The 72089-nt window shown below is 43.1% G+C and overlaps 2 protein-coding genes across 2 annotated transcripts; both read left to right on the forward strand.

The window, feature by feature from the left end:
- Nucleotides 1-18179: 18179 nt before the first annotated feature.
- LOC100774999 (prostaglandin D2 receptor) lies at nucleotides 18180-24977 on the forward strand. Its single transcript, XM_027389281.2, has 2 exons — nucleotides 18180-19025; nucleotides 24650-24977. The coding sequence occupies exons 1-2, from the start codon at nucleotides 18180-18182 to the stop codon at nucleotides 24878-24880; spliced, it is 1077 nt and encodes a 358-aa protein (XP_027245082.1). The 3' UTR covers nucleotides 24881-24977.
- Nucleotides 24978-48559: 23582 nt separating this feature from the next.
- Nucleotides 48560-58232, forward strand: Ptger2 (prostaglandin E receptor 2). Its single transcript, XM_027389308.2, has 2 exons — nucleotides 48560-49402; nucleotides 57987-58232. The coding sequence occupies exons 1-2, from the start codon at nucleotides 48560-48562 to the stop codon at nucleotides 58230-58232; spliced, it is 1089 nt and encodes a 362-aa protein (XP_027245109.1).
- The last annotated feature ends 13857 nt before the right edge of the window (nucleotides 58233-72089 follow it).

The following is a 72089-nucleotide window of genomic DNA, read 5'->3' on the forward strand; positions in this document are numbered from 1 at the left end:
GGCAGACAATGGGCTCTCCTAGCACAAATCCCCAGCTGGTTTAGGCCAATGGAAAAGGTGAGTGGTGAGTTTGAGGCAGAGCAGAGGTCAGGATACTTACCTTCCAGCTCCCTCCTGTGTGGCTCCAGGTGGGCAGTGGCTCTCAGAAAGGCTACAGCTTCTTCCTGGAAGCTTCTCCCACACCCATGACCACAGATACAGCTCTACTCCTGATGTTTCCACAAACACAGTGTGCTTGTTTAGCACTAAGTACAGTGCCTGAGTGCTGCCCTGTTTCTGTCGTTTTCCTCTCTCCCATTTCTAAGCACATTAACTCTTCTTCATTCCCCACCTAGATGTGGCATCCCTTTCCTGCCACGAGCTGCTTGAATCCAGATCCCATCCAGAATACATCCACATAGGATCAGTTCAAGACACAGGCAAAGTCCGAATAACTTGAAACTCGAGTGCCAGGGCTGACTTAGAAGTGGAGCATCTTTATCTGAATGTCCTCCTGGTATCCCCAAATAAAATAAATTCATTTTTTCCTTCCTCTCATTGGTCTCTCTAGGTTTTCCTACTGCCCCAAAGATTCTTTATTTATTCACTATGTCTAGACTGCTTCCTATACATCAGAGACTGTGTTAGATGCTAGGGATTCAAAGGTACCTCCAACAATGTTCTACCTCCCTATGGCACACTCCTAGTAAGGGGAGCCCCCTCCTTGATACAAAACTACATAATCTGTATCTTTTTAAAGACTCCATAGTGACTTCATGTGACAAAGCATAGAGGAAGCCCAGGGCTTTTCTAAGTAAGTCACACTTGAGTCCAGCCTTAAAGGAAAGTAAGTATTCGTTGGTAGAGGGAGCAAAAGAGTGGGATAGCATTCTAAGCCTAGCATTCTAAGCCAAGAATGGAGTTGAGAAAAGCTGTCCTGCACAGCTGGAGCACAGGGAAAATGGGAAGGCTACAGTGGGCTACAGTGGACGTGACGTGAGGGATGGGAAAATGAGAGCTACGACATGGGGAAAAAAATGAAGGTATGATTGGTCAGCCTGTGCAGGTGTTAGTTTCTGAAACTATGACCCAGGGTTGAGGGCAGCTAATGCTGTAAGAAGTTCTTCTGGAGGGTCCAGGGACTCCTGTCAGATGCCCCCAGAACAGATAGCATTTTCTGCCTTTTGTCTTAGGCAACCAAAAGCAATGTAAGGAGGGACTTTGAATTTCTCAGTAAGAGTTTGAAACTCACAAGAAATACTACTCGTAGCCCAAGAAAAGGAGTTTCAGACTTCCTGAAATCCGAGTCTGTGTCATGACTACTACATGTGGGCAAGGCAGTCAGTGAGCCAGGCTCCTGACCTTGAAGATTTTCCTTTCCCATTTTTGATGCCAGAGTCACCAGCCACAGCTGAGGGTCTTGACAGAAATTCTGATGAACATGTGCTTTGCTGCAAACAATGATATCAGTCATCAGTACACAGTGCATCAGTACACAGTGCATCAGTACCCAGTAGTATACCATTACCTAGTAATACATTACCTAGTAATAAATACCCAGTACCTCAGTACCCAGCGCATCAGCACCCAGATGAACTGAGGCAGGGCAGAGGACAGAACTCTGGAGAACAGACACACACTGAAGGAAGAACAGACACTTAAAAGGAGGCTGCTTCCCAGTTTGACTTCTTTCTTTACTATTTAAGCTACAAACTATTAGTGAAAGGGTAAACTTCAGTGGGTATGCCAAGACACATGCTAGAACCTACCTACAAAAGATTTCTGAAAGCCGGGCATTGGTGGCACATGCCTTTAATCCCAGCACCCGGGAGGCAGAGGCAGGCGGATCTCTGTGAGTTAGAGACCAGCCTGGTCTACAAGAGCAAGTTCCAGGACAGCCTCCAAAGCCACAGAGAAACCCTGTCCCGAAAAACAAAAACAAAAAAGATTTCTGAAAGGATTACAGGAGGTTCAAAGACAACATGTGCTTCCTAGTATGTTTCAGACCAGCCCAGGCTAAGAGAGAACCTATTTCAATAAACAACATAGGACCTAATGATCTAAAAACAAACAGTGGGGAAATGCAACACACATCACAGTACCTTTTGTTCTTGTGGTTGTTTCATAGTGTTTTGGGTCAAATCAAGTTATGCTCTTTTAGACAAAACATTGCAAGAGTTACTTCCAAGAAATAAAAAATGTCTTTAAACTGTTGAATTACTAAGACACACCTCAAATTCAAAGACAGACATTACCTCAGAGTAAAGGGTTGGGATAAGATACCCAATCAAATGGACCCAAGAAACGAGCTGGGGTAGCTATCCTAGTATCTAACAAGTTAGGCTTCAAACTAAAATCAATCAAAAGAGATGAAGAAGGCCATTTCATATTCATCACAGGAAAAAATCCATTAGGAAGAAGTCTCAATTCTAAACATCTATGCCCCAAATACAAAGGCACCAACATTCGTAAAAGAAACATTATTAAAATTCAAATCACAAATAAGGCCTCACACAGTTATAGTGGGAGACTTCAACACCCCACTCTCATCACTGGACAGGACCACCAGACAGAAACATAACAAAGAAACAAAGGAACTAACAAAAGTTATGACCCATTTGGGATTAACAGACATTTATAGAACTTTCTATCCATACACAAAAGAATATAACTTCTTTTCAGCATCATATGGAACCTTCTCAAAAATCTGGGCAACATAGCAAACCTCAACAGGTACAAAAAAAAATGGAATAATCCCCTGTGTCTTATCAGACCACCATGCTTTAAAGTTAGAAATCAAAAACAAATCAAAGTGCAGAAAACCTACCAACTCATGAAAATTGAACAACACACAATTGCAACATTCCTGGGTCAAGGAAGAAATAAAGAAAGAAATTAAAGACTTCCTAGAATTCAATGAAAATGTTGACACAACATACCCAAACTTATGGAACACTTTGAAAGCAGTACTAAGAGGAAAGTTCATAACTCTAAGTGGTCACATGAAAAAACTAGAGAATAGCCACACCAGAGATTTGACATCACAGCTGAAAGCTCTAGAAAAAATGGAAGCAAATTCACCCCGGAGAAGCAGACGCCAGGAAATAATCAAACTTTGTTTCAATAAAGTTGAAACAAAGAAAAGAATTCAAAGAATCAATATAACAAAGAGTTGGTTCTTCAAAAAAAATCAACAAGATAGACAAACCGTTATCCAAACTAACCAAAAGGCTGAGAGAGAGCATGCAAATTAACAAAATCAGAAATGAAAAGGGGGACATAAAAAGGGACACTGAGGTAATCCAGAGCATCTTAAGGTCATACTTTGAAAACCTGTACTCCACAAAATTTGAAAATTTAAAGGAAATGGACAATTTTTCTGGACAGTTATCACTTACCAAAATTGAATCAAGAACAGATAAGCAACTTAAACAGACCTATAACCTCTAAGGAAATAGAAGCAGTCATCAAAAGTCTCCCAACCAAAAAAAGCCAGGGGCCAGATGGATTCACTGCAGAATTCTACCAGAAATTCAAAGAAGTGCTAATACCAATACTCCTCAAATTGTTCCACACAATAGAAGCAGAAGGGACATTGCCAAACTCTTTTTATGAGGCTACAATAACCTTGATCCCAAGCCACACAAAGACACAACGAAGAAAGAGAACTATAGACCAACATCCCTCATGAACATTGATGCAAAAATTCTCAATAAAATACTGGCAAATCAAACAAGAACACATCAGAGAAATCATCCACCATGATCAAGTAGGCTTCATCCCAGGGATGCAAGGATGGTTCAACATACGAAAATCCATCAATGTAATCCACCATGTAAACAGACTGAGGGAAAAATCACATGATCATCTCACTAGATACTGAAAACTACTTTGACAAAATCCAACACCCCTTCATGTTGAAGGTCTTGGAGAAATCAGGGATAACAAGAACATACCTCAACATAATAAAAGCAATATACAGCAAGCCGACAGCCAACATCAAATTAAATGGAGAGAAGCTCAATGCAATTCCTCTAAAATCAGGAATAAGACAAGGCTGTCCACTCTCTCCATACCTCTTCAATATTGTCCTTGAAGTTCTAGCTAGAGCAATAAGACAACAAAAGGAGATCAAGGGAATACAAATAGGAAAGGAAAAAGTCAAACTCTCAGTATTTGCAGATGATATGATAGTCTACGTAAGTGACCCAAAAAACTCTACCAGGGAATTCCTACAGCTTATAAACACCTTCAACCAAGTGGCAGGATACAAGATTAACTCAAAAAATCTGTAGCCCTACTATATACGGATGACACATTGATGGAGAAAGAAATCAAAGAAACATCACCCTTTACAATTACCACAAACAACATAAAATACCTTGGGCTAACACTAACCAAAAAAAGTGAAAGACCTGTACCGTAAGAATTTTGAGTCTCTAAAGAAAGAAATTAAAGAAGATACCAGAAAATGGAACGATCTCCCATGCTCTTGGATAGGCAGGGTCAACATAGTAAAAATAGCACGCTTGGCAAAAGCAATCTACAGATTCAATGCAATCCCCATCAAAATCCCAATACAATTCTTCACTGACCTTGAAAGAACAATTCTCAACTTTATATGGAGAAACAAATGACCCAGAATAGCCAAAACAACCCTGTACAATAAAGGAACTTCTGGAGGCATCACCATCCCTGACTTCAAGCTCTATTGCAGAGCTATAGTGCTGAAAACAGCTTGGTATTGGCACAAAAATAGACAGGTAGACCAATGGAATTGAGTTGAAAATCCTGATATTAACCCACACACCTATTAACACCTGATTTTTTGATAAACAATCCAAATTTATACGATGGAACAAAGAGAAAATCTTCAACAAATGGTGCTGGCATAATTGGTTGCAGACGACTGCAGTTAGACCCAAGCCTATCACCTTGCACAAAACTTAAGTCAAAATGGATCAAAGATCTCAACATAAATTCAGCTACACTGAACCTATTAGAAGACAAAGTGGGTCTTGAATTAATTGGTACAGGAGACTGCTTCCTGAACTTTACACCAGTAGCACAGACACTGAGGTTAACAACTGATAAATGGGACCTCCAGAAACTGAGAAGCTTCTGTAAGGCAAAGGAGACAGTCAGCAAGACAAAACAGCAGCCCACAGACTGGGAAAAGATATTCACCAACCCCACATCTTACAGAGGGCTGATCTCCAAAATATACAAAGAACTCAAGAAACTAGTCTCCAAAACACCAAACAATCCAATTAAAAAGTGGGGTACAGAACTAAATAGACAATTCTCAATAGAGGAATCTAAAATGGCTGAAAGACACATAAGAAAGTGTTCAACATCCTTAGCCATCAGGGAAATGCAAATCAAAACAACTCTGAGATACCATCTTACTCCTGTCAGAATGGCCAAAATCAAAAACACCAATGACAGTTCATGTTGGAGAGGATGTGGAGAAAGGGGAACACTTCTCCACTGCTGGTGGGAGTGCCAACTTGTATAGCCGCTTTGGAAATCAGTATGGCAACTCCTCAAAAAAATGGGAATCAGTCTACCACAAGATCCAGCAAATCCACTCTTAGGCATATACCCAAAAGAAGCACATTCATACAACAAGGACATCTGTTCAACCATGTTCATAGCAGCACTATTTGTAATAGTCAGAAACTGGAAACAGCCTAGATGCCCCTCAACTGAAGAATGGATAGAGAAAATGTGGTACATTTACACATTGGAGTACTACTCAGCAGGAAAAAAAAACAATGGAATCTTGAAATTTGCAGGAAAATGGATGGATCTAGAAGAAATCATTCTGAGTGAGGTAACCCAATCGCAAAAAGATAAACATGGTATGTACTCACTCATATGCAGATTTTAGACATCAAGTAAGGATTACCACCCTACAATCCACACTGCCAAAGAAGCTAATTAACAAGGAGGTCCCTAAGAGAGACATACATGGTCCCCTGGAGAAGGGGAGAGGGTCAAGATCTGCTGAGCAAATTGGGAGTGCAGGAACAGGGGGAAGGGAGCTAGGAGAATGAGAAGGGAAGAAGAAGAGGGATGCCGAGGACATGAGGGAGCAGAAAGTTTGAGTCAGGGGAAGAATTGATGATAACAAGAATGGAGATATCATAATAGAGGGAGACATTTTTGGTTTACAGAGAAATCAGGCACTAGGAAAATGTCTGGAGATCTACAAAGATGACACCAGCTAACTATCTTAGCAACAGAAGAAAGGCTACCTTAAATGCCCTCCCCTGATTATGAGATTGATGACTGACTTATATGCCATCCTATAGCCTTCATCCAGCAGCTGGTGGAAGTAGAAGCAGACACCCACAACTAATCACCGAACTGAACTGGAACCCAGATGCAGAGAAGGACGAATGAAAAGCACAGGGGTCCAGACCAGGCTGGTGAAACCCACAGAAACAGCTGACCTGAACATCCGGGAACTCTTGCTCCCCGGCCTGATAGCTGGGATACCAGCATGGGACTGATCCAGGCCCCAGGAACATGGATTTCTGTGAGAAAGCCTCAGAAATCTACAGGACCTCCTGTAGAAGTTCAGTACTTATCCCTAGCATAGGTGTGGACTTTGGGAGCCCATTCCATATAGAAGAATACTCCCTGAGCCAAGACACACCGGCTTGGGCCTAGGCCCTATCCCAAAGGATATGATAGACTCTGATGACACCCTATGGAAGGCCTCACCATCCAGGGGGAGCAGAAAGGATATATGATAGGGTTTTAGTTGGGGGGGCTAGGGGAGGACGGGTGGGAGAAGGGAACTGGGATTGTCATGTAAAACAATTCTGTTTCTAATTCAAATAAAAAAAGTTGGAAAAAAAGAAATAAAAACTGGGCCTAGGGAGATGGTTCAGCCAATAAAATGTTTCCCACTCAAGCCTGGGCACCTGAATCTTGATGCCTATCACCCGTGTAATCCCTGTGGTAGGGAAGTAGAGACAGGAGAAGGCCAGAGCTTGGCTGGCCAGCCAGTCTAAGCTGAATTAGCAAACTTCAGTTTCAGTAGAAGATCCTCTCTCAAAAAAGAAAGCGGAGAACAAGTGTGGAAGACACCCACCATTGACCTCTGGGACCCTCATGCCCGTATGCCTCTTTCATGGACACACATAAAATAAAAAGTACATACAAAAGCAGGCCCCAGGATTAAACTCAAGATGGATTCACTCACACCAAAGCTCCCCAAACTAAAGGAACTGTTTCTCTGCCCTCTTGAGAAATCAGGATTGGAGAGATATCAACCACATTTCCCAAACAGGCCAGTTTCAGGTGTAATGATGCTGCCTTAATTGTTACATGCAAAATTAACCTAATGTCGGGGAAGGGCCTAGGACCTGCCCAGGATGATATGACAAACTTTGGGGATCCCCCATGGAGGGCCTTACATTCCAGAGGGGGATGGGGTGGGGGCTGATGGGGGTGGGGGAGGAAGGGAGAGAGAGGAAGAAGGGATTGACGTGTGAAGCAGGCTTGTTTCTAATTTGAATTAATTAAAAAAATAATTTCTTGGGGAAAAAAAAAGTAACCTCATGTCAATTAGCCATTTTTCTGTTGTCTGCCCTGGTGTCCCCATGATCAAAGGAAAGCAACTTTGAAATGACCAGTCTGCCTTTGGGGTTTCATTTCTGCTTTCTTCAGATCCTTTCCCTCTACAAAGCCAATCTCCCCTCCAGTCACTCTATGGAATAATTTTACCCTATTTTACACAATGAAGTGTTTGATTCTAGAAGTCAAAAGAAAGCCAGTTGAGCCCATTCCACACAGAGGGATACTCTCTCAGACTAGACACACAGGGGAGGGCCTAGGCCCTGCTCCAAATATGACAGACTTTGAAGATCCCTCATGGAAGGCCTCACCCTCCCTGGGGCGCAGAAAGGGGATGGGATAGGAGGTTTGTGGGGGCACAGGGGAAGAGGGGAGGGAGAGGGAATTAGGGTTGACATGTAAAACAAGCTTGTTTCTAATTTTTAAAAAAAAGAAAACAAAGCCAGTTAAGATCTTAAAATTCATTGTTATAATTCTGACCTTTGACACTTAAAACGTTTCTTTTTTTTTTTTTTCTGTTGATATTTACGCCTAAGTGTCTACAGAGAAAGTGATTGAATCAGAGGCCAGATTTTAACAGGTTACATCCATGGTGAGTCAGGCGCAAAGGGTTACACTGATGACCAACCTGGGCTTCAACATTGATAGAGCTATCTGTTAGTGTCTAGATCTCCTATGCACGTTCTCCCCACTACCTTAAAACCAAGAAATTTTGGTTTTGACATGCGTATACAATTTTGGAGTGTGTGCCTACCACACTTGAGTAGCACATATTTTCTGTCCTGCCATGAGTCACCTCGCTATCTGAATATTTATGCTAGTCAGGTTTCATTGCCATAATAACACCCATGAGAAAAATCAACTTGAAAGGGAAGAAGGTTTGGATGACAGCTTCAGAGGTTTCCATCCATGATGGCTCCATGGCTTCAGGCCTCTGTCATGCGGCAGAGTGATGGCTGGGAATGTGTGGCAGAACAAAGCTATCCACTGCTGGGAGGCAGGAAACAAGGAAAAGTAAAAGCCCTTCAGAGTCATGCTCCCAGTAATATTCTTCCTCCAAGCAGCCATTACTTGCTGGAGTTTCTACCTTGTCACAAGAGCCCATCCACTATAGATTACCAGTGGACTGGTCTGTGGATCAGACCTGCAGATTTCAGTAACATCCCAGAAGACTCCCATCAGAGCTTTGTGATGTTGGGGAACAAGCTTTCTACAGGTGAGATTTGGCATGGCCACAATAACACCTAAGAATGATGATACTGTGGTTGTTCGAGAATTATCTGCCAGTGTGAGTTCACTGCATCACAACTCTGCTTCCAGTCTTCTCAATGGACACTGTTGAGCTCTTCAGTTATTTTGCCATCTAAGCGTAGGCTTTCAAAACTACAGACTGTGTAGCCAGGCACAGTGCCTGATGTCAGTCTTTCCAATACTTGGCAGGCGAGGGCAGGAGGACTGTTGCAAGTCTTAGGCCCCATCCAACTACAACAATGAGTCCCAGGCCAGTCTAGTGCTAGAGTGTGAGGTTGTCTCTGACAAACAAACAAGCCACTACAGGTTTTAGAAAGTCATAGCTGCAAATGAATTTGTCTGTCATTCAAGACTCATTCATTTCCAACTCCATTTCCCCTATCAACAGCAGCAATGAGAAAAGAAAACAGAGAGGCCGCTAGTTCACATGCTCATGTCTGTGTGAACTGAAAAGAGAAAAGGGGCCAACCAAATCTTTGTTTCTCTTGCATGTCCCTTAGACAAGACCTTAAGCAGCAGAGCTGTGGGATGATTTCAGCCTCTACTCAAGCGAGGTAGCTTCATACAGACTGAAGCCCAGCACAGGGCAGCTCCATGCTTGAATGATCAAGGTCATCCATTCCCACTCTACATTACTAGTAGATGAAAGTTGAGTTCATCAAGATTCAGTATTTGTATACAGCATCCAACATTTAATGAAATGTTATCAGACATAACAAAAGAGCAGCAAACTGAATCATACTCCCACATGACTCAGAGGGACCTGTCATAGGCCTTAAGAGTAACTGTGACTGTGTACTCAGCAATGTATGGAGTGTGTTACCCCAGCCATTATTTCAACCCTTCCAAAGTTTTTATTTGGAACCACCTCATTAGATTGAAAAAAAAATAAACCATGTAAAGAGGATTCCCTTGCTCTCATTAGTTTATGGATCATATTAGACCACAAGAATTGTTTCTTTCAAAAGAAAAAATAGGAGACAATGTGTGTGGTTACTTTTTTATGTTTATTTTTCTTGGGTTCTCTAGTATAGTAATCTTATCTGTAAGAGATTACAGCATTCATAGGTTTGTGAGGCAGAGCTGAAGTCAGAGGAGTCTTAACCCAGGAATTTACTCCTTGACAAAGCCAAAAGAGATTACAGGTTTCTTTAAAGGGATATCAATATATCTTGCCTTAGTTTTCTTTTTCTGTCTCCATTCAGGTTGCATTCACTATTCCATTGGGGAGGGAGAAAAGTTTTGCCTGTCTTGGCCTTTGTCCATTTCCCAACTCTGATCTAATTTCTCCATTAGTATCAAACACAATGTTTCAAAGTATAAAAATTAAAACTGATCAAAATAATGCTTTTACAAGAATTCATTCTTATATTTGAATAAATGTGGTTGCTTAAATAAAGTTGATGCACATTTTGAAGATGTGTCAAGCCCTGTTGGGAGGGTCGTTTTTGTTTTTTGGGTTTTTTTTGTTTGTTTGTTTGTTTTTTAGTGTGTTTGGTGACCCTCTTTTGTCATTATTTGGAAGGGTTTGGACAAAAGTGTTGCCAAGTACATGGCTCATAAGAAATGTATGTACTCCTTACAGAAAACATTTGAAGGTGGACAGTGAAATAGATTGCTGGTGCATTAATTGCCTCCACAGAGGGTTTTGCAGAGGTCATAAAAGGCAGGACAGGCTTTTTAAAAACATGTTTCTACTGAGTACTGTAAAAAAAATGCTTTTGGATTGTAAAATTAAAGCTGCTGCAGGAAAAAAAAGAGTAGCTGTGACCAAGATGTTCAATCAGTTATATGGCAGAGTAAATATTTTCATAGAACAAGAATATACATACATATGTATATATGTATGTGGTACACACACACATACACACACACACACACACACACACACATCACACTCCAAGTTACCAACATTAAGGACTGCGTAACAGTTAAAAGAAGCAAAAGACAGTCATGTATCTGACAGCATGGGGAGAAGACTTTGAACAAAGCCATGGGAATTTAAAGAGCCTGAGGCCCAGTCCCTGGTGCATCGGCCCCTGACACATGAGGGCAGCCAAGCTCCCCACACAGCCCTGCACAGCACTCCAGCTGAAAGTTTGCAGAGCTTTGCCAACTTTCTCAAACCCTGGGGATGGGAAAGGGGCCTGCAAAACATAATCTGGTACACACGGAGAACTGTTAGATAAAGAATACGAAACCAAATTCATTAGCCCATGATGGAGTCCAGGAAACACCAGGAAAAATTCCAACTATAATATCCAGAAGGAACTGATCCTTTGGATAAACAACCAGACAAGAAAAAAATAATGATGCCTCAGGCCTCAGGGGTGATCTGCTTCTCTTTCACTCCTTCAGCTCAGCTACTAAACCCTGTTTATTTGAAACTCGTGGTTTATTTCAGAAGACCTTCTTGAACTGCACGTGGGTCTCTAAGTGCCGGTGGTTGCTGTTAAGAGGTTTTTGGTTTTCTTATTTCCCTCTAATTGGCACTGGTGTGTTCAGGCTGGTTTTCTATTCTTTCTCTCTAGTGATACCTGGTCCTTTGGGCTTTCTGTTATTTCTCTTACGTGTGTTGCTTGCAGGAACTTGTAGACCTAAGCACTCTGCTGCAGTATTATGCTCAGAGGCTTCCAGGAGCAAACTTCTGTGCCCCTTAGTTTTTTCTCTTGTTCTCCATGGTTAGCAAGATCTCACTGTTCTTCATTTCCTAAGAACCCAGTCTTGGCATGTTCCCAAAGCTAACATTAATCTTCTCTCAAGGGTCAAAGATTCCCTGGGCCAAGTGATCCCAGGCATGGCTGCTAATGGTTGCTTGCTCAGGGCTCTCTGGTGATCTCCAAGTACCATTTGGATCACAGGGGAGACAGCCCTATCTACAACTCAGAAGGTGACTGGAGGAAAAAGCTGTTTCCATACTTAATCTCTCATCTCTAATTTGTGCCTTTGACGCCTGTCATCAGGGATCTCATTAGTATACAGAAAATATACTCCTATTATTTAGAAATTCCAAAGGTCTTAGATGTTCTTATGCCATAACTGTTCCCCAAACTATTAGAATAAAAGATGCTCCTGGCACCTCATCATTTGAGGAGTCATAATATTTTAGTAGATATCTGCTGTGGCCAGAGGAAGAAACCAATATCTATTTCTTATATAACAGACCACTATCAACATTATTATTTTCTTTCCTTTCTGCCATAAACTAATGCAAAACCACAGACCCGTTGGCCTGATGGCTAAATCCCTTGGTGTACTCCACAGCACAAATTTAACAATGCTTGTGTTTTCAGTTATTGTTTTTGATTTTCACTTCCATGAATTGTTACTACTGATGAACTTTGCAAAATCAGTACAGATATAAGAGCGTCAGAGGACAAGCACTAAAAACATGATTGTAGAACTAATGATCCCTTTGAAGAGCCTCTGGAATCCTATGAGCCTACATCACTAGGTGCTGTGTGGTAAAGCAACTTACTAGCCAAGTAGCCTTTCTTTCCTTGTAAAATCACATTTATGTATTTATCCATCTGTTTATTTGTGCATGCACGCTCATGTTATGGTGTGCATGTGAAGACAGAGGGCAACTTGCAGGAGCTGGTTGCTAGTTTCTTCTTCAGTTTCTCTCCACTTTACTTAATGAGGCAGGGTGTCTCATGGAACCAGGAGCTTGCCATTTGACTTGTCTAGCTAGCTATCTTACCTTGAGGATCCTTTCTCTGCTTCCAGAGCCTTGCATGGGATTACAGGAAGGGAGGCACACCCTCTTTTATTTTTAATGTGGTTGCCAGGGACCCATCTAAATTCTGGTCCCCACACCTGCATGGCTAATACCTTGTCCCATCACCCATCTTCCCAGCTGTGATGCGTTAACTTGATTCTGTTCCCAATATCTGGAAAATATTAATTGCTAGGTCCATTTGAACCTTTAAATAGTAGGCCTTTATGCAAGCTCTAAAAGTTAGAATACCCTTTCCTTTTTCGGTTTATTTTTTTCCCATCTTGAAAAAATTCACAGGGAAGATGAAGGAAGGTGGGGCCCTCAATTTTTTGTGGTTTGTAATGAGTATTTTGCTTTTACCATCACTATAAGTGATACATAGATAAATTCCTGGTTTCCTTGCATTCATTTTACTTACTGTGTACTCTGTGCTTCTAGTTGGTAGAAGCAACTTAATGTTTTTGATTTCTTCTTTTTCAAATCCAAAATCTACATTACCTGTAGTTCATTTATATCTTAATGTTATTCATGTTATATACATACCATATAAGATAAACTATACTTATTATCTTACTAGTTTTTTATTTATTCCACCTATTTTATATTTTCCTTATTTTGAATTTGCTATATATTTGACATTACCACACTTTCTTCTTTATTAGTTACGTATTTCCTTTTACAATTATACAACAATTACTCTGAAAATTTTGACATGCATTCTTGACTGATGCAGACTACTAATACTAAAACCTTAAGGTATATTAATATGAAGCCCTCCTTTCTTAATGCCTCTCTATACTCCCCCATGCCCATTTCATTTTGTCAGCCTCAGAATATGAACAGTTCTTACTTGGTTTGAAAAAGCATGCTTCTCAAGTTTATTGTTTCCTTCCTTTCACACCCAAAAGTACCCGTCTTCCTCTAGTGACTCATAGTTCCAGCAATCCCACATCTCCTGTAATCTGATAAGTACCTTACCCTGGGCTCTTAAAGACCATCAGTGACTTCCTGATGACAAATTGCATGAACTTTTCTCAGTCCTCATTTCTTCTGATCACTCGGCAAGACCTGAGCCATTTGTACTGTGGGAGACTCTGCTAATTCTCCATGAAATAGCATGGCCGCTTCCTTTCTTCCTAACACAACCATAATTTTAGTACAGGTGGTACATATCTAAATAAAGGCTCACCTTTCACAGCCTCCCCTGCAAAAGAAATGTAAATTGACGCAGTCTCACCACCCTAACAGGTAAAGGCAGTAAGGTAAATTTTTAATTCTCTTTCTCATAAGCATGACAGGATAGGGTTATTTGTTGCTGGTTTGGCTTACATATGATCAAAATATGGCAGTAAGCATCCCACTGTCATTCAGAGGCCCAATGTCTTTCCAGGTCCATTCCTTTCTAGGAGCTCTGGTGGCCTTTGTTCAGCCAAGGAAGAGAAAAGGAATGGAGACTAACCAGCATATGGGAAGCTAGAACTCAGCTATACAATGGCACATAACTGCACGGGAGACAGGAAAAGGTAGTTTATGTGACAGGAAAAGGTAGTTTATGTGACAGCCTGAGAGGAGGAAACTGGTCTGGTAAATGACAAGACAGTCTCTGCCATATGGCTAAGCCACTCAGCTAACCAACTCTGACCCAGCTAGATCAACAGGCCTGACTGGAAGAAACCATAGACACTGCTCCCCAGCAGAGTGTATTCCAGGGCACAAATCTCATTGGATCTGTCCCCTATGCTACAGTTCAGCATTTCTTCCTCCCTCTCTGCCATAACAGACATATGAGTCAACATTTCCCTTTACTTCCTATTGTTGCCTTAACCCACAGGTTAATCTGCACTAGGCCATGATCCGAAGCAATTTCCCAATCACCACCACCCATGAGCTTCTGCAGCTGTGAAAGTGAAGTTTGAGAACCTGAGGCTGAGATAAAAGAACAGGTTAGTTAAGCTGTATTTTCAAGTCCCCGATGAGAGGTGAAATTTTAGTGATGTTAGTTGCTGTTCATCATAATGTTTTCCCAAAGATTAAAAAAAGAAAGTACAGATGAGGTTTATAAGACAAAGATCACAGTGTCTTGCTGTGTAGACCAACAACTCTCCTGTCAGTTTAATTCACTCTGAGACCCCCACGCCAAACTCTTCCTCTTGATGCCACCACCATATTACTATGTTTATGGACTTGGCTAGAGCGTACTGTTTAGTTGAACCATAGGATAAGCGTATGCTATCTACAGATTATCATTCCTCCTACTCATATGGCTCACATGGGAGATATGTATCTGTTGTGTTCAAGATGATCACAGAAATAGATAATTTCTCCTCCTCACCTCTCCCCTCTAGTGATAATTATTCATTTTTTAAAATTGGTTATTTACTGGAGGAGGACCTAGGCCCTCCCCCAAATGATGTGACAGACATTGATAATTCCCCCATGGAAGGCCTCACCGTCCTTGGGGAGCAGGTGGGGGGGTTGGGGAGGGTTGGGAGGGAGCATGGGAGGGAGCGGGAACTGGGGGGATTGATATGTTAAATCATTGTTTCTAAATTTAAAAAAAAGAAAAAACACAAAAAAATTACTTTAAAAAAATATGGTGTTTACAACTTCTGATTGTTTATTCCCAGGTGTTTCCTGAAGAAACTAAAGCATATCATTTTGAATAATTCATAAATTGGCATAAGCTAATATCATAGATACAGAAAACAATCAGTTATTTGAATCTTCTTTTGGAGCTCCCTTCAGGTATCTAAAATAATGCTGGGTCCTAGACTTGAATTTTCATACAATTTGTATTTATGTCATCTGGACCTTGCCTAATAGTTGCACAGATCTTTGCTTCTTAGAATAAGAGCCTCAAATTGTTTACAACTTGGGAATGGGGTCTTTCAGGGCATGGAAAATAGTGGAAAGCATTGTATAGTCTTCATTCATTGAGACCCTATTGTGTGCCACAGGAAGACAAAGTAAAGGTAGACATGGCCCTTGAAAGATATCACCTAATATACAAACAAACACACCATACAGTAAACACTGTGGGCTTTACACAGAGCCTTAGAGTGAGTAAATTGGGTTTGGAACAAGACCAAAGAACTTCCAAGAAGAATCTGAAGAGTCCTGAGTCATCAGAGGGATGAACCAAGACTCAGAGACGGGGCTACAGACAACTAAATCAAAGCCAGTCCTGTAGCCACGAGGCCAAGCTTCCGGTTGTTCAGCAAAGGGCTTTTACCAGAAGGATCAAGTCCTGTTTCTTTGTCAGCCCAGTTACTGTCCCTTCCCTTCTCCAGGTGTTAATCTCAAAGTAAAGACCCTGCACACCCTATCCTGATCTCCAGCTCATAGTCTGCTCAACAGGGAACCCAACCAACCACACCTGCCAGCAGCTCCCTCAGAACCAGGACCAAACTACTGATAGCTCAGTAATCAGTGGGTTCCACAGGTGTAACTGGGATAGCAATGAATGGTTCAGTCATTTATTCACTCTGGTGCCGTCATCCAAAGACAAGTTCAGATTTCTGCCCAATCCTTAGGGTTTAAGCTACAACCAGATGAAAATTAAAATTATGTTTTCTTCAAGTACAGTGCCAAGCACACAGAGAACCCTATCTTGATTCATGCAAGGACATAGAAGGTTAGGAAAGTTGCCCAAGACTACTCATGTCTCAGAATCGATGGAAAATGTAATTTCTCAACTTGAAAATATATATACATATATTTACTTCCTGATGCTATGACCCTTTAATGCAGTTCCTCATGTGGTGACCTCACCCCAACCATACAATTATTTCCATTGCTCCTTCATAACTGTAATTTTGCTATTGTTATGAATCCTAATGTAAATATCTGTGTTTTCTGATGGTCTTTGGGGTTTGCAACCCACAGATTGAGAGCTGTTGGCTAAGAGGTTTTCTAGCATAGACAAGGACTGACCTCACCAAGGCCTCTGTAGTAGAGCTCGTGCACCCTGAAAGACCTAGAGGTTGTCCAGCAGAGACAAGGCTCTCAAAGTTAGCTTTTACTGTCATTATTCTGTGTCAAGTGCTTTACTGTTATTTTTCCCCAGACTTACAGCAATCCTATGAGGTCAAACAAGTCACCTATCCCACAGATAAGGACCCTGAACCTTGGAGAGGTTGAAGCACTAAGCCAGAATCCTAAAGGTCCTGTGTAATTCCCAAGCTTGAACTCCTGCTGTCCTGTGGCCTGAATTGCTGGCCAGGCTTCAGCGGGAGGCAGCTTCTCTGCCCACCCCTCAGGATTCCACATATGAAGCTCAGGGCCTGCTCTCTCCCTGACCCTGTCCATCAGAATAAGCAAAGAGCACTGCAAATGAAGCTCTTCATGCCAAGGCATTATCTGCTTGCTTACGTAATTTAGCCCAAATTGCCCCTCTAAAATTCCACAGCGGACATCAGTTTCTGTCCCAAGATATGGAGTGTTAAATAAAGAAACCCCAGTGAACACCCCCTCCCGTTTTGATGCAGACAAGTCACTGCCAGAAAGGAAGAAGTTTTCTCCCGTAGTCACAGGACAGAAGAGTGGGGACGCTTTAAACCAAGGCTAGTGGGTTCTGGTTTCAAAATCCATGTTGAAATTTGCAGCTACCTATCAGCAACAAAACAAAACTAACTAACAAAAAAGAAATGCTTTCCCCCAATAAAATTAAGGCCACTGCATGCACCAAGGACTCCCCAGGCACATTCTACATCTCGTCTCCATCCTTCAAAGTCACCAAGCAACCAGGACAGATGTAGCTGTTTGAGAAGCTGAGCATGCCCCAGTTCACACACACAGGAACAGCAGACCCAGGACTTGAACCCAGGCCTGATGGCAGCATCAGTGCTCTTAACCATATCCCTGTCACCCTGGCTACACAGTCCTGGTGGTTTCTGGCACCCGCATCATATCACCTCTTGGTTTCCCATGTGCAGAAAAGGCTGGCCCGGGAATTTGGTCAGCCTCTTGGGAAAAGGAGCCATGGAAGAGGACAGGTGGACTCAACAAATACCTGATTCCTGGTGTCTGCCACTGGATACCTCTGCCAGGCTAACCAGATGCCCTGATTTCCAAGTCCTCTGTTTTCTCACCTCATAGTAAATCCCCACACTGCAGAGATCTAAAAGAGAATGGGAACCAAGGCTCAGGAGTGCTGCAAATGTTAGTTATTTAAACTCATTTGAGAAAAGTAGACCATAGCCCTTTCTCAGTCTCCTGGCCTGGTCATCTGCCAAGTTACTGGCTACCACCACCTCTGTGGCTTCCCTTCACTCCATTGGTGCCTAGTCAGTTCCCTTTCTGTGTCTGCAGTTCTCTTGCCTCCTCTGAAGGACCAGCCTGAGGTGTTCAGATTCTGGATACTTTCTTCTCTGCTTCTGACTCTGGGTACAGGATCTGCAAGAGCTCACAGCAGAGCCGCCCCCAGCTGGAATACTTACATCAACGTCCCGCCCTCCTCTAGGGGTGTGACCCGGAATCTTAGATAGGAGGACTGACTGTGAACAACACCCAACTGCCTGCTGATCTTTCTTTGTTGTAACTTCTCTGTGCCCCAGCGGCGCATTGCCCGGAGCAGCCCTGGCTTCCTCCACACCTGGCCCTGCCTCAGCCTCTCCTCCAGCTGGACGCCACAAGAACTATGAATGCGTCGTTCTATCGCTGCCAGGCATCCCCCTGGGTGGAAAAGGGCTCCTCGGCGACGATGGGCGGCGTGCTCTTCACTGCAGGGCTGCTGGGCAACCTGCTGGCGCTGGTGCTGCTGGCGCGGTCAGGCCTGGGGTCCTGCCGGCAGCGGCCGCTGCACCCTCAACCCTCTGTCTTCTACGTGCTAGTGTGTGGCTTGACAGTCACCGACTTTCTGGGCAAGTGTCTAATCAGCCCGGTGGTCCTGGCTGCCTATGCGCAAAACCGGAGCCTACAGGAACTGCTGCCTGCCGGGGGCAATCAATTATGTCAAGCCTTCGCCTTCATTATGTCCTTCTTTGGGCTAGCCTCGACGTTACAGCTGCTGGCTATGGCGCTGGAGTGCTGGCTGTCTCTGGGACATCCCTTCTTCTACCAAAGGCACATTACCCTGCGCAGGGGAGTACTGGTGGCGCCTATTGTGGGAACCTTCAGTTTGGCTTTCTGCGCACTCCCCTTCACTGGCTTTGGGAAGTTCGTACAGTACTGCCCGGGCACCTGGTGCTTCATCCAGATGGTCCATGAGAAGCGCTCGCTGTCGGTTCTCGGCTTCTCTGTGCTCTACTCCAGCCTCATGGCGCTGCTAGTCCTCGCTACCGTGCTCTGCAACCTGGGTGCCATGCACAACCTCTATACCATGCACCGGCGCCTGAGGCGCCACCCTCGCTCCTGCCTCAGGGACCACCCCCAAGCAGGCTCAGGTCATAGGCAAGAGTCCCCGCATCCCCTGGAGGAGCTGGACCACCTCCTGCTGCTGGCTCTGATGACAGTGCTCTTCACTATGTGTTCCCTGCCTTTAATTGTGAGTTGCTGGGCACCAAAGTTCGGAAAACTGAGCGCCTCAGGCTAGGCCCAGTGGGAAGGTGGGAGTTCTATGGATGCGGCTCTACCATTCCGGCTGGGGGGGGGGTTGATTTTGCGCTCAACACTCCAGGAGAGCGGACTACTTCCACAGCCCTAAGGCATGACCCCATTTGTAGAGGGAGAAGAGGGAATGTTGAACAAAGGATTAGAGAGACTCAGCAAAACCTTCTCCAACTGGCAGATGCCCCCTCCTCTCTGCTCAGGTCTGTGAATTCTCTAGTCATCTCTGTGCCAAAGACCTTGCTCCTCTCCTCCCTGAAGCCCGCACCGGCAATGTAGCATTTTATTTTTGTTAGATCCCTGACCGGCAAAGTAACATTTTATTTTTGTTAGGTCGGTCCTTTAATTTAGAGGTGCTGGAAACGGACTTGTCTGAGAGGTCCTCTCTGGGTTTTGGCTTAGAAAGGGACGAAGAGAAGGAAAGGGGTTGTTTCATCTAGAGTGACTTACAGAAGTGAGCGATAAACACAGATTTAGTTCAACTCTAGGGTGGCAGCTGCAGCTGCACTGCCCTCCCCCAGAGGGTGCAGAGGGGGGAGGGGTTACAGGTGGCAGGTTGTGTCCTCATCTGTCCTGAAGGGTTTTGTTTCTATCTTGACCAATGAGATAGCAAAGAATCCCATTAACTTGGGTTCCAAATTACAAGGCGAAGATGGCAGAGGCTGAATGAAGAAGCTGCTGCAGCTTGAGTTATCGCATTTAAACAACCACACTAAATTGGCAGTTCCCAAATTGAAATGAATAGTTGTAATCAGTTTGATGATAAGCACCAAAAACTTAAAGCCCCAATTAAGCTAAGTACTATCCAAATTATTAAATTTTTCCTATTAGGTATGTACTTAAAAGTTGTACCCAGTTATTGTTATGCTTCTTTAATTTCCTAAAGTCACATGACAGCTCAAGACCATCTGGGGATCTGACTCCCTCTTCTGTCTCCAGAGGCCCTAAGCACACATGGGGTACACAGACATACATGCAGACAAAACAACCATAGACATAAAATAATAAATAAATATTGTGGGGAAATGTTTGTTTCCTGGTTATATAACATTCATTATTTGGCACTTTGGCCTATAAAACCTGAAGGATTTACTTTCCAGCCCTTTACCAAAAAAGCTCCAGACCAGTTGGAGCTTACCTGTGCTGTGATGAAAGCAAACAGTAGCTAGATCCATGGAAATCTGAAGCAGCTTTTGGATGCTTTAATGTGAATAACTCAGGAAATAGTGTAAAACAATGGAACAGACAATGCCTTTGGACACCTCTCTAAGGAGATCTGTGTCACCTTATGGAAATTTGAATTAAAGGAACCAAGATATTTGAAAACAATTTATAAAGTTCTGGATAAGTGAAAGCCACACAGCATTCCTCTCAGGAGTTGTCTTTTCCTAGATGTCTAAGAGATCTCTCCTCTCCATGGCTGTTGTTCTGGGTCAAGTTCAGCACTCAGTGGCTGTCATGGTGGATTATTTGCTGGCTGACCTCATCTGTTGAGGAATACCGCACGAGTTGTGTAGGATTGACAAAGGTTAAAAATCACACACACACACACACACACACACACACACACACACACACACACCTATGAGTACAGACATGTGCATTTCATGATGCACATAAGGAAGCAACCTCAGACATTGATCCTCACCTGACATTTTGATTGACACAGGGTCTCTCTGTTTGCTGGCATGTGCCAGACACACTGGCCAGCAGCCTCCTATCTTGCTATGTTTCTGTTGCTGTGATAAACACCATGACCAAAAGCGACTTGGGAAGGAAAGGACTGATTTCAGCTTGCAGTTCCACATCACATTGTATTGGAAAAGCCAGGGCAGGGACTTCAGCAGAAACCTGGAGACAGAAACTGAATCAGAGACCCTGAAGGAACACTGCTTACTGGGCTTGCACTTCATGGCTTGCTCAATCTGCTTTCTTATACACCTACCCATAGGTGGCACCACCCACGCACGATGGAGTGGGCCCTCCTGAGGCATTTTCTCAGTTGAGGTTTCCTCTTCTCAGATGACCCTAACTTCTGTCATGTTGACAAAAACCCAACCAGGACACAATAGGAGCACTGCGATTGCAGATTTGTCTCGCCATCAGCTTTATGGACTCTAGAGATTTGAACTTTGATCCCCAAGCTTTCACATCAGGGGTTTTATCCACTGAGCCATTCCCCCAGCCCACAATGAGCATTCTTGAGCAGAATCCCAAATGCTTCACAAGCTAAAACATTTTGAGGACATATGTCCTGCCATAAGTGGAAAATTCCCATAGATGATTTCAAGTGAAAGGCTGGAATCCAGACAGTGTATCTGTGTCAGACCACAGGAGTGTAACACATACGTCTCATGAAAATGGTGGCTGTGGAGGGCTGTATTCTACACCAATGTCTTGATGGATGCACATATTACACATTCTGGGGAAAACCAAAAACCTATCTAGTCCCAAACAATTTGGAATATGTGTGTGTGTGTGTGTGTGTGTGTGTGTGTGTGTGTGTGTGTGTCCATGCGCTCATCACAGAACCCAATGCCTAGCTTTGCTAACTACCATCAGTATTGTTACTAATTGTGGCTCTTATTTATTATTATGTCCTGCTGACTATAGCAAATTAATCAGGAAGTACAATCTCCGCAGGAGATGGCGTGCTAGCCTAAGGCAGCAGTTCTCAAACTTTTTATGGTCTAGAGACCTCTTAATACTCTTAAGAATTACTAAGGACCCATACAACCTGTATTTAAATGGATAGTGTCTGAATCTGTGTCAAGCACATCATATAGTAAACTTAAGAAGCTTATAAAATATAGTTGTAGGGCTTTGCCATTAAACGTGAGGGCCTGAGTTTGAATCCCAACACAAATGTAAAAAGCCACCAAGTTGGCAACAGAAACATCTTTTCCATGACTCCTAACCTCATCTGAGGGAGCTCTTTCAAATGAATGCTCTTTTTATATTTCAAAATATTTTTATTTTTTAATTATGTGTATATGGGTAGGGTGTGTGCATGTGATGCCTGCAGTAGCCAGAAGAGGGCACTGGAACTCTTGAAGCTGGAGTTACTGGCAATTTAGGCCATCCCACATGGGTGCTGGAACTGGACTTGGGCTCTCTGAAAGAACAATAAATACTCTTAACTACTGCTCCTTCTCCCCAAACTCTGTGTGGAAGTTCTTAATGTAAATTGAGCCAATTGAAAATTTCCAGTTGTAGAATAATTTACTTCTAATAACAGCTGCAATGGCTTGAATTTGCAGATAAGGATACTAGAGGTTTATCTCAACGACAGAGTACTGGCCTAGGACTTGTGTGAAGTCCTGGATTCAATCCCCTGCATTGAAGAAAAAACTAAGTAAAATTAAAGATAACATAGTAGAGTCGCCTTCGATAAGTATTGCATAGAAAGAAAATAGCTTGATGTGGCAAGATGGCCCAGCAAGTAAAGGTGCTTGCTGCCAAGCCTGCTGGTCTCAGGTCTATTTCCAGAACACACATGATGGAAGAGGAGAACCACAAGTTATCCTCTGATTTTTCACATGTGTGCTATGGTGTCACATCCCTAAACACACAAAGTAAATAAATATATTTTTTATTTAAAAGGATAGAATGGTTTGTTTTAATTATACATGTATCATTCCATTACCAAACATTCTTGCATTGGTTGGAATTACATTTCACTGCTTCTCTGCAGAGAAAAATAACAAATATAAAACACATCAATGAAATGCTTATTTCTAAATCTACCTTAACTTGTGGTCCAAGTCATATCCACTCTGCATATATCTGGTACCTACCTAATCTAACACACACTGTAACTCAGTGAGATACAAAATGAGAAAAAACATCCCAGTGCTGGAATAAGATATAAGGAAAGGGTAATAACTAAGGCTAAAGTAGAGTGTAGCAGAGGAAATGGGCAACTCCTAATTGAAAAAAAAGCATATGCAAGCTAATTATCCAGTGTTTATTATATTCCAGAGCCTGTTCCCGCAGCTTTCCTCACACTGTCTCATTCCATCTTTGCAAGAATCCTGGAAAGCAGGCACAGTGACCTTTTTTTGTAAAAATAAGAAAGCCACATCTTCCCTGAAGCCACACATCTGAAGAGACGATTCCAACCTGGACACTTAGACCTTTAGCCCGTGGCTCAAAGAGGCTCCTAAAAGGGGTAATATTTGAAGTCAATTTGAAAGACCGTTTGGCTATTTAATCCATTTCCAGGATTGTAAAATGGAGATAATAGCTGTCTTTACTCACAAGACTTTTCTAAAGAGAAAATGAAAATTTCAAAACGTCTTAGAATAATGCCTGGGAGTTGAAGGTTCTAAGTGGACATCAGCCATCATTACTGCTGTTGGCATTATGAAGCAAGAATGAGAAAGGGTGTCCATATAGCAGTAACAGGGGAGCCTCTGTAAGGTGTCTTCCAAATGCACTGGGCTTAAATAGCCAAGACTACTGAAATGTTGTAGTGAAGAGAGTCAAAACCTAAGGAGATTGACTCTAGGAATGTGCATCTTCTTGGAGAGATGCTTCTGGGTGGCCTCGAGTGCTCTTAGCCACAGTTCCCCCTACTAATATTGGATGTATGTATTTTCTGTTCCATTAGGGTCACTTTGTGTCATTGTGGATTTAGAAACTCGGTAGGCATGGGAAGTGTGATGCCAAAAGAAAAGTTATCCAGCCTCACAATGGTGGTCTGAGGTTGTGCTGATCTAGACAGCAATGTGACCTGGATAGCAGGGAGTCATGACTTGAGGCACTTGGCAGAGCTCTGAGGAAAACTACAGGGACCCAAGGCGAGATCAAGGCATGGCAGGTGGCTGGACACAGGTGAACAGGCATCTATTTTTGAGTACCCGCTCCCGGCATCTTATATAGAATCTATCTTAATGACAGGAACAATTTACAGCCAGGCAATGGTGATGCACACGTTTAATCTCAGCACTTGAGAGGCAGAGACAAGTGGATCTCTGTGAGTTCTAGGCCAGACTGGTCTACAAAGAGAATTCCAGGACAGCCAGAGCTGCTACTCAGAGAAACCCTGTCTCAAAAAAGCAAAACAAAACAAAAAAATGTTCATGAACAATATAAAGGAAGAATTCACATGAGGTGACCAGTTCTTTCTTCAAGTCACTTTGTGTCTTTTTATCCTCATAGTTCCTGTCTTTTTACTTCCGTTCAAAGCTCCATTTATTGGTGTGTCCCTACGTGTGGCAATTACTTCTAAGTAAACTAGTAAGAGTGGACAGAGCAGCTGAATAAAGTATGCGAGTAAAGACACTAGTTAAAAAATCCCTGTGTGAAGCCTGGTAGTGTCTTCATAATCTGGCAGCTTCTTGGAAACCTGAGACCAGAATGCGGGACAGCCTTCAGGGAGCCAGTCAAATGGGTCTCCTAGCTGTACCTCAGTTTTCAAGCTCCTCATCCACATCCACCAGCCATAGTGTGAGAACTCCAGGCTAAGATAAACAAAGTAATGGAATTCATTCCTTCCATCTGCCTTCTAAGTCCTTATCTGTGTAATGTTTTGGGTTTTGTTTGTTTTCTCCCCAACAGTATCGTGCTTACTATGGAGCATTCAAACTTTCGGACACAACTGAAGGAGACTTGGAAGATCTCCTGGCCTTGCGTTTTCTGTCTGTGATTTCAATCGTGGACCCCTGGATTTTCATCATTTTCAGGACTTCAGTATTCCGGATGTTATTTCACAAGATTTTCATAAGACCTCTGGTCTTCAGAAACTGGCACAGCCATTCCTACCAATCTAAGACGGAATCCACTCTGTGAGGACTCTGTGTGCTCTGATAAGCTGAAAATATACCACACACTCAAAGGACTATGATTGGAAAAAACCTACAGTACAATCATTAAAAATTACCTCCCTGGGGAGCTGAAGAGATGGCTCGGCACTTAAGAGCATGTACTGATCTTCCAAGGACCTGGGTTGATTCTTGGCACCCATTCAGGTGGGCCACAGCTATCTATAACTCCAGCTCTAGGGGAATTTGATGTCTCTGGCCTCCATGGGCACTTGCAACTCGTGTGTATAAAACCACACACAGACACAGACCTACACACACACACACACACACACACACACACACACACACACACAACTGAAAATAATAAAAGTAGATTTAAAAATATCTCCCATAACTAGAACATGTGTTTTCAAACATATCTGATTTAACAGTAGGTTGTCCATCTGTATCCATAAACCATTTTGGTCCAGTTTAAAATGTTATGCTAATAACAGCAACTGTAATGTGTATGTTGTAGACACTGTTAAAAGTTTTATAGCAGTGATATTAATTGTCCCAACATTTGTACCTGGTGGCCCTAAGTTTTTAGAGCAGTCTTGAGAACTGTGGATTTTTATTTAAATATGGTAGAAACACCACTGTCTGTTTATAAATTTTTATGGTGGGTATTTTTAAATAAGCCTACCAATGGCTCACACTATGTTTTTTGGTTTTTTGGTTTTTGTCTTTTGGTTTTTTTTTGTTTTTTGTTTTTTGTTTTTTTTGAAAACCTAACTTATTTTGTAGCATAATTGCTCCAGGATTTTTTGTTGTTTGTTCTTAGTTTTGTTGTTTGTTTTTGGTTTGTTTTTGTCAAATGGCCTAAGAATAATCTGAATTATAGATACTGTTCAAAGAAGTGAATTGGAAAACCTGTCTACCAGTCCAGGTCAGGCATCTGGGGAGACCATCTCAGGGAGCTCACTGGCCTCGGGTGAAGATGGGCAACTCTCGTGTAGTGTTTTCCACAACTCACAGTGGAAAAAAGAAAACTGTCATGTTTTGAAGTCTGGTCTCTTGTAGATGGAGGCAGCGATGTCAGTGGGAATAAATAATGTGGGTATTGATTCTAAAATTTTCAATTCATGGAGCCTCATTTATTACATTGATGGATTCTTTGAAGAAAGGGGTTTATTTCTTGGTAAAACACTGGAGTGTGACTTACCAGAGAGCTGTATTACTTACTATTTCAGCTGTGTGAACTTACAGGGCATTTAGGCATGAAGAGGCCCAGCCAGGACTTAGTCTCTGTGGAGAGTCATGACAGCAGCCTTCACACCGGCCTATTGCAGCTTCCTTCCCTATTTGTAGAGACAATGAGATGTTACTGAGGCTCCTGTGAGGAGTGCTTGCAGAACCAGAGGAAAGCATGGTTCAAGAGGACAATTGGAGCACTTTAATTACACCTGAGTTTACACAGGTCAGCAACACTATGCCCAAAAGAGAAAGGGGGGTTCCCTTGCAGTGGTATAGAAGGTTCTAGCTCCAGCTCATGACAAGAGCTTTTATCTTTTATAAATGAATAGATGGGGACATGAGAAAGTTCTCAAGTCCCTATGTACCCTGAACACTCAGTTTTTGAGATGGTCTCAAGGCCTCCAGCCCACAGTGCCTTCCATTTTAGCAGAAAACTTACTTTTTTCACCTCTAGTTTTTCTGAGCTCTCAGAGATGGTATTAATGTGTGTATGTCACACACACACACACACACACACACACACACACACACACCACACACATATATATATATATATATATATATATATATGTATATGTATATATTATAGCAAAATTGAGAAAAAGCCAAATTAGGGATATAGAAAGTATAATTTGAGTATAACACAATGAAAACACAGTTGGTTTTGGTTTGGCTTTCATTTCTATGTTAAATATTAATGACACCTCTTTTTTTTTTTGTTCTGAGGAAGTACATCTTTTTTGTGTCCTTCTTTTAGAAGGTATGCTAAGACAGTTGTCCAGATAATTTAATAAAACTGCAGATGAATAAATAAATGTAATATAATATTTTGTGGAGAAAATTGCCTTCTTGAGGTAAAAGACAAACATCTGATTTTTTTAATGAGCAAACAATTGCCAGCAATATTTCAATTTCTAGCTCTGAAAGTGTGAACTTTTCTAAGTCCTATTGGCACTTGCATTACCTTAAACAAAATTTCCCAGGCTTAGCCAAAAGTTTATTGCTCCTGTTTGTTTTCCATGAAATGCCAACAAACTGCTCTGATGAAACTCATGTCCAGGTGCTGCACAGGGACCTTCCCTGATTTATCATTAACTCAGTAAATCATCATCGGCATAACAGGCTTCATGCATAGCAACTGGTTAGGTGCTAGTTGCTAGTTGCTCATTGTCCACTGGAGGGAGACAAGACTGTAATGATTGTAACACAACTGGCAACTCTTAGTAGTAAATGTGAGCATGCAGCAAAGACATCCCCGGAAAAGCCACCTGTGGACCTGTCTGAAGAACTTCACAGAGAACAGATGTTTCCCTAAAACACTGTAAATGGGTAGACAAACCAACCCCAACTGAAAAGGACACTCAAAGATAGTCCACAGTAGAGGGAACACATAGAGTCCAGAAATGTAGAAAATCATTCACCTTAACCAAAGAAATGCAAAGCTGTGAATTAAATGATGGAGGACCAAGCAGAAAACACTGTGACCTGCAAAATCCAGAAGGTTATTGAAGTGTAAATATTCACAAACCTCTGGTAAGTCTGTAAATTTCTACACCCTTTCTTGGTAGCAGCCTTACTAAATGACAGGAGCATGAGAAGACCTAGGGTACCAGTATTTCCAAGATGGAATTTTGCTCCAAAAGAAGAAATAGAGATACTGCCAGAACTATATTTTTAAAAACTGTAGCCTTACTTTAAGTAGCAAAAAAAGAAAAAGAAATAAACTACCAGAATAAGGGCTAAACAAACAAAACTTCAAATATACCTTGATTTACATATAATATATTCACTAAGCATATAACTATTTTAAAAGTTTTTTTTCAATTAACATAAACACTAAGGAGAAAACTTAAACCATGTAATGCTAAGTGATTAAAAACAAACTACTTTAAGATGTGACCAATAAATATGCACACCAAGAAACATATCTTGAAAAAATAAATCAAAGAAAACATGAACCATAGTTGCTCTTGTCAATTGACATTTTCCTATGTTTTCCAAAATTTGAGACAATAAGTATTTCTTTTCCTTTTTCTTTTTTTTTTCCATTTTTTTTTGTTTTTTGAGACAGAATTTCTCTGTGTAACAGACAACAATAAGTATTTCTTCTACATGAAAATATTTTTGAAAAGATGTCTAGAATTGGACTGAGAAAATAAGAGAAGAGGCACCAAGGCCAAGTTTTGGGTTTGAAGGACCAGAAATGCAAATGTATGCAAGCACAAACAAGGGCAGCCTGTCCAGGCTTAGTAGCTTCATTTGGCAGAAGTATGGGACTTAAGACCAAAGCTTGCAGGAGAAGAGGCTGAAAGAGTGGTGGGTTTCACACCATGAAGTAGTGGGTGGGTCAGCTGTAGTAACTGGAGGCTTTGGAATGAGGGCTGTCTGGTGGAGGTGAGGGCTCACACAGAAATGTGAACTGTAAATGTGGCCGGCAGGGGCACCAGAGAGCATAAGAATGGTTGTGTCTAGCCTGGCTTTGTACCAGTCTCTGTATTGGACCCTAGCTCCCAGCTAAGGATGATGAATTTAAAAACTGCCTGACCCTGGATTTCCCTGCTGTGCATCCCACAGAATTAGAAGAAAGGATATTTTTATGTTTTGTTTTTTGTGTGTGCATTGTGTTTTGTTTTGTATTTTTTACTTGAAGGGGAACACAGAGACTCTGTATGTGCAGGCCCAGAGAAGCCCAGCTGCAAGAGTCTCCTCAAAAGATAAAAATGAGTTAAAGAATATATCTGACCTTCAAATGTGAACAAAAATTAATGTTGGGCACAGAAGAATTCAAGTCATTAAGGTTTCATGGTTCAAAGTCATTATTCGGGTATAGGATAGGCCCAGGAATGAATATGTCACAGCATGGTGTTTTTTGAACAAGCAGCATGGCCATCAATATACAAAGGGATAGCATAGAAGCATGAAAAATCAAAGTGTTACTACCATCACACATGTCAGGAAGAGGCCTTCAAGGTGGAACTGGATTCAGACAGCAAGGAGAGAGGAAATAACTGCTCGGTGACTAAGGAGGCAGAGCTCGTGGAATCAATCCCACTTTGACTCAGGTATCCACCACATGACTCTTTAGGGGATCCCACCATGTGACTGGGTTTGTGTCCTTTCAGTTCCATTGCAGTTCACCACTTTCTGCTTCTGAGTTTCAGTGTTCCCATAAACCATCTGGGAAAGGAGAAGCGTTCTGAGCATATACTGTTTTTCTCTTCCTCCCTACATTCCCAGTTTTCCTAGACAATAGGTTACAGTTCCTGACTGAGATTACTATGGGTTTTAACATACACTACCTAGCCAGGTTAAGAAAAACTAATTATCCTTGTTACTTTTCTGTTGCTATGATTAAGTACTCTTACACAAGCAACATTTAAGGAAGAAAAGTGTATTTTGCTTTTTAGCTGCAAGGCACTCCATCAAGGAAAGTCAAGACAGCAGGAGTTTAAGAGCTGGTTGCACTGTGAGTGCAGTCAGGGAACAGATGATGCTAGTACCCGGGTCACTTCCCCCCTCTTATCCAATCTAGTATGCCAGTCACCCATAATAGGTGGGTCTCCCCACTTCAATTAACCAAATCAAAACAGTCCCACATAGGCATGCCCAGAAGTTAACCTAATCTAGTAAAGCTTTATATAATAGAGCTAATAACCTAATAATCTTCCATGGGTGTACCTAGGGGCATGTCTCCTAGGTGATTCCAGGTGCTGTCAAGTTGATAACATTAACTACCATGCTAACTACGAAGGTTATTCATTTAGTCACAATGATCTCTCTAAGCCTATTTGCCAGATATTTTTGGAACTCTGGGAAAACAGAAATCCCATAAACATCAAAACCTGAACAACCCCCACATTCACTAGCCAGGCACACTAGACCGATACTTCTCAAAGTGTGGCACTGACAAATAACAGTACTTTGTCACATGGAAATTAGCAGGAATGAAAATTCTGGATCCCTTCTTAGATCTTCTGAGTCTGATGTTGGAATGAGGCCAACTACTTTCTCTTATTGGAACTGCCTTGAATGAATGGCTTTCTCTTCTCAGAATGGCCTCCAGATGGAGCAAAGCTAAGTGAGGTCTGACAATTGGGACTTCTCCCTGCCTTTCACAATCACCTGACTTAGTGAAGGGCATCATCAGGTCTCATCTGTTACTGACAAGGGAGAACAGTCCAGTCTTCAAGACAAACGAGGATTCAGAAATCAGTCTAGTCTTGGAAGTAATAACAATGAATGTGTCTAGAATTTATCATGCCCCCTGGCAAAGAATGTACAAACTCAAAAGACTTGATTTTTTTTCTATTACTGGAATGTTAAAACTATAAGGATTATCAAGCATCATCAAAAAAAAAAAAACCCATGAAATACCTTTTCAATCAAGCTCATAAAGTACCTCAATGGTTTCATACTTAGGAAGCACTGGGAACTTAATTAAAAATATGAGACAAAGTTAAAAGTCACACAATCCAGAACACTCCGTTACCACATGCTGCCATTTTGAGTTGTCTTACTTACTTTTCCATTGCTGTAATAATACAGGTGACCAAGGCAACTTATGAACCAAAGTGTTTAATTTGGGGCTTACAGGGTTAGAGCAGAAACATGGGGCAGGAACAACTGAGCGCTCCCATCTTGATCCAGAAGTAGGAGACAGAGAGAGCTAACTGGAAGTGGCTAGAGCCTTTGAAGCCTCAAAACCAACCCCATAACAAACCTCCTCCACCAAGCCACACCTCCTAATCCTTCCCAAACAATTCTACCAACTGGGGACCAAGTATTCATACATGTGGGCTTATGAGCCATTCTCATTCAAACCACTACTAGAGAATATTTTAAAAACAACAAAGCCCCAAATCATAGATAATTGCACTTATAATTAGCCTAACTGTACTGAAAAGACTCCCCGGCAAACAATGAAGCCAATAGCTTGCCTACATCAATTTAGTATCAGTGCAACAGGCCCCCAGACCTTAAAACAACTGACGCCATGATGGAAGAACCATTAAGGCCTTGAAACCAAGTAAGTAGGCAACAACACCTGCTAAAATGAGAACAAAGACATAATATACCAAAGTCCCAGTTCTGGGAAAGTCCCTAGGTGTATGAACTTGCTTTTTGGCTTCTGTAATTCTGCTTCTGGCTAACAATTCTTGCTAATGAGGTGCGTCAACCCAGGATGTGACTTTTGTTCTTAAATGTCTACTCTGAGAAAAAAATCTCATGTGACACTGGGATCCCAAACACCCAGCATAGTTGCTGGCTAGCTAATAAAGACTTTTTATGGGTTTGAACCCATGTCCATGTAGTCTTCTTTGGCATATATCTCACAACATTTCTGGAGACCCCAGTGAGATCGCCAAGACCAGATCTAGTGGCACTAGTGACCTAGAGCCCCTTAGAGCTGGGAATGTGGTAGTCAAGGAGCTCCTGGGGGCAGGTACAACCTGAGACATTCCAGGACCCTGGGATTCCCGCTAATGGATTGCTGCCTAACGTTTCTGAGGAATCATACACCTCTACCCCTAAAGGGGGACAAAACTGAAAGTCACCTGGTCTGTCACCAGTAGAGAGAAGTCTGTTAAGGCACCCTCTATTTAGGACACACAGAAGAGGCTGGTGGTGGGGATCCATGGCTGGGGTCCAGGTGAGACTTCACCAGACTCCTCTGGTCTGTTCAGGTACATGAAGGTACAACCACCCCTGGTTGTCTTTACTGTGTATCTCTCTACATGTTTCTGTCAGTTCTGTTGATTGGATAAAAAGACCTAAAATGAAGGGAGAGTGAGCCCTCCTGGGACCACAACTGCTGCTGCCCCTGGGATGACACACAACTTCTCAGAGACTCATGGTCCACACTGAGCCACCCATGCAGCATTCCCCCTTCTATCTGTACACCCCCACACCCCCCCACACACACCTACACCCCACCTTCCCACCCCCACTTCAGGTGGCAAGTGTGGCTGTAGGGCATTGCTGTTGTGCTTTGTGGAGGGGAATGGATACAATGACTGTTTCTGTGAAATGGATTGACCATCCTTTGGAGTCAGGTGGTCCTATGACAGTTCAAGCCAGATCATGGTGACTGGGAAAGCTCAGGAACCCAACCAGTTTCTTGTGTTGACTGGTGGCTTTCTCTGGTGTGAGACCCCCAACATCCCAGCTTAAGACCTGTGCACTCTTGTTGGTTTGTCCAGGTTCCCCGAGTAACCCCAAACTTCTGCCTGTCCTCTCAGGCCTGCTGGAGGACATTTACTTCCCCCTCTTGCTCCCCAAGCACAAGCTTGGGACTCTAACTGCTTGGTTACTTGCCCCAAGCTGTGTACCACCCCCTCCCACTACCCCCCCCAACCTGATGTGCCTGGGAAGGGGGAAGTGGTTACACTCCTTCCTCTTTCGGGTTTATATCCTTTATCAATCAGTAATCTGTACCCAAACACTGACCAAGGTAAGGAGGTTCTGATAATTTTTGTCTTAGGATTAAATGCAGCTGCTAAAAAAATACTGCTTTTATCATGCAGTTGGTCCCATGATATTAAAAAATAAACTTCAGAAGTTAGAAGGATTTGACAATATGAATAGGTCCTAAAGATTGGAAATTGCTCAAAGCATTTACAATAACTGTGACTCTGAAAAAAAAAAAGATAAAAGAGGTCCCAAGAGGGGACCTATTCTACATAAATGATTACAAAGGGGGACCTTGCCCAGGAACTGGGACCCTGGAAGAGGCCAGCTGCCTAACTGTCCAAAAGTCTTGATCGTGCTTCTGCCAGTTGGCTGGCTTTTTTCTGGGCAATTGCCAATACAATCATGCTAATAAACAAACTGACTTTGGGCCAGGAACTCTTCCTAACCACCTCACACTCTGTAATGGGCCTCCTGAGGGGGACCCTAGAGAGGCGGATGTATAACGTTCAAATAACACATTATCAGGCACTCCTCTTGGGCCAGCCCCATATCTGATTCTACAAAATTTCAGTCATCAACCCAGCCAGCCTGCTGCCTAACAATAACCCAAAAGAGACACTTCCAAAACAGCAGCCCAGTTAGGGTCATCAGACTCCACCAACCAGGTGGGGGACACAGCAGTGGATACACATGGGCCAAGTACCAACCCTGGGAAGAGGAGATGTGGTCCAGGCACTGTCCTGGACCCAGCCCCTCCAGCTCCAACCAGCAGGCTCTGGCCATGCACAAACACTCATAGCTGTGGTGAAAGATGGACCAGAGCAGCTTCAGCTCTCCCCATCTCAAGCAGAAACCTAGCCCTGGCTGCTGCTACCCCTGCAGTTGTGGCTGCTGCATCTGCCACTCTGCTCCGGGGATGGCTGGAGCCTCCACTCTTGAGTTCCACTGCAGCCAGAGTCTGCACTTCCAGGACTCGACTGCTGCAGACCTGAACAGAGAGCAGTTTTGTGCAAGATGGAATCAGGTTTGCTGGGGCTACAATTGTCATTTTGGGCAGGATAACATGGGCCTAGTCACTCAGCTGGCGGACTTCAGCACAAAGGGCTGAGCTCGTGATTTTAACCCAGGCACTTCACTCGGGGAAGGGCAAAACCATTACTATGTACTGGACAGCTGATGTGTATTAGCCACTGCCAGTGTCCACTGGGCCTTCTATAGAGAGAAGGGGCCCTTAACTGAGCTACAAGGGACACAGGAAGAAACTAAGAGGACAAAAAGAAAAGATGCTGAACAAGAGGCAAATGGTGTTTCTTGCTGGACATGAGAGCCATACTCTCTGCTGTTATCAGAAGATAAAAAACATTACTAGATTTGTATTGCCTCTCTTCCTGGGGTCACAGTGGCCTCACCTTCATGACCAAAGTTTCCCTAAATCTGGTAAAGGTCCTAAATGTTCATTGAAAGTGACATTGTGCCTAGAAGCCACAAATGTCCCTGAGACCAGTGAAAATTGGGCCAAGCTCCTACCTTTCACCCTCCTAAAGGCCAGGTGCACCCATATTGAGAAGTTCATAAAGCAAAATTTACTAGTTGTTCCCTCCTCAAGTCCTTACACCCTGCAAAAGACCTGAGGGACTATTCCCCAGACTGAACCCTTGCTTCTGTCTGAACCTGCCCACAGGTTGCAGCCTGGTGACCTCATGGAGTAGAGGATCCTGACCCAGAACCTGGAGTCAATGTGGAAAGGTCCATACACTGTGGTCCTCAACACTCCTGCAGCAATGAAGGTCCCCAGTGTCACCCTGCAGATCCACCACACCCAGCTAAAGGAGGTTACAGATAGGTCATCACCAGATTTTCCAAACCCCTAAAGATAATAACCCTACTTGCTCAACTGCCTACTTAGCTATATAAAACAGAGAATAGGTTCTGTTAGGCTACTAGTGCTAAGTAGATGATATGTCCCCTGCCTACGTGCTGGAAACCAAACTCTGGTCTCTGGAGGAGCAGCAAGCATCCTTAACGGCTGAGCCATCTGCTATAATTCACCTACAGCTCACTTTGGATCCCTAGAGACACCTCAGAAAAGGTGTGTAGTGTCCCTCCAGGGCACCTCAAACCTAGGTGACTTTGGAAAATATGTGCCCTGTGTAAAAGCATGCTATGGGCAGAAAAGAGGAGTCATTTCCAAAACAGCCCCAGATGTCTGTTAAATATAGAATCGCAGCCCCGCTCTTTAAGCATGCAGAAGTTACATGTGGTCATAGAGGACTGCTATCAGGATTTTATCTAGTGACAGCTAGCAGTTCCCCAAACCATCATGTGACAAGCTAGCTACAGCCACATGCAGCTTGGAAAAGAGATGCTAGGACCCCAGTATCCTGGCATCTTAGTCTGTTTTCTGCTCCTTAACAAAATACCCGAGTGATGTATAAAGTAGAGCTGTATTTCTTATTGTCATAGAGGTCTGGTAATTGGCATCTGCTGTGTCAGGGCATGGCAGAGGGTGTCATATGGGCTAAGAGCAGGTGCTGCTGCTTGGGTACCTTTCTCTTCTTAGAAAGCCACTGGTGCTTTAGATCCAGTAGAGTAAGGATGGATGGATGCATGATGGATGGATGGGTGGATGAATTCATGCATGGATGAATAGATGGATGGGTGGATGGTGATGGATGGGTAGACACACAAGCAAGGACACTAATCCTGGCATCAGAGTTCCAACCTCGGGACCTTATCTAAGCCTAGACACCCCCAGAAGCCCCATATCAACACAGAAATTTGAAGATTGCATTTCTAATACATGAGCTTTCAGGGGACACATTCTAGCTACAGCTTCTAGTCTTCGTACCCTGGGGAGAACCCTTCCCTTCTGTGGTCTGGACCCAGAAGCATGCTTCTAGTGAGAAGAAAAGAGCAAGAATAGCTGAGGGGCCGCCCCCTTGATTAGGTTACAGAAATGCCTGTTTGTTTACCTTCTTGATGGAATCCAGCTGCCTGCTGTGAGCTGCTGTGAAGAGATTCATTGCAGAAAACTGAAGGAAACACCGGCTAACATCCAGGCTAACATCCACTAAGGTATAAAGCTCCCAGGCCCTTGTGCAGAAGGAGTGAACTCCTTCAACAACCAAGTGTGTGTCCTCGGAAGTAAGTAGGACCCTCTGAGGTCAGCTGACAGCACCAGCCATATCTTTCTCCAAAAACTGACTCCTAATTATAAATATTCATGGAACCCCATGGGACATTTTGATGCATGCATGTTATATGCAATAATCAAATAAGTGTATCTATTATTAACAGATTCATCACCTCAACCATGTTTGTTTTTCCTTAGAAGTACTAAATAAATCATTTCTCTTGGGTTTTCTGATATGTACAATCATTGTTAACTCTACTTAGCTATAGAACCCACTAATTTAACTTTTATGTCCAACTTTATATTTATACCCACTCATCAACATCTCTCTACCCACCCCCACCTTGCCTCCCACTCTTCCCATCCCCCCCCCATTATTCTGCTCTCTAGTCCTATGAGGTCACCTTTCAGCCTTTGCATACGAATAAGAAACAAGGTCTTTGTTTTTGGTTTTCTTTTCTTTTTTTTTTTTTTTCTTTTTCTTTTTTTTTTTTTTTTTTTTTTTTTTTTTTTGGTTTTTTGAGGCAGGATTTCTCTGTGGCTTTGGAGGCTGTCCTGGAACTAGCTCTTGTAGACTAGGCTGGTCTCAAACTCACAGAGATCCGGCTGTCTCTGCCTCCCAAGTGCTGGGATTAAAGTTGTGCACCACCACCACCCGGCGGTCTTTGGTTTTCTGTGTCTGCTTATTTCATTTATCATTGTCCTCTGGGCTCATCTATGTGATCACAAGTGACAGGATCAAATTCATTTTTAAATATTTACTTTATGTCTGTGAATGTTTTACCTACATGTAGGTATGTTCGGCATGTATGTGCCTGATCAGAAGAAGAGAATGGTTGTGAGCCACCTTGGAGGTTCTGGGGATCGAACCCAGGTCCTCTGGAAGAACAATGAGTGCTCTAAGCCACTGAGCCATCTCTGCAGCCCCTAGGATCTCTTTATTCTTATGGCTATAAACATCTTGATTGCAGTCTTTTGCAAGACCCTGAGTCAGAGGGCCCAGGTAAGTCTGATCAGATTTCTGACTCCAGAGAGCATGAGATAAGAAAGCTGTCTTACAACCAGCCTACAGGCCACAACCCCAGAGAACCTAGACGACCTTAAGAAGCATACATGGATCCGCCTAGGCAGGGAAATAAACAAGATCTCCTGAGGAAATTGGGAGCATGGGATGGGGGGGACAGGAAAAAAGGTGAAAGGGGAGAAGAGAGGAGGGAAGGGAGTGGAGGGAAAATGCATAGCTCAGTTTTAGAAACTGGCAATAAATAAATAAAAGAAAAAAGGGAAAAATAAAAAGTATTTCAATAAAAAAAGAATGTTGTCTTAAGCTGTTAAATGTGGGGTAATTTGCTAAATGTGGGGTAATTTTTTGCTTTTATCACTAATAAAATTAATTTAATTACAAATAGCACCAAGTTACATACAAACCCACTGCATATTTCACTAAAAACATGACACATGAAATATTTATGAACTTTGATTGTATACCAGGCTACAAAAAAAATATATATATATATATATATATATATATATATATATATATATATATCAATGAATGTGAGACAACAGAACCTGAGCAATCCATTATCTCTGATTAGAAAATGCATTTTTATTTACGTTACAGACCCAAAAATCTAATTACATGGGCATTGTCCTTCTTTTGTACGTATCATGCCAACTACACATTGCATGTGTCATGCATTTACACCCAAAGAAACAATTGTAAAGTGAATATCCATGTAGTTATAATGCAAGTCCATAAACCCATTGTTAGACCCCCGAAAACTCAAGTATCCGGGGTCTCAGGCCAGGTTCGCGGTCACCCCAATCACCAGGCGGATTCGAGAGCTTGCTGCAAACTGCACGAGGCTTTATTGTAATTTAACGAACTAACCCCATGTTAGCTCGGGTCTTTCACCCACCCGCCATGGCAGACGGCTAGAAAAAGACGGCTCCTAAGGTCTCCCCAAAGATCTTATAGGGCAGCGTAAGGGGAGTGTCTAGGGGTACGCACAGGCTTACGCACAGGCTCATGATTGGTGTGCCTCCAGGCTTGGAGGGCTTGCCCTGTGTTGATTGGTCAACTGGTTGTTATGGCTCATAGGCCCTCCCAGGGTGGTTGCTATGCTCTCTACGTCATTGTCGTGCGCTTGTCCGTAAAGCACACCCAGGGTCGTAAAGCATAGCGCCACCAGCTAACTTCTGATTGGTTCCTTGTCACAAGACAGGCATCTGACCTTTTAGTGACTAAGGTTCCTTGTCACGAGACAGGCATCTGACCTCTAAGTGACCAAGGCAGGTTTATGGCAAGCACGTGTTCGGCTGTTATGGCTGCCAAAAGGGAAGCCGGTTCCTTCACCATAATACTGTTTGTACAAAATGTCTTTGCCTTCTCTGAAAACAGATTTTTTTCTTCCTCTCACCCACAAACAATGTCCTTGCCTCTGTGTGTGTGTGTGTGTGTGTGTGTGTGTGTGTGTGTGTGTGTGTGTGCACATATGTGTTGTGCATCCAGGGAGTCAGAGGTCAACATCCAGTGTCTTCTTTACCACTCTCCATCTTATTTTCTGAGACAGAGTCTCTGGTTGAGCCTGGAGGACCCCACTGACTATAATTGCTAGCCTGAAAGCCCAAGGAGCTGCCAGCTTCCTGGGATGGCAGGAACAAACCATCACACCCAGCTTTTTAAGTGGGAGCTGGGAATCCAGACCCAGGTCCTCATGCTTGCACAGCAAGCACTTCACTCTCAGAGCCACCCCCAGCCTCTGTCCCTACTTTTGAAACAGTGTGTCTAAGCTTCTTTTGAGGGGAGGGATAGTCTTAAATTGTGTCACCTACTTGGGCATCAAGGTAGCTAAAGTGGCTTTGAACTTATTGTATAACCCAGGCTGACCCCAAACTCGCAGAGATCCTCCTGAGTCTTCATCCTAAGTGCTGACTGAGATTACAAGCATGTGTCACCATGCCTCACTCACTCACTGAGATTGGGATGTGTTTTCCCTGTTAACAGGTGTTGTGCACACGGTGTACTTATAGACTGCTGTTTGAAAATTCTCTTTTTATGAAGCTACCTCTCAAGCATTTCCCTGTTTTTAACATGCCTGCCCTTCCATACTCATTAGTAGATGTCCTACCGCATGAATTACCTTTCCTGTTCCTATGATAAGTACACAAGAATCAACATAATGAAGTTTATTTGGGGTTTATTTTGGCTTGCAGTTGGAGAGCACTGTCCATCATGGTGGTGGCAGCTCAGGGCAGCTGCCTATATTGCACTCACAGTGAGAAATTCACAGCAATGGATGCTTATGTTCGTTCCCAGTTTTCCTTTGTATCCAGTCAAGGCCTAGGTCAGTGCTGCCCACAGTTAAGGTGTATCTTCCCACCTCAGCTAACCTAAGTAATTCCTAGGCATGTCCAGAGGCTAACATAATCAAGGTGTGCCTGGAGGTGTGGCTCTTTGGGTTCTTGGTTTGTTTATTGAGACATGCTCTTACTATGAGCTGGAGTTGGTCTCCAGGGCACTAGCATTACAGGGCACTAGCATTACAGGGCCACACCACCACACCTGCCTGATGGAGGAAATCTCTACAAATCCACAGCTATTTGTTTCCTGGTGATCAAAAGGAGAACTAGATGATGAGGGATTCCTGACATCACTGTGGGTCTCTTCCTGCTAATTCTGGTTCATGAGTTAATTCCTGGGGTGCTTGATCTGATGGGAATTTGTATTCCTGAGATTTTTCTGGCCGTGTCTTCCTCCAAAGGGCATTTAGATTTGAATGCTTAGTCACCAGGGAGTGACACTATTCAGGGGAGTGGCCTTGTTGGAGGAAGACCACTGGGGGGTGGTCTTTCAGGATTCAAATGCTTAAGCAAGGTCCAGTGTCTCTGCTCTCTACCTGCTGCCTGCCAATCTGAAGGTAGAACTCTCAACTATCTCTCCAGTACCATATCTGTCTTCATGCCATTATGCTTCTCACCATGATGACAGTGAACTAAATCTCTGAAAATGTAAGCCAGCCAATTAAATGTTTTCCTTTATAAGAGTTGCTGAGGTCATGGTGTCTCTTCGCAGCAATAGAACACTGACTAAGACAGTGGTACTAGGTCTGGTCTTGAACAACTCCAAACTCATCCAGGCATGAGTTTTTTGGACCATCCAGGTAAGGAGAAATTGGGGTTACACGCTCAGAGAACCCCAACAAGCACATGCATATAACATCTCACTGGCAGGGCTCTCCTTTTCTTTGGTATACTCTCTCTGTCTGTTCAACTGGTTTTATTTTCCTTGTGGACAGAGTGTGAAAATAGGTTTAGTTTTACTTCTGACTCATCCCTACCCTTCCCTATGAGGCCTAAGGTTATAGTCAAGGTTTCTTATTAGAATCCTCGCCTTTGCTATACCTCTAATGTCTGAGCTCTGAAGAACAAAGTAAGAACCAGGTTTCCAGAGAATATCAAAGAGGGGAAATAAAATCCATAGGCTCAGAAGAATGTTTATCCACCCAAAGTCAAATTAATTCTAAACAACATTGGCCCACTAAATCATCAATGCATTTTTAAGACAGTAGTACCCTGCACTAGGTAGATGTATTGAAATTCATATTTTAATCCCATTTCAGATGAATGGAATGAACTAGGATGCAGAGGCAGGAGGATCTCTCTAGTTTGGGGTCATCTTGGGCTGTATATTGAGAGCCTATCTCAAAAGAACGGCTACAAGGTCATCCCATAGAAATGAGCCATCATCTCAGGGGATATCACATGCTGTAATTTGGTAATTTAACAGCTAAGATGTAATTCTATGAGCAGAAACTCAAATAACAGTTTGATGGAGTGCATCAAACTCTGATCAAAGGTGGCAGCTCGATGATAGAGCACTTGTCTAGCACACACATGAAAGGAAACGAGGGAGGAGGGAGAAGAGAGTTAAGAACGGTCATTCTTAAGAATTTCAGGCAACCTAGCTGCCCCACACTGGGCAGAGTGCTTATTAGATCACTACAGTTCAGAAAGTGGAAATGATTGTTCCTATGTTACTGTACAGAAAGGACTTATATGGTAGCAAAGACAGTGACTGTGGCCATTTTGTATGTGCTATAGAGCACAAAACCTCCAAGGGATGTTTCTGACTAGAAAAGTTCAAGTTGTATTTTATAATTCAAAGTTTATACTTTCAAATTTTATAGCTAGGTAAAATCAGATTTTTTTTTCTTGTTATTTGCAAATGAAGTTTTGAGGGGTTCTTATGTTGCTCCTCTAGAGGGAGCCCAAGTGCTTGAATATTGTGAAAGTGAACCTCCTCAGGACTCTCCCCAGAGGTCAAGATTTTAGAGCTGCAGAGGAGCTGCAGGAAGAAAATAATCCTACACAGAATCTTCATTCCAGCTAGCGCTTCGGCAGCATGGGCCTGCCATCCTAATACGTGGGAGCCTGTGACAGAAGGATCTCAAGTTTGAAGCTACAAAGTGAGGCACTGTGCTGTCTCAAAACACAACACAGCACAACACCAAACAGAACAGAAAGAACCTTGAAATCTGTCTCTCCTGCTCTGGCCATTGCAAAAGGAAATGGGGTTTAGCTTTGGACAGTCCTCCAGTTCCATTTGGCTCAGCCACTTTCTAACCAATGAACCCAGGCTCACCTGTTGGCTGGATTTGAATTGATTTTAAATTAAGGTGCATAATCTCTTTCCTGTAACCCAGTTTTGCACCAAAGCTACTTAGAACCAGAAGCAAAACAAAAAGCTGCAGAGCAGCTTCTTAAGAAGTTTTAATTTCTTCTTCTATTTTCATGGGCCCAGATAACAATCAAGGCAACCAAAGCTGGCATGGGAAGAACCTGAGACATTTTCAGGGGCATTGGTCCCAAGCTGGAAAAAATTCAGACACTCCTACAACTCTCTAGGATCACAGGCAGGGAATCAGCAAGTGAATATGTTCATCCTAGAATCTAGAGGTGGAAATGGTCCATCAAACTCTTATTTGGGGATGGCTTACTTGTTTCTCCTTTGGTCTGATGGATGAAATGAAAGATTGAGATGGCTTATTGCTGCTTTAGATGTGGAGTCTTGTCCCAGACAGGCTCTTACACTCCCTTGTCTACTTGGAGGTGCGTCCTCCCCCATCTAATTTACCCATCCCACACATGTGGTACACACACATACATGCAGACAAAATACCCATACATATTACATATGTAAATAATAATTAAAGATAAAGATGATGTGTGCATGCTAAAAAATACATGATTTTATAAAAGCAAGAGAAATACAATGATATAGTATATTGCTACCACTGAGAAGTTACTACTGTGGACAGACACCTTGGCTCACCTCCTCCCAGCCACTGGTGAGTGAGGTGTCACTGAAGTGTGACTTGCTTGCTTGTCTCAAGTTTCCTTACCTTTCCACACACACAGTTCCACCTGCCTAGTTCTAGTCCAAATGCAGGTTTCTACATAATGTTCTCAAAATGCCCTTTTATGCTCCATTTGTTCAGACCACAACCTGGTTCCAGACCTTAGAACCCACCCTCTTCTTGGAAACACACTGGCTCGATGAAGCCTTCTTATCTGACTGCCCCTCCTGAGAGGCTTGCTTCTGCCTTCTTCAGGCTCCACTTGAACTCATTTGGATCTGCTGTAAAAGGCGTGAGTTCACTTAGGTCTTACATCTAGAAGGTATCAGAGGGTATACTTTCCTGTTGTTTTTTGTTCTAATTAAAGAAAATAACCATTAACTGAATGCTAAGATTCACTCTTAGGTGTTGACAGTCTGGGCTTTTAAAAACTAGAATACATTTATCACACTCATGTGTGCACACACACATGAGTGCCACAGTGCATTGTGTGGCAGTCAGGAGACAACTTTTGGGGGCCAGGTCTCTCCTTTGACCACATGATTGAAGGGATCAAATTCAAGTCATCAGGCTTGGTGGCAAGTGCCTTTACCCAATGAGCTTGTTGGCCCAGTTGGAGCTTTTCATTGAACCATTAATCCCCCTTTACCCCCAGTCATAAGAAAGCAATCTCTGTAGTGTTCACTTTTTTCTTATGTGACTTTCTAGATCCCAACAACCACATACTTACATACTTAACTCACTAATTTTTTGTCTTCTTTTGGAAATAGATATTTTTATTATTATTAGAAACAAGCTGCTTTTACATATCAATCTGAGTTCCCTCTCACTCCTGTCCCCTCCTCCCCTGCCCCCCCATCCCAACCCCTTTCTGCTCCCCAGGGAGGATGAGGCCTTCCATGGGGGGGAATCTTCAAAGTCTGTCATATCATTTGGAGCAGGGTCTAGACACTCCCCCGTGTGTCTAGGCTGAGACAGTATCCCTCTATGAGGAGAGGGCTGCCAAAGTCCATTCATATACTAGGGATAAATACTGATCCACTACCAGAGGCCCCATAGATTGCCTAGACCTCCAAACTGACATCCTCCCTCAGGGGGTCTGGAATAGTCCTATGCTGGTTTCCCAGCTATCACTTTGGAGTCCGTGCTCAACCCCTTGTTCAGGTCAGCTGTTTCTGCTAAATCACTAGTTTTAATAGGGATTGCAGGATGTAGGTTTTTCTTATTGTCTTGCAATCTGCATTATTAGTTAACTATCTTCCATACAGTAGAACTTTCATCACTTGGACCTATTGGTTGCCATAAGATACATGTCTTATAGAAAGTTTTGATGCTGTTTAATTCCCTCCTTCATTACCAATTTTCAAACCAGGAAGTAAATGTACCACCCACCACCCACTTCAAATGAGAACTCTTTCTCTCTCTCTCTCTCTCTCTCTCTCTCTCTCTCTCTCTCTCTCTCTCTCTCTCTCTCTCTCTCTCTCTGTGTGTGTGTGTGTGTGTGTGTGTGTGTGTGTGTGTGTGTGTGTGTGACTAATCCAAAAGCTGTTTCCAGCCTCTTCTTTGCCTGTTTCAATGTTCCTGGAAAGCCTTTTGCTTTTCTAATGAGAAAGCAGATAAGGAAGGGGGAAGCATGTCCTGACATTGTCTTTCCTTTAGCCCCGCCTTCACTGCAGATGGAATGCTTTCACCCTTGGGGGAGTTGTATGGTAACTTTGCATGCATCATCCAAGTCAAGCGGAAAATGTCATCCAGAATCCTTGCACAGTCTCAAGCTAGTGCTGATCATAAGTGACATGTTACATGTAGTCTGAAAAGCGGCAAAGAAATTATGGTGTCCCTGTTCTAAAGAAAAAAAATGCAAGGCCCTGGACTTGTTAATAGCTTTCACACACTCCCCCTGTTCTTGCTTAATAGGACATCACCTGGACCTGAAACTTCTTAGTCTCCACCAATGGTTTCTTTAAGTCTGAAGCCAAACACACTTTTAGATCATCAAGCTTTTCTGTGGGATACTAATGCCACTAAGGCTGGAGGTAGTAAAGACAAATGCAGATCCAATTTATCCTCAAAGGCTTCAGTCCTTCATGGGTTCTAGTTTATCTTCATAGTCCTGATCTGTCCTTTCTCTCCTCTACAACCAGAGTTCCACTCTGGCTGCCATTCGAGCTGGTCCTTAATGAGGTTTAGGCTCAAAGCAAGAACCAAATATAGTGACAAACATTGTGGTCTTCCCTTCAAGGGGAAGAGCCTGGCTACACCAGTCCAAAGTATGGGAATGACAGGGGTGGAGGCAGGAAGCATCCACCAGCAGGCAGCCTAGAAACTTCACATGCAAGAAAACAGATCCTCCACGGACTGTCACCAAAACATCCATTAAATCCTATCTCTCCATTTTTCAGTGACTTCTGTTTGCTAGAAGGAAGTAATGTGACATTTGTCTGGGGGTCACAGATGGTGTTCTTAGAATTCTCTTTAAAAAATTATTTAGACACGCAAAGAAATCATGAAGATGTAGGTAATACAAATAGAACCACGGAAGCATTGATGTTAGCTTTCTTCATGTAGATCGTGTAGTTCTCCTTTTCCTTCATGTTTATCTTTGCATCTTTTGAGGAATGACCAACAGAAAGTTTCTTGCCCTTGAGTTACAGATATGTAAAGGAAAAACATAAATTTTAGATTTCAAGTAATATGTATTAGTCAGAGTTCTTCAAAGAAATAGAACAAATAGTTTTGTGTCTCTCTGTGTATTTGTAGATAAACAATCACATGATACATGTTTTTTTTGTCAGTAGTGTACATCACACTTAAACTGCAAACCTGCCTAGCAACAACCTTCTCAGACTGTACCCCAGCCATTATCTTACACATAGCTCTCTCTCTATGTGTGTCTATTTGTAAAGCTGATGTTATAGCTAGAAGTCTCAAAACTGAAGAGTGGGGGTTTCAGATTCTAGTCAGCCTGAAGGCCTGAGAATCAGGAATGCAAAGGCAGATCAATGCCCCAGATCAAGCTGGGAATCAACCTTCCTCTATGTTTCTAGTTCTGTTCATCCACGAACAGACCAGATGAGGCCCACCCTCACTGGAGCAGATATCTGCGCTCATCAGTCCACAGGTGTGGTTATTAAATTCTTAGAACACCCTTCCAGATGTGGTCAGACTGTTTAATCAGCTCCTGGGCACCTCATGTTTGGTCAAGTTAACACAAAATTACTAATCACATGTTCCCCAAATACAATGCCCTCATAAACAGGAACTGAAAATTAACAAAGCTTTGTGGCTCAATTCTAGAAGTAAGGGCACTAGTGTGTTTTCTGTTAAGAAATTCTCTACTCTGGATAAACTGCCATAGAACTGAGATGCTGACATGACAGTCAGAGACAGGAAGAAGTCACTTTTAACTACAAGTTAAGACTTCTATTTACTGGAACCAATCTGACCTAGATCAGGAAATAGGGATGGCAAATTAACCATCTGGCCAGACTTCTGAAACACATAAACACAGTTGAACTGCTACCTCTCTCTGTCCAGTACTGGAATGAAACAAACAAGCAAAAATGGTAACTTGAGTATGTAGCAACTGAAAGCATGCAGTCCAGTAGGGTTAACTGGTAAGATATGAGCTCCCAAGAATTAGAAGACCCAGCTCTGGTCTTTTTGTGACAAATCTGCCCATAAGTAAGGATTACTCAGTGAGAGCAAAGCCATCTGTACTGTAGAAAAACTCCATTGCACCTGAGATCAGGGAATTTCCTGCTCAAATGTTTGTATTAACCTCATTTCCCAGATTCCTACTGGTTTCTTCCCCCAGGTTTACCCAAGGCTGCCCCACATGCATGGGTGCATACCTTAGGGTCTGGGGGCTTTCTTTAGGAAAGGATGTGAACAGAGCTTGGTCATCAGAAACTAGATTGTCCACATACCTCTGTGAGAATCTTTTCACAGTATACAACCGAGTAGGGGTGGAGACTAGCAAGTTACAGGCAAAGTGTGGGATTAGGATCTCCAGTTGTTCTCTGGCATCCACTAAACTCATCCAAGTCCTGCCACCATGTACTTATCTAGTGAAAACCTATAGGCAAATATACAGAAATAGTGCAACAAGAGGCTTTGGTTACAAACAGATTATGAAAACAGAAAGTATGTAAAAAGCATTTGGAAAATAAACACAGTGAAAAACACTGCAGCAGAATCATGTTGATTCTTCTCATTTGCCCAACTGCTTGGGACAAGATTGAGATGCGGAATAGTCCATTTTGGGTGACTGGGTTGAGGGTACCACTAGCCTGCAGTTTACAGCCTGAAAGAAAACTAGTGGAGTTTTGACACCCACTCCCTCCATGCCCTATGAAGTTTAGCAATGGAGTGAATAGCTGCTTCTGTGCAAAAATGAGTCTGTAGGGTTTGCAACTAAGTTTTGCTTGCCTGATGAAAGAGACATCTTGATAGAGAGAGCCATTATGGGATTAGAGAGAAACTTGGTTCTAGGGAAACTTCCAGGAATCCACAAGGATGACCCCAGCTAAGACTCCTAGCAATAGTGGTGAATAAAAGAACTGAACTGGCCTTCTCCTGTAATCAGACTGGTGACTAGACTAATTGTCATCAGAGAGCCTTCATCCAGTAACTGATAAAAGCAAACGCAGAGATCCACAGCCAAGCACTGGACCAAGCTCCTAGAATCCAGTTGAAGAGAGGGTGAAGGATTTATATGAGCAAGGGGGATCAAGATCATGATGGGGAAACCAACAGGGACAGCTGACCTGAGCTAGTGGAAGCTCCTGGCCTCTAGACTGACAGCTGGGGAACCTGCATGGGTGGGTGATAGTTGTGTGGCTTGATCTGTTTGTGAAACTCCTGGCAGTGGGACTAGGATTTATCCCTGATGCATGAACTGGCTTTTTGGAGCCCATTCCCTATGGTGGGATACCTTGCTCAGCCTTGATGCAGAGGGGAGGGACTTGGTCCTACCTCAACTGGATATGCCAGGCTTAATTGACTCCCCATGGGAGGCCACACCCTCTCTGACGAGTGGATAGGAGGGTGGATAGGAGGTGGAAGGGGACAGAGGAGGGGGAACTGAACTTTGGCTGGTATGTAAAATGAAAAACCAAAAAAAAAAAAAAATTAAAAATCTTCTTGCCTTACTTTGTTAGAAAACCCTCTCTCTGTCCTCCAGTCCCCAAGCCAGAATCATGGTGAGCTGAATCACGGAAGCAAGATGTGCTCTGCAAGTAATGTTTCCTTTGCTTTTTCTTTTTACCAGGCTCCTGTGCAAACCTTTCTCAAAGCAGTCTCTTTTCCCACGTGAAATATGCTTTTCCAAGTAGCCTATAATTGCCTACATTGTCTGTCAAGCTGAATTTGAAAATTTCAAAACATCCATGCATTTTCACTCCTCTGTCACTATGACAACAGATGCCAAGCAACTATTTCTGTCTGCTCCATTGTGAAAGTGGGCAATTACCAGCACACTCCCAGGAATGAGTCTTTCCAATAGACCCTTATGGTTAACTGACTGTGAAAAGATGAATGAACGCCTAAACAACCTATCAACAGTTTCTTCAAGATTGAGCTTGAGTAGACAACATTAAAGAGCAGTTGTTTTCGATCTGTGGCCACAAGCATGACTCTAGACTATTACAAGAACCGTTCCTGTTTTGTTTTGTTTAGGTTGTTTGAGCAAGTGGTCATGTGTTAGTGTTGACATAGGAAAAAATGAAATGCTCGTAACTGAATCAAAGCAACTAACTGTACATCAGGCGGCTCTCGGTGTGTACATGGTCCCATTCCTTGGATGGACAGGCTTGCTTTCACTTCCTTCCGGTTTTTGTTTCACCCTTGTTGAATGTCTTCTTGGGAATGTTAAAAAAAGAAAGAAAAGAAAAACCACAACCTCTATCATATTGTTCTTACTTCAAGTTGTCTTGAAGTCTTAGTTCCTCTGTTCTCCACATCTCACAGGACTAGGTCCTCCCAAATTCAGTTTGGTGAGTTGGTTTGTTTTCCACTTACCCGCAGCCGCCTTACTACCCTGCAAGGGTTAAAGGCTTCGGAGCTGAAGTAAGACAGTCCTGCAACTTCCATCCTGGGTACCCCGCGGGAATGAAGACCCTACAGGCCAGCCTGTCACAGGGTGGATGCTGGGGCCCTCTTCTGGATCACAGCTAGTGTGTCTCTACAGCTCCCAGACAATGGAAGCTGCTAGCCTGGAAGCAACTACTGGACCCGCCTCCCGGACGGTGCGGGCGGTGGCAGGGGGGCGGGGGTGCTGCTCCTCTAAGCTCGGGCCAGCAGCTAGAGCTAGAGCCCGTGAGGCACAGAAGCCTCGAGGGTGACCCGAAGCTTCAGGGAAGTGGCCACTGGGCGCGCAGGCGGTAGACCCGAGCGAGGCTACCCTTGGAACTTGGAGCGAGCTGGGGGCCGGAAGGGAGCTCTGGATTTCGGTCCCTCTGCTTTCCCCTTCTGTGTCTGGGAGCGCTGTGACCTTCAGACCCTCCTGCTGTCAAGGTACCAGCCTAGAGGAGAGCGCATCTCTTCTTCCAAGCCCTACACCATGCACAATGCCTCCAATGACTCCGTGCGAGTGGAGGACTGCGAGAGTCGTCAGTGGCTTCCCTCGGGCGAAAGTCCAGCTATCAGCTCGGTGATGTTCTCGGCTGGGGTTGTGGGGAACCTTATCGCGCTGGCGCTGCTAGCGCGCCGTTGGCGCGGGGACACGGGATGCAGTGCGGGCAGCAGAACCTCCATCTCCTTGTTCCACGTGCTAGTGACAGAGCTGGTGCTCACCGACCTGCTTGGGACCTGCCTCATCAGCCCCGTGGTGCTAGCTTCCTATGCGCGGAACCAGACCCTGGTGGCCCTGGCTCCCAAAAGCCGCGTTTGTACCTATTTCGCCTTCACTATGACCTTCTTCAGTCTGGCCACGATGCTCATGCTCTTCGCCATGGCCCTGGAGCGCTACCTCTCCATCGGGCACCCTTACTTCTACCGACGTCGTTTCTCGCGTCGCGGGGGCCTGGCGGTACTGCCCGCCATCTACGCGGTCTCCTTGCTCTTCTGTTCCCTGCCGCTGCTCAACTACGGGGAGTACGTCCAATACTGTCCCGGGACGTGGTGCTTTATCCGGCACGGGCGGACTGCATACCTGCAGCTGTACGCCACGGTGCTGTTGCTGCTCATCTTGGCGGTGCTCGCCTGCAACTTCAGCGTCATCCTTAATCTCGTCCGTATGCACCGTCGGAGCAAAAGAAGCCGCTGTGGATCATCCAGCGGTGGCCCGGGGGGTCCTGGGTCACGCAGGAGAGGAGAAAGGACTTCGATGGCAGAGGAGGCGGACCACCTCATTCTCCTGGCCATTATGACCATCACCTTCGCCATCTGCTCCTTGCCTTTCACAGTAAGTCACTCGTTTCTTTCCACAGCCCAGCCACATGCAGCTTTCTCAAACTCCTTTCACCCCACCCTTTCCACGTCCGGGCACATATTGGCAACTTGAAGAAAAAAATGCCCTAGCTTATAAAGGTCTGTTGCTTTCGCTGCTTTTCCTTTTCACCTTTACTCACTTCCTTCCGCCCCCAGCCTTTGCTAATGAACGTTGCTAAGTTAGCACTTCTTCTATGCTCTACAGGAACTTTCTCCATGGAGTCCAGTTTGCTGGCCTTAAAGCCCCTGTCCCCTGGTGCTTTCATTTCTCCTGGCCAAAATGTACATGCTGACCCACAGCATTCAGGGGGTTCTGGGTGTAGAAGTTTTACGGTCTCTTTCATTTGACTTTAAATTTAAAAATGTAGTTGACAGGCTCACCGGTTTACATATTAGAGTACAAGTCTGTGTGGTCGTGAAAACGAGAGGAAAGGACCAACTGTCGCGTGCTGTTTTTGTCATCTCTCACAGGAGACACTTGTAACCTCTTATAAAATATCTCTTGATGTCACTGCCAGGAATACACAAAGACGCTCTCCGTTCTGTAGCTGTTCCCTTTGTGAGCAGGAAGATATGTATAGTAACAGCTGGTATATCTCAGGGAAGCAGGGAAGGCTGCCTGAGAAACGAGGCAGGGCCAGGGTAGAAGCGTGAGTGCTGCCCAGTTAGAGGGACCATTAGCTCTGAATAAAGTAGTTCTAAAATAGACCCTGAGCTCCTAAAGTCTAATGTGGAAGCAGAGTCAAAGTTGGGGCCTTCTGGCCTCTCACAGAAAGCTGTAAACTGGAGATTTGGAAAAGGATGACATGGATGCTGGCTAATGGAAGCTCTCACTTGTAGAAGCTGCAGAAACAGCTCTTTCCTGTCTTCTGCCCTCATCAGTGCTTCTGATTGGTGTCTTCTACACATCCTCAAGGACAGCAAGAGATTCAGATATGAATCCCGCCCCCAAGGAACTCCCCCTTCTAGGCCATGTTATCTTTGCTCTGCTCCCCATTACCCTCACATTTATACCTCTCCTCTGTCATGGGAGAACATGGTCTGAATTGGTAAGTTATACTTAGTGGGGAATGAGATAGAGCTGGTCAGGGTGCCCTCTTAAATAATGAATTAGGCTGTGGAAGATGGCATTTCCCTGGGCACCCAGCAATAGACTTTGTGTTGTGGAATGTTGTGATTTAGAAACCAACATGGCTCCTATGTTTAGCTTTATGGGAAGAGTGTTTTTTGTTTGAGGCCATTTCCTTTTTTTTTTTTTTTCTCAGAATAGCAAGAACGGTTTTCTATGTTTTTCAAAAGTGTGTCAGATCTCTAGCAGCAAGGAGTAGCATTAATGGCCAGAGCTGGTGAGACCCCAGTCATTTCTGCAGCTCTCTGGCTGTGGAGGAAGATGGGACTTAGGAAATCCAGAATTAGTAATGAACTGCTAATGCCAGCCATCATCCCAGGTTATGAGCAGAGAGGAATCCTTCCTTCTAGGATATCTGTCAGTCTAGGGCCTCCAACGTTCAGGAAATAAAACTCTCAAAATTAGGGGGGTGAGAGAATGCCCAACACAATGAGATGGAGTCAATTCAGCCTGATGTATCGTTGTGGTGACACCCAAAAGACTTAGGGTTCTGAGTGTTAATTTTTACAGCAAATCATTATTTTCATAGTAACCTCCAAGATGTATCCAGTTGTGCAGATGAGTCAAGTAACTTTGTCCTGAGCCTGCAGCTAGGGGGTGGTAGAGCCAGCATGGAAAGTGCTGAAGCACTGAGACCATTATGTATGAATAGCAATAATGTCTGAAAGAAATGTCCTCATTCCAAGAGTAACATGGGAGAAGATCCAATTATGGTTTTCCAAAGAATTGTGAGAGTATTATAAATATTCGGACCACCTTGTCTCTTCATGCCCACTTACTAGCTTTAAAAATGAAACAGCATGGCCGGGTGGTGGTGGCACATGCCTTTAATCCCAGCGCTCGTGAGGCAGAGGCAGATGGATCTACAAGAGCCAGTTCCAGGACAGTCTCCAAAGCTACACAGAGAAACCCTGCCTTGAAAAACAAAAAAATAAATAAATAATAAAACAGCATGTAAGCACTGTTTTGTTTTGTTTTGTTTTGTTTTCCATGTTAGCACAATCATGTTGCTTCATTTTCCTTCTCCACAGTCCTGTGAAATGCAAGCCTGGGACTGAGATTTTAGGAGATTGGCTAGTGTAAATGCTACTCTAAATTAAGAAATAATCAGATTGCCCCTCACATAAAACCTTCCTTTGATTTCTTTGGTGATTAAAAATGCAAGTGGTGTGTAGGAAATGACATTACTTTGGCTGTCCAATATGAAATCATGCATGAGACCAACAACATATTCCAAACTGTTTATTCACTAAATGAGTATTGTATAAATTAATAGATTCCTCCTTATGTTAATCAGCTGTTGTCATCATTTCATGGTGATAAATAGAAGCTGTTTTTCTTCCCCAAATGGAACAGAACACAGGAAACATATAAGCCTCCCATTCTTGTTTCAAATACTGTTTGTGCCTCAATTTTCAACCTACATCCAGCCACTTTCTCAGCACTTTGCTAATTGTGGTTAGCTTCTGGTTGTTTTAAACTGTTTTTGACATGCCATTAGGATAAAGTGTTTATCCATTTTATTCACTCCTGAAATTTCAAGAGCCTACCATTGGCTCACTCTAGAAATATCTTCATCTTTACACATTCTCCAGGGTTAGAATTTCTAAGTAAATCTGATTAGTGGAAATCTGATCTTTACACTATAGAAAAAATGAAGCAAACAATCCTGGTATTTCCAGTTTGTTATTGGTTTTCTTGTGTAAAATGTCATGTAACTAGGTGGTGAAAATCTGGAATGAAATTAGCCAGTCACAAGAATATAAACTATAAAAATTCAGGTAACGATGAAAGAGAAACCTAGAAATCTCTTGGTGCCCACAGAGAACTTAATGTGGTGGTATATAAGTGGATGTCCATGAACAACTGGAATGCCCTTTATCATTGAGACATCATTAGTGATGTGTTTGACAATTGTTGGGACTATTTAAATACACATTTCCTTTTCAGAGAACGTTCCTGTGTATATGTGTTTTCATCTGACATCTTCTGCTTTACTGATTTGCTATTCTTCAGTGGTGACTGTAAATATAGGCACAGTTATGATGGTTTTTAAATGCAATCTGTAAGAAGAATCATGTTTTTCCCAACAGAGAATTAGAGTTTTATATCTACATTTTCAGCTAGTTGTATCTTCACTCTTACTTCAGGCCAGGACCCCAGCTTTACAAAACAACTACAACAAAAACCCATATTATCACAGCTTTTTAAGATCGCTTCCTTCTTCTTTCAAATATCAACAGCCCATCACAGAATGAACTTAAAAACAAATAGATACCATGATTCAAGAACGCAATCAACAGATCTTTTTCCAGGTAGTGGCTTAACTCTCAGTTAATATATAACATGCTCTGTTCACTTGGCCTCTTCTGTCCCCTGTTTTGGGTTTCTGACCACCAGTCCCCATCCAGATCTTGAACCAAAGTCTATTGCACCTCCACCACATCACTAGAGTTCACCAAACTCCATCTCTCTGACAGCATTTTGCTACCTAAAACTGTTCCCTAAATTGAAAATAGGACTATGCACTCTGAGATTCGGATATGTGTGTAATATGAAGAGCTAGAAAAAAAAAAGAGCATTTAGGGAAGGCTCAAACTTAGTGTGACAAGGGGTGTTGACTTCTGCTCCATGGGTAATACGAGTGTTGCTGTCTGGGGCCTTGTCTGAGTGTGTTTACTCTGCCAGATAGGGAATTAAAAGGCAGGGAGGATCTCCAGTGTAACAGATAGCAATAGGGAAAAGTCTCGGACACAGCAGACAGAGTCAACAGGTGAAGAAAGGCATTTATTAGAGGAGAGGAAATACATGTACAGCAGGTACACAGAGAGAAATACACAGCAGAGGCGGGCTGGGGAAGCTGAAGTCCCACCTCTCCTGAAAGGTAGGCTGGGCTTAAGGGTCTGTGAGGAGTCTTCCTGCCCCAGTTTAGTGTTGGTCAGTCTGGACAAAGACAGAGAGAATGATAGGTCTACAAGTTTGAGGTAAATGTGCCCTGATCCAGCCTTGAACTTGTCTTGCTGGTTCACCAGTGGGGCTAGGGTAGTGGGGGAGGGACCACCAGGGAGAGGGGCAATTAGTGGGAGAAAAAGACAGGTCTTTAAGGTCTTTGTCTTCAGTCAGGAATATGAAGAAAAAGTTGGAAGTTTGCCAACTTTATTATTTGTTTGTGGCTCCTCTCCCTATCTGTCTACTTATCAGAGATCTGGATGGCCCCCTCCTAGCCTTCCACACTGATCACTCCAAAGCCATCTGGGTGGATGAATACTCAGAGCCACCGTCCTGGACCGTATCAACCCAGAGCTATAGACTTAGCACTCTGATGCCATTGACGTCCTTGAGATGCACAATGCCAAGGCCGTGCTCATGCTGGAGCCATGTCAATGCAAAGTGGGCTTCAGTTTCTTTGTACCACAGACATGTTTGGGGAGAAAGGATTTCTTTAAGCATGCCCACCACCACCACCACCATCATCACGACAACAACAAAAACAACTAATTGGGAGTTAATTGTGCAAGGCCTATAGCTAGGACACCACCACATCTTTCAGAAGGCAGATGAACACAGTAAGTGCTGTGTTCAAGTTAGTGTTGGTCAGTATTGGTGAAGAAAGCCCCAGGGAGAGCCAAAGAGCAACTTTGTAAAGTGTCCACAGTTTTTCCATCTCTAAACGGAAGAGTGACAGCTGCAGACCATCATGACACCCTCAAACAGAAGTGTCTGCGCATCTCCAGTTCAGGTAGTCACTTGTGAATTTCATATGGTGCTTTGTGTCAAAGGTTTGCATACACCTGTTAGGATCCTGCCTAGGGACTGACATCAAAGTTGGAGCTCCACCACTGCAGTTTGACTCCTTAGGCAAAGTAACTTAGTCTTTTAAACCTTGGCTTCCTTCTCTCTGAAATGAGTCTGCACTCCTGTGGGGAGGTTATTAGACTCCCGGAAGCCCATGCCTTAACCAGGACTGAATACATCAAAGAAACAAGGCAACTGAATGTTTTAAATCTCCCTCCCTCACCCCAAGGATTTCATTGATGAGCCAAATGAAGTGCTCATTCACTCTAGAATTCTAAAACCGCTTTGTATGGCATTAAAGATAGGAGAATAGTTAAATGATAAACCCTGGCCACTGCCAAGATGAAGCTTTCCATGGGTGGCTGCCTCAGACATGGCTGAAATAGCAGATTCCCAACTGTTTCCCATCTGTGTCATTCCATAAGTATTACAGCTCTGTAGTCTTTGCAAACCTGGGGCAGGGGGTGTCAAGCAGTTAACTCACTGGACACATTAGACTAATACCTGGTACTTTTCTCATAGCAAGTATATTGGTAGTGTACTCCAGAAGGCACATGCATTCCCACAAACCACTGAATTTAAATTTTAGAACATCACCAAAGCATCACTAATGAATACCTGTGTCTCTCACAGGTCAGCTGTTTTTTAACAACTGAGGATCAGCCATAGGGAGGGAGGAAGTGCCAGTGCATAGAGGTCCACACTTGGAGTTTCAAAGCAGGTGGTGGTAATAGGTACTGTTTTTCACATTAAAATCAGTCAAGTGCATTTCCAAGAGGAAATTGATGAGAAATCCAGACAGGGCCAGTACTCAGGTCAGGATGAAGAAGAGGCAGAGGGATGGCAGAGTCTGAGCTGCAGCCTTTATTGGGATTTCTGCAAGAAAGGCATGTCAAGGCGAAAGGATTGGGATTGGCAAACTTGGGTAATTATGGCAGGCCATCAACTACAGGGCAGCCCTTATTTGCCTGGGAACAGGACCTTGGATCCTTAAGGAGAACATTTCTATGAGTTGTGGGGTCTACAGAAGAAATGTATGTCAGGACTGATTAGTAATGTGTGCAGCAAAGACATATTCTTCCTGGAGCCCTTTGTTGGTTGCAATAATTAGCCATCCCAAGGAGGGGCAGTCTCTCCCCAACTAGAGACTTTTAGATATCTAAACCTCATAAGAGGGTTGAGAATGTAGCTCGGTTTGTTTGCCAAGCATATGTGAGGCCCTCCGTTCAAGTGCCAGAACCATAAAGAAAAAAAAAACTCACATCATAAAATATCATGATGTATAAAAATTATAACTATAGAAGTTACATGGCAGTGTTAAATGCACTTAGTACCACTAAATTGTGCAGTTTGAAAGTGTTAAAAAATAATGTTGCATTTCATGTTATGTGGATTTCAGCACAACCTAAAAAACAAAAAGCATTGACTCCATAATGCAGAAGAGCAAATGTGGTATTGCAGTCAGAAGATAAGGACTGTAGGGGAGATGGGGGCAGAAGATGGATCCTACATAAAGAGCATCAAGGGTGTCTGAAGTTGACCTCTCTTCTAAATGTAAAAGAATTGCATCCTCTCCTACAGAGTAGTAGCTAGCTTCTGAAATGCATATTTTAACCAATTCTAAAATGTACCCACCATAATGGATGAAAAGGAAAAGAAACAGCACAGAGTTGTTCCAGCATTACCAGCACTCACTTCTCATTATCCTGGCACACTCTACAAGATCAGCAACTATGACGTAGGTTGTTCTGCACTGAAAACCTGACTCATCTTCATGAGTGGAGCTGGTGATGAGGGTGCTGATTCCTATCCACACTGCTTGCCTTGCATGTCCAACTCAGCATTGTTCTCCACTAAACCAGATCAGAGACAGCCATGACTCTACAACAAAGTGCTATTACTTACACGTACAGTGTGTGTGTGTGTGTGTGTGTGTGTGTGTGTGTGTGTGTGATGTATTTTAATTGATCCGAATTATGTACACTATTACTGAGTTTCTGCCTCCGAGCTGACCTCTTGAACACATCATACTGAATATTTTGCATCCAGAGGAATGTAGCAGACTAGAAAACTATTGCCCCATTGCATAACCCTACCTAACTCTTCTCTCCAAGGTCTGCAAAGCCCAAGCCCACCATCAATTCTTCTTTTTCCTTACTCATCTGCCAACTCTTTTCTCCATTCCTCATGCCAAGATCCTCTGGCATAAACACCTCTGGCTGCCAAACCTTCCCGCTATTGTCCTAACATAAGCAACCCGAACATGACTGCTTTTCTCTCTCCCTACAATTTGTTTGGTACATCCAGTTCCCAGATGCTGCAGAGTTAAGTACCAGGAAAAAGGGAAGGAATGAGTTATTTTGGGAAAAGAGTGTCAGGGAAGAAGTGGATAGCTTCCCTAAGTCATTGACTAGGGCAGAGGACCCCTGGAGAATTAAGAATTATGTGTTAGTTAGATGATGAGGTGTGATCCACATTCAATCTTCTCCTCTCTGTAGGCTGGAACTACGAGGTATAGATACCAAGTATGTACTGTTCCCTGCCAATCTGACCAAACTGCTGCACTGAGTCAGATTAGAGCAGCAGTACTGGTTTGAAAATGCTGATCCAAGTATAAGAATGCAGCTGTCCACATCCCAGAGATTAGGACATCACCCTGAAGGCCCCTGCTGTAATACTGCCCGGGGGGTAACACATACCGAGCACCATACCAGCACCAGAAGTCTTGGACTTGTACCCTTACTAGGCCTAAGCAGCCTTAGGTCTTTGGCAAGTGACCTCACTCTTCAGTACCTCTGTGTTCTCACTGGTGACATGAGGTCACAACTCACTTACTTTGGAGAGCATGTATTACAGGAGCACCATTGAAGAAGCTAACGTGTTGTTTCCCAGGACCCTGTGTAGGTGGTGTGATATCACCCTTACAGGCTCACAGTGTCTTGTCTCTGATAGATACCAGACTTACAGACAGAGTTAAATTCAAGCCAAAGCTTTCCAGGTGATTCGCTCCATTGCTCTCTCTTGATGAATCGTGATGGTCACATCAGGCCAGATATTTGGAAGGAAGTGTAACATGTTATTCTTAACATTCCTGAAACTCACTTCCTCATCTGTTACAGTTTCCATAGGACTAGGAAGAAAGCAGGTTCATGACCTGGTGTGTTTCACAACATGTATTTGGGGCTATTGATAAATTGGAGCTACAAATATTATCATTACTGCTGATGTTATTAAAATATTCTATTTGGCAAAGCACCGTGACTCACACCTGAAATCCTACCTCAGAGGTTATAAGCAGATCATGTAGTTGAGGTCAATTTGGGCTGTATAATGAGACCATATGAAGGGAAAACAGATTCTATTCTAGGTGCCAAGAAAAGTTGATTAATTTCCCTCCATTCCCAATGATAAGACTAGAAAGTTTTGTGTGATGCCAATGTTAATTGTAACCCTTAGAGTACTTGTTTTCATTAAGTTCACAGGAAAATGATTGTTATGATTTATGTAGATTTTTGGCAGCCACCCTTCCATTGCCACTACCACACAAAACAAGGCTAACTCTCAAGAGGTGACACATTTAAGTCAGCTTGCTTACAATGTAGAACTAACATCATTTCCTCTCTGTTTCTTTCAGATCTTTGCTTATATGAATGAAACCTCTTCCCGAAAGGAAAAGTTGGACCTCCAAGCTCTTAGATTTTTATCAATCAACTCTATAATTGACCCTTGGGTCTTTGCCATCCTTAGGCCACCGGTCCTGAGACTAATGCGTTCAGTCCTCTGTTTTCGGACTTCAGTGAGAACGCAAGAAGCTTCACGGACTTCTTGTTCTACCCAGTCCAGTTCCAGCAAACAGACTGACCTTTGTGGACAGTTGTGAGGACACGCTTCATGAGAGGGCCTCTGCAAAAGCCTTTAAGTGGTTCCTGGTTGAAACATAAAGAGCTGCCATATAAACCAAATGAACTGCCCTGCTAAAGCAAAGGTTTGACAGCAGATGTAATGACAAGACCCTTCAGGGGTGGTTTCAGAAGGCTGTCTAGAGCCCGTGTTATGTGGCCTTTGAAGGACAACCAGCTGTGTCTAAGACCTGGTTGATTTACGCCTTCCTGCTGAATGACAAAGCATGTGGTTTTGTAAATTTGTTTAAAGCTCTACATGGTTACTGTCTCCTGTTTTAAATTTCGATGCCACTGCTGTTATAAATGCAGTGTGCAGTCAGGCCAAATGAAAACTCATTCTCTAGGCAGTCAGTTCGTGCAAGCGATGAAGCAATTGAGGCAGACAAGTCGCTGCCCTGTGATTGCTTAATGGACTCTTTATTTGGACCATGAAGCTGTAAGTCATTGGTCCCTTTTACTGTAACGTTTGTGCATGTGGGAGTCCTCTCCAGTCACAACTGTGCCACCCTGAGAGGGCTGCACTGATTTGGTTAATGCCAGTTTGGTTCACCCTTCCCTTAGGAGCCTTGTCCTGTTGTCCGGTTATTTATTCTGTGTTGTCTATTGTGGTGATGCTACTGAAGAAGATCAGAAATTTCCTTCTCAAAAAGAAGTAATAAAAAATTAATTCTAATGAATGCTCTGCATTTTTTTTGTCAGGGAAGCTTTTTCTCAGTTGTATCTGAGGTCAGATTTTACAATCAAAATCCAAAATATCAAGTCCATTCTTCAGGTATACTGGAATCCTTCTGGTGTTGAGACTAGGGACATGACTAACATATACATATACTTCACAAGATGAATGTGTCACAGCAAATTCTTCGGTCTGTATTTTTATTTAAGGAACACACTTTGACTCATACTACAGAAGAAATCATGTGAGTCATATCTTAATGTATTTCCAAACATTTGGCGTGGTGTAAACTCAGTATTAAAGTATTTCAGTGAGCGTGTACATTTTAGTCAGAGTGATGGTGTAAACACATCTGAAATGCTACAAACTAAACTATAAAACAAAACTGGAAAGTAGAGGTCTTCGACGTACTTACTTCCCAAGAACCGTTTGCAGTTACCGAAGATATGGCATCTTTTATTAAAATTTTATTTTATTGAGCTATACATTTTCCCCACTTCCCTTCTCTCCTCCCCTGTTCCATTCCACCCTCCCTGCTGCCCCCCCCACACACACACTTTGAATTTACTCATGAGATTTTGTCTTTTTTCCCTTCCTAGGCCGATCCATGTATGTCTCTCTTAGGGTCCTCTTTATTACCTAGTTTCTCTGGGGTTGTGGCCTGTAGGCTGGTTATCCTTAGCTTTAAGACATGGCATCTTTTAAGTGAAATGAAAGTTGAAAAACTAGAATTAATTTTTGGCAAGTTATTAAAATGTGCATTTGTTGTAAATTAAAGTTTTAAGATAATCAGTGGGGTTCTTGATATTCGAAAACAGTTTTGCTTTCAGTTTTCAGTCTTCTAACATGGTCAATAGAATACTATAACCACCTTATTTGAGGGCAGATAAAATAGGATAGCTGTTATTTCGTAAAATTTAGTTGTTTCTCAAGTCTCACTGTTTACTCAGAGCTGTTTTCTATATTTAGCTATCAAACTTGGTGATCATTTAGAATGACTCCAAATATCTAAGCTTCTCTGATACAAATTGTCTGTGTCAAATCAGCTCTTATTTTTAAAAGAATAACTAAATGATTCATATTTGTATAAATTTAAGAGTGACAAAGCTTGACAACTAAAATCTAGGCAGGTATAAATAAATACACCCCTCCACCCAGTGTTTCCTGCCAAGAAATTACACCCAGGGGAACAATGAGCCCTGTGGTGTGATCCTCAAACATAAAATTCTGGTTATTTTGAATCTGAAATTTTGACTCCTTTTATCAGATGACTTCGTAAAATCTCAGAATGAAAAATTATTAACTACAGTGTAAATGGAGTTCTTCAGACCTCCAGATCTCTATGGTTAGCTAGTGACAAGCTCCATTCTCTAACCTTCAGACAGGCTTTATTTGTACAAGCAAGCTATCACCACATTACAGTCTTTCAAGTGACACTGTGCCCCTGCACCCATTCCAGAACAATGCCTGAGAATTTTTTTTTAAGCAGACATGTTACAAAATTATACACTTGGGAGCTCACAGAATCATAATGTAAGACACTTAAATTATGTATTTATTACCATTATTATGGCCAATTTTGAGCATGCATGCATGCATTTTTTGTATATGTACATGCACAACGGACACATTTGAGTGAAGGCTAAGGGAATCACCCTTCATGGATCTTCTACTTTATTTTTTTGAGGTAGCCTCTTTCAATCAAATGAAAATCTCACCAGTATGATGAGTCTAGCTAGCTAGCTAACCAGCTTGCTCTGGAGGTCCTCTGTCTCTTCCAGCCCAGATATTGTGTGTTCTGGGCACCCAAACTCTAGTCCTCATGTTTGTACAGAACGGGTTAGCCACTGGGTCATTTCTTCAGTTCTAGTGAGCCATTTATTTAAGAACCAGTCAGTCTCCAGGACTCCATTTCTTTATGTGCTTCTGTTATTTGCATGTTGGTGACTAAGTTCTGTTGCTTCATTTGCAGCAATTTATACCTAGAAGAAACTGAATGCCAAAATTTTATCTAACAATCACCTATTGTTCATGGCATTTCAAAGGGCAGCTTAGAAAAAAAAATGATACCTAGAAGGTATGTAACCAACCATTTCCTCTTTGAAGACGTATCCCACCAGCCATGCTTGTGTTGGTTGCTGACTCATTTTCCAGGTAGATAAGAGAAACAGCATTTACTTTGACATATTACAGGGTTGAATTTGAGAAAAGAAATCCTGATTTTGTATTTTTCTTCCAACTGTTACTGGTGTGGAAAAGGAGAAAAATGTCAAGTGAATATTCATTTGAGAATGCCAGGCTTAAATTAAGGTGTCCTGGAATGGAACCAAGTGGTTTGTTCTGTGCTAGACTGTCTCAAGATGATTCTGTGTGACCCTGATCATCTTGCCAAGAAAGATATGGAAAGTTCTGCTGTTAAATTGGAGCCTTTGCTCTCTAGAGATGTGATGGAGAACAAAGTTTGCTGAAAAGTCTGTAGAAGACCTGAATGTCAAGAACTTTAGAACTAAGACAACCTACAGCCAGCCCCATGCTCCAGAAACAACCACCCCAAACCATAGAACCAAGAAAACCTGCAGCCAGTGTTCTAGAAACTACCATCCCCAAACTGCCCTGGCTGGCATAGGTTTCAGGCAGAGGGGAAGGGAGGCTGTGCAATCACACCTCATGCCCACACATGCAATCACACCTCATGCTCAGCATCTCTTGGTAAATGTCAGCACTCTCCTCCCCAGTGTCAATGCACTTTGCCAAGGGGGGGTGGTCCTAAAGACAGCTCTGATTTGGACTTGGACAAAGAAAAACAACTCACTCTGGCTTAGAACTTAATAACTTTGAAAGGCAGAGGAGAACAATTAGCTCTCACTTGGGACAAGGCTTGTTTATTTCACTTAACTGAAGCCAAACCTAATGGTTTTCCAGTCTTGGGTAGGGCTCCTACTTGGGCCTCGCACAGAGATATGTTCCCCTCTGCCAAAGAAAGATCTTTTCTCTGTGCAGGGTCATGGGCCTGTGCTTCTCAGTTGGAAGCCTTAGCAAAGCTCATTCCTCTCCACTGGATGTCCTCTCTAAGTGCACTTGTGTCAGACCGCCAATCACTCAACAGCATCACAGTAGATTTTGTAACTTAAAAGCATTTCATCAGTGGGCAGTGGTGGCACACACCTTTAACCCCAGCACTCAGGAGGCCAAGGTAAGAGAATCTCTTTGATTTAAGGTCAGCTGGTCTAAGTACTGAGTTCTAGGCTACATACTGAGACCCTATCTCAGAAACGGGCAAAACAAGAGGCATTTGATCACCTGAAAATCTACCAAAAGCAGCAGTATTTTAGCAGCTCAGAAAAGCTACAATTCAGTTCACATATAGCCACAGGTCTTGGGTCAGGTGTTGCTGTTTCCATAAAGTTCTTTTCTTGTCCTGGTAATTTGTGTGATTTAAAAAACAATAGTAGAGCCAAGTGGTGGTGGTGCATGCCTTTAATTCCAGCACTTGGGAGACAGAGGTAGGTAGATCTCTGTGAGTTCGAGACTAGCCTGGTCTACAAGAGCTAGTCCCAGGACAGCCTCCAAAGCCACATAGAAACCCTGTCTCGAAAAATCAAAAAAATAAAATAAAAAAATTTTGAAAAATGTAGATTCTTTTTTTTTGAACTTTGGTTTTACTTACTGTGAAATGTATGTGGTATTCAAGGTCAATTTTAATAATCCAATTCTGTCATCCATGTTTATCATGTGGAAAATTTATAGAGTCAAGTGTAATTGAGAGTCAGTGATGATTCAGGTAGGAAATGATGACACATTTAGGGATAAAGGAGGAATGTCTAATGAAAGGACATTAGAGAGGTGACAGCATAAAGGGATGGTAGAAGAGCCCTTGGAAGCTATTCTTCCTCCTAAGCCTGGAGAAACAAGGGAGAAGCAGTTACTGGAACCCAGTGAGAGATGTAGAAGATGCCCTCCAATAGGAGCCATGATGATTGAGAAAGGGAAGCAGCTACTTCCCAGCAACAGGGCAGGAAGGAGTTCTTCATCCCCTCCCTTCCATCAGGCAAACCAACTTGTAGTTAGTCTACAATGTAAGAGGAACCTATCTGTGCTAGATCTAGAGAGTAAAATGAAAACTATCCAACATGAGTAGATCAACAATTTGTATTGGGTAGTTCTGCTTGTTGTCTTCTACTCCAAACTGATGTTCTTTGGCAAGTGTGGAAAATAGAGGTCTACCCCATTTGCATGGAAAGGGTTAAAAAAGCACCATAGATCTCCTTTCCAAAATACTTGTCCTAGACTCTTACAGTGGTTTAGAACTGAAGTCGTATTTTTGAGAAGGGCCACTGGGAAAAAGAAAAACCAACTGTGGGCAGGACATGTCACCCAAATCACAAGTTGGATAAATCCACACTGCCATAAAAAAAGAGCATATGAAACAATTCAGCAACATCTAAACACTAATAAGAACCACAGGGAAACTGTCATGGAGGGGCACACCTGCAATCCCAATGCCAGGTTGTGTGTGAGGTCAGAAGGGTCTCTGAACTGGGCATCTAGGAAAACACAGGTCCTAAACGTCTCACATTGACCTTGCCCAGGCATAGTGCTAGATGTCCTGGATACCTGAAAAAGTTGACAGCAGATTATGTTATTCCCATTTTAGAGACGAGGAAACTGGGACTCTGAGCAATGAAATAGCTTGTCTGGGAAAACTTGGGGAGTCTGAAAAACTATCTATAGAATACAGTCTGTGCCAAGAAAAAAAATACTGTAAGGAGGCCGAGTGTGGTGGCACATGCCAGTGACCTTAGTATTCCAGAAGGTCGGGTAGGAGGACCTGGAGTTTGAGGATAGCCTGTGCTACATGGTGATACTGGGTCACAAAAGTGGGGACAGCAAAGGGCTGAGTAAAGGAGCAAAGGCAAACCCCACGGGGCAGGAGCAGCCACACTGGCAGCTGCTCTTGGAAGCTATGCTTTGTTATTTTTCCCCTAGATCGTTGGCATGGTCTCCCTGTCGCCTCGCTCCTTGACTACATTCCTCATTTTTTCCATTGGAGACGGATTCTCACTATGTAGCCCAGTCTGGTTTCAAATTCACTTTCTTTGGACTTCAGCCTCTCTAGCATGCTGACTCTTGGAAGCAGTGGGGAAGGTTGGAGTGATTCTGCACTTGTTCCTCTCTCAGGTAACAATAAAGAATTGTGGAAACAGCATAGCAGAGAGCAGATGGCATTTCAAAATGCAGATGGGGCCACATGTGCAACAGAGAAGGACTTGTAGGTGTAAGAGAGATGGCCAAGCAAGACAGAAGGACAACTGGAAATGCAACACCCCCACCCTGAGTGTCCTCCTGCTGATCTGGCCCAGCTGGTATGCTAGGCCAGAGTCAGACTCCAAGAAATTTAAAAAAAAAGAAAAAAACTAGTCCCTAGCAGTATGAGTTCTGATACAGGGACTCCTGGCTTAACCTTATGTTTCTACTAATGGCACCCGAGTTTTCTTGGAAACAAGTCATAACTTAGAACCTTAGCACCCCAGTTTGTACTCTGGGAAGCTAAGTATGCAGGGTTAGGTGAGGAGGCTGTCAAAGGTGTCTTGGTTAGCGTTACTGTTGCTGTGATGAAACACCATGACCAAAAGCAAGTGGAGGAGGAGTTTGTTTGGCTTACACTTTCAAATCACTGTTCATCACTCAAGAAGTCAGGACAGGAATCTGAAGGCAGGAGCTGATACTGAGGCCATGGAAGGGTGCTGCTCATTGCCTTCCTCCCCATGGCTTGCTCAGCTGGCTTTCTTACAGAACTGAGGGTCACCCAAGGGTGGCACCATTCACAATGGGCTGGGCCCTCCCACATCAATCACTAATTAAGAAAATGTGCTACAGGTTTGCCTATAGCAGGATCTTATGGAAGCATTTTCTTGAGGTTCCCTCCTCTCAAGTGACTTTAGCTTATATCAAGTTGACATAAAACTAACCATTATAGGGGGAGGGCATCCTTCAAGTTGCCCCCATGATTATGGTTCTGTTAGAAATTTAACTTGCAATCACATTACCACTAGTTTTTTTTTTCTTATTTTTGTTTATTCTGCTTGGCCCTATATACTATTGGAGGGTGGGAACAGCCATTGGATTGTTAATTGAACTTGGTCTTTCATGTGTGTGACTTAGTTCTTAGGTGCTAACCCACAAATGGCCACTCCGTTGGAAATGGGACTCCTTGGCTCCTAGTTATCAAATGACATCTTTACCAGAAATAACTAGCAGATCCTCATCTCAGCCCTAAGGATGTGCACGATAAATCCTGTGTTTAAAAACTGCCAACAGCCAGACCTCTGTAGATATAGTTGAGACTACCTTTCAACTCTTAAAGAGTGTCTCAGTGTTTCCACACTGAGTTTAGAGAAACCATCCAAAAAGGCCCTGACTTTTGAAAATACACATTCTCTTTTCTGTGTTCTTAATAAATGTCCTCCGCAAACGCCCACAGCTAAACACTGAGCTAAACTCTGGAATCCAGTTGCAGAGAGGAAGGAGTGATGAGCAAACAGGTCAAGACCAAGCTGGAGAAACCCACAGAAACAGCTGACCTGAACAAGGAGCTGCTCATGGACCCCAGTCTGATAGCTGGGAAAACAGCATAGGACTGTTCCAGACCCCCTGAAGGAGGATGTCAGTTTGGAGGTCTGGACAATCTATGGGGCCACTGGTAGTGGATCAGTATTTATCCCTAGTACACAAATGAACTTTGGGAGCCCACTCCATGTAGAGGGATATTCTCTCAGCCTGGACACACTGTGGAGGGCCTAGGCCCTGCTCCAAATGATATGACAGACTTTGAAGATCCACCATGGAAGGCCTCACCCTCCCTGGGGAGTAGAAAGGGTTTGGGATAGGGAGGTGGATGAGGAGCAGGGGAGGAGGGAAGGGAGAGGGAACTGAGATTGACATGTAAATAAGCTTGTTTCTAATTCAAATAAATAAGTAAATAAATAAAAATAAAATAAATGTCCTGGTGTTACTTGAGAATGAATGACATGATAGCCAAGACGCTATGAGCTGCATGCTGCTGTGTGCTAGTCTCTGACCTATAAAAATAAATCTGCATGTGTAAGTAGACATTCTGATAAAAGAAGAATACGTCTAAGTATAAGTGAGGGATCTTTACTACCTATTATGGTGATGGGAGACTTGAGTTCTCATTCTGAGAGGAAACAACAGCTCAGATGTTCACATCTTTCCATGACACATCACTTTGAAACACTAAGGAAGGTAACGAAATAGACACAGCCTGCCTTTTACATTTTTATTTTTCCGGAGAGCAACACCAGAGCTTTGTGGCCTAGGCAAGCACTAGACCACTGAGATGTATCCCCAGCCTCCTTCTAAGAATCCGTTTTTTTAACCAAAATGTTATAGTGACACATTATGGTTGCAATGACACACTATGTGGCAAACATGATTATTCCATTATCAGTAGTAATGGCAACTTCAAACAACAAGTCGTGCCTTTACTTTATCTACTGAATGTATTAAGACAATACTAAGTAGAATATTTTACAGTAGGAGTCTTAAGTAGGAGGCCAATGACCCAGGAAGAAGCATAGTGGTATTCTGTGCACAACACACTGAATGGTTAATCCAGAAAGCTGAGCTGGAGATGGACCGCAGAGGGAGAAGGCTTGGGTGGTTTTATCCCTCTCTCTCTCTCTCTCTCTCTCTCTCTCTCTCTCTCTCTGAGTGTGTGTGTGTGTGTGTGTGTGTGTGTGTGTGTGTGTCTGTCTGTCTCTCTCTCTCTCACCTCTGTCTCTCTCACCTGCCTCCTTGCTCAGACTCTTGACAACGGTCACCAGCCACTCTTACCTCGGTACAACACACCCAGAAAACCTCTGGATTGGGATCAATGTCCTGGCTGCTTTCTCTACTGGGAGCAGCTATGTTTCTTCTTGACAGCCACGGCTTGCTTACTTCCCAGCTTCTCATGTCCTTCAACCCTCTGTGGACACTCTTTCTAACACTGCACTCCAAGAAGGCCTCGAACTCACTATGGAGCCAGAAATGACTTTGCACTCCTGTCTCTGCCTCCCAAATGCTGGGATTACAAGTGTGTGCCATGGTGTCCAGTTTTATGCAGTGCTGGGGATGGAGCAGGTAAGCAAAGCAGCTACAGCATCTGATATGCTCCCTGTTAAAACAAGACACAACTCAGTAAGTTCCTCTAAGCATATTTATTCATTATCTTTTTGAAGCCATTCATCTCATGCACATGGTGGGATGGGGGTTGAACACGTGAGGTGAGACAACAACCTGTGAGAGCTGGTTCTCCCCCGACTCCTGGTTTTTCCAGACAGGGTTTCTCTGTATTGCTTTGGAGCCTGTCCTGGAACTTGCTCTGTTGACCAGGCTGGCCTCGAACTCACAGAGCTAGGCCTGCCTCTGCCTCCCGCCCGTGTGCTGAGATTAAAGGCGTGTGCCACCAACACCTGGCCCTGGCTTTCTCTTTTGACCATGTAGATCCTGGAGATCAAACCTAGGTCATTCAGCCTGATGATAAGCCCCTTCACCCACTGAGCAATCCTGCCCATCTGAGATTTAAAGTAAATTTACGTAAGACTCATCCATAATGTGGCTACCATTCCATTCAACTTTCCACAATTTCTATGTGACCAGTAAGTAAATCTCTTCACTGATTTTGCCCATCAACCACAGATCTCTGCTGGAGATCATAAAGGTCCATGTTTGCTCTGGAGAGTGTGTATCCCCCAGCAGCACACCCTGCTGGGGGAGAGAGTTTGTTGTCTGGACATTGGTCAAAATGGTGGCTTGTTCTTCTCAGTACGCATGTCCTCCCAGCCTGTTTTCCCCATGCTGACAAAGGTTATTTCCCTTGGAGAAAGAATAGCACAGTCATAAGTACAAAGTTCAGCCTTCACCTCAAATCTTTCTCCCACCATTACTTCTCAATACAACATCAGAATCAACAATAACAATACCACCACCACCACCACCACCACCACCACCACCACCATGATTTTTGTATGTTCCCAATTGTTTTATCAGGTGTTACTAGCAGGTCTAGCAGATTGAGGTTGACTGAAGCCCTGAGGTGAAGTCTAAGGTGATATGGCTCATTGAAAATACGTTTTTTTTTTTGGGGGGGGTGAGGGGGAGAACTATGGTTGGAACGTAAACAAAATATATATATATGAAATCAAAAAATTAAAGGAGGAGGAAAAGAAAAGAAATATCCTGACTGGACCAAGCTCTCCACTTCTCTCTAGACTATCCACAAACGGTATCTTTTCCTCCCGATAGTCTCATTCCTCACTCTCTCATTTCATTCATGCTGTGGCTCAAAGTCACCACAATAGAGAATATTTTTGATGTATATAAAGCAGAAAATAACTCTATGAAATACTCCATATCCCCTCCTACCCTCATTCTGCTTGGTTTTTATTCTTTGCATTCTTCTCCAGACCTGTCATTATGTGCGTGTCTCTGTATGCACAGGCTTATCCTCTTTCTCTCCAAGTAAATAAGACTCCCTGGTGACAGACCCTTTTTTGTTTACAATTAAAACACTACTGCAAATGGTAGATTTTCAATAAACATTTATTGAGTTAATGAAAGAGTGGATCGGCTCTCTTTCCTGTCGCTTTCTCTGGGGCAGACGAGACTTTTCCTGTCTCCCTCTTCTCTTCTGTCCTCTCTGTCTCTGTGTCTCTTTACCTCTTTTCTCTTTCCTTTCCCCTTCCTTCCCTTTCTAATAAAACACTTCACTTAAAAAGGAAACAAACAAATGAGTGGATCTAATTTTCAGCTTGGTTTAGAAACAACCCTAATTTTTAATCAAGTCCTTGAGAAAATGCAACATTGCCACATTTGCTAAAGAGGAGGAGGAGGAGGAGGAGGAGGAAAGGCCCTCAAAACAGCCTTCACCATGAAGCTCTTGATACACATTAATAGTGGCATGTACTTCTGTATTTTTTCTTTCCTTTTCATTTTGCAGCTGCTTTTTTTCCTCATGACATAGGTTTCCAAGAGCAATACCTCATTCTGTAGCATCTAGAGGAGTAGGGGCCTTTCTGCTGCGCAGAAACTAGTTCCTTCCTAACTCATCAGCTCCCTGCACCATTGCTCCCTATCATTCCTAGCTTCTCAGTGGACAAGCCAGCATATGACAGCTCTGTCCAGTTGCTCATCTCAGTTCATGAACCCTTGCCATGTTAGTTAGCTGTAACTGTAAACTTGACACAGCCTAGAATCACCCAAGAAAAGAGTCTCAATAGAATGAGTCCCAGAATCAGACCAGCCTGTGGGCATATTTATGGGGTATAGGTAGTCATCTTGATTGTTATTTGATATAAGAAGATACAACCCCTTTCTGGCAGCATGCACAATTCCCTGGACTTCAGTTGTCTAAGAAGCTAGCTAGGCATGAGCCTGTGAGTGAGTCTTGGGTCCCTTTCCTGACTCTGCTCAGTGATGACGTGTGACCTGGAAGTGTAAGCCTAATAAACCCTTTCCTCCCCTGCGAGTGTCTTATCACAACAAGAAAATTCAAACTAGAACACCTGCAATCCGAGAACTGAGAGATTCTACTTCCACTTCTCCAAGCCTTGGCTTCCACTGCCCTGAAGCCTCCCATGCCTCAGTTTCCCTGTTGTAGTATACCGGATCCATTTACAAGTCTTTGAGGGGCAGACGTCTTACAACAATCATGATAAAAATAAAACCAATTCAACACCCTGATCAATGACATTTGTAACCCTTCACTACAAGCAGCCCAGTCCTGTGGGTTGTTTAAAGGCATGTCTTTAAAATATTCTTTCTGAAAATAACTCACCTAATTCTGTATCAAGTTCTAAATCCTGAAGTGCTAATTGTGTTAATAAATGCACATTTCATCAAAGCCTGCAAAATTGTACTATGACCCAAGTCATAAAAAGGAAATTTAATATAGACAGAAAAATAATGTCAGACTAGTTGCTTTTCTCCAAAGGAGGATCTCACAAAACGCAATCAACATTTAAGAAAAAGCAGGGAGCAAAACAAAGCCCTGATATGGTCAGCTGCTCATCGCTGAACTTACTCTAGCTTAACTCAGAAGAACACGACGCAAGAAGCTTAGGTTGGTCAGTATCAAAACTGTACATTTTCAGTTAAGATTTATCAGAGTGCACAATCTATCTTGGGAATAATGGCTTTCTACTTAAACCCATCATTTTCTGTGAACTTTTCTCCAGGCAAAATAAAACTGACATCGGATAAGCATTTTATTTCTGCTGCCAAAGAGCAAGGCACTGGGGTTTAGAGCTTGCATTTCCTAAGAATTCAGATAAAAATCTCAAAGTAGTGACAGAAGTAAAAATCCAGGCCAGAAACTATATACAAAACCCTTTTAGCAGGCTTCCAATGTAAATCTTCAACCAGAAGTATTATTTTTCTTCTCTTTCATTTTTAGGGGAGAGGGTTTAAGATAGGGTTTCTCAATGTAACAGCCTTGGCTATTCTGGAAATCACTCTGTAGACCAGGCTGGCCTCCAACTCACAGAGATCCTCCTGCCTCTGCCTCCCAGCTAAAAACGAGAGCTGATCCATAGTCCGTAACGTTAAGGTATTTAGATAAACACCAGCCAAACACAAGCCAGAGTGTGCCAGGGACCACAAGGCAGGCAGGCCAGAGAGAAGGGGCACCCATGTGCCTTGCAACCCCTTAAAAACCTATCATGCATCATCCTGACCTCACCTTGACCACACCCTGACAGGTGTGGTCAGACGGTGCCTCCCTACAATTCCCCTTTTAGTCTAAAAGAGGATTAAAACTTAACAGTGTAAAGTATCCAAAATCAACAATCATAAAGGTGAAATACAAGAAGATACAATAATCTGTTATGACACATCCTAACTATGCCTACAAGCTAAACCCTAAAGTCATCTGAAAGGTGGTGTCCAAGCCTGAACACCTCCTTCCAATCCCAACCCTAAACAATAGGAAGTTATCCCTAACTAGGCTTACACTACCCTAATAGACAATAATGGGGGACGGGGGAGTAGCATCCTCCAACTTACTTCACTAAAATGGGATGACAGTAGCCTCGTGGGGTCCTGTGGGAAGAAAATGTTAGTATGATGAAAGTTTCTAATGGATTATATCTAGTCCAAGTTAGATGGGATTTGCTTGATTGAAGATCTAGGTTGAAATCCTCAACTTGATTGAAGTCAGTACTGGAAGTTCTGGTCGGAGTGTCAGTTGAAATGGAGTAATTTGTATCCAGTGCAGTCTAGGAGGTATGGCCCAATTTCCTTCCAGAGCGACCAAGGATTGCTGACAGGCAGGTCTTCATTGGCTGTGTGGGACTCAAACATAAGTGTTAGCAGAGAAATGTTTGCTTGCATATGTATACATGCTGGAAAAGGCAATTGTGGAAAAATAATGATTGTGAGACTGTGTACACCTTGAAGGAAAGAGCCAAGAAAGACAAAAACAGTCCCCAAATTCTTCTCTCATTCTGTATTACATCAATTGGCTTCTTGATACAATACAGAAACTCTAAAGTTTAGTTAAACAATGTGCTTGGATTTTAGAGGAGGAAAGCCAAATCCAACTCTAAAACCAGCATTGATTATTGATAGGGACTAGAAAAATAAAGAGAAATAGAGTTCTTTGAGAGACAGCTGTAAAGTTTACCTATGGCACTTTCCTTTTGTTTGATGGTTATAGCTACCTTCTCTTCTTAAGCATCTACCCATGTAGTGTTCTTGGACTTCTGGAGATGAGTTTTCCAGTGAAGATAGAAGCAAAACAGTTCCCTTTCCTTTGGGAGGTTTCTATTTAGTTCATGAGATATACTTCACTAAATAACTGTCATTCGTCCTTGTTGAAAGTTTTGCTTTTTCAACTCAAATCTTGATCAACTTTGATGGTATCCAAAGTTTTTCTTTTCTTGTGGAAACAAATGCAAAACCCCTACCCCAAAGTAAGGCTCGCAGGAAGCCACAGGAAACAGGAATGGGTGGTGGATTTCAGGGTGCCAGGTATAATGAGAGCCGATCTGTAGTCCATAGGGTTAAGATATCTTTATTCAGATAAACGCCAGCCAAACGCAAGCCAGAGCATGCCAGGGACCACAAGGCAGGCAGGCCAGAGAGAAGGGGCGCCCATGTGCCT

The sequence above is a fragment of the Cricetulus griseus genome (genome assembly GCF_003668045.3).
Source record: "Cricetulus griseus strain 17A/GY chromosome 1 unlocalized genomic scaffold, alternate assembly CriGri-PICRH-1.0 chr1_1, whole genome shotgun sequence".
Taxonomy (NCBI): Eukaryota; Metazoa; Chordata; class Mammalia; order Rodentia; family Cricetidae; genus Cricetulus; species Cricetulus griseus.

Excerpts from the sequence above, each read along its gene's own strand:
- LOC100774999 (XM_027389281.2), top strand. The coding sequence starts at position 18,180 with ATGAATGCGTCGTTCTATCGCTGCCAGGCATCCCCCTGGGTGGAAAAG. Across the intron at positions 19,026-24,649 it reads TGTGTTCCCTGCCTTTAATT|TATCGTGCTTACTATGGAGC; the intron begins GTGAGTTGCTGG and ends TCTCCCCAACAG.
- Ptger2 (XM_027389308.2), top strand. The coding sequence starts at position 48,560 with ATGCACAATGCCTCCAATGACTCCGTGCGAGTGGAGGACTGCGAGAGT. Across the intron at positions 49,403-57,986 it reads TCTGCTCCTTGCCTTTCACA|ATCTTTGCTTATATGAATGA; the intron begins GTAAGTCACTCG and ends TGTTTCTTTCAG.